The sequence below is a fragment of the Zea mays genome, chromosome 1, assembly GCF_902167145.1.
Source record: "Zea mays cultivar B73 chromosome 1, Zm-B73-REFERENCE-NAM-5.0, whole genome shotgun sequence".
Lineage (NCBI taxonomy): Eukaryota > Viridiplantae > Streptophyta > Magnoliopsida > Poales > Poaceae > Zea > Zea mays.
This window is the reverse complement of record NC_050096.1, coordinates 187,740,605-187,812,693: the sequence shown is the minus strand read 5'-3', so window position 1 is coordinate 187,812,693 and position 72,089 is coordinate 187,740,605. Positions and strand designations below refer to the sequence as shown.

The 72,089-nt window shown below is 47.4% G+C and overlaps 2 protein-coding genes across 2 annotated transcripts; one reads left to right on the top strand and one right to left on the bottom strand.

The window, feature by feature from the left end:
* Nucleotides 1-14,222: 14,222 nt before the first annotated feature.
* Nucleotides 14,223-29,427, top strand: LOC103645115 (uncharacterized). Its single transcript, XM_008668236.1, has 2 exons — nucleotides 14,223-14,519; nucleotides 29,208-29,427. Exons 1-2 carry the CDS (start codon nucleotides 14,236-14,238, stop codon nucleotides 29,425-29,427), a joined length of 504 nt encoding a protein of 167 aa, XP_008666458.1. The 5' UTR covers nucleotides 14,223-14,235.
* Nucleotides 29,428-47,503: 18,076 nt separating this feature from the next.
* LOC103641497 (probable galactinol--sucrose galactosyltransferase 1) lies at nucleotides 47,504-51,233 on the bottom strand. Its single transcript, NM_001327847.1, has 13 exons — nucleotides 50,939-51,233; nucleotides 50,593-50,825; nucleotides 50,393-50,483; nucleotides 50,230-50,278; nucleotides 50,048-50,139; nucleotides 49,848-49,955; nucleotides 49,612-49,746; nucleotides 49,094-49,504; nucleotides 48,864-49,005; nucleotides 48,698-48,765; nucleotides 48,490-48,624; nucleotides 48,181-48,398; nucleotides 47,504-47,993 (listed from the first exon to the last, which is right to left on the bottom strand). Exons 1-13 carry the CDS (start codon nucleotides 51,127-51,129, stop codon nucleotides 47,836-47,838), a joined length of 2,031 nt encoding a protein of 676 aa, NP_001314776.1. The 5' UTR covers nucleotides 51,130-51,233; the 3' UTR covers nucleotides 47,504-47,835.
* Between the last annotated feature and the right edge of the window lie 20,856 nt (nucleotides 51,234-72,089).

Here is a 72,089-nt window from a genome sequence, read left to right as displayed (position 1 = left end):
ATGGCAGATATGGCCTAGGTAGGGAGATCTTCGGTCGCCAAATCCGGTATGTCACTCTGCCCACCTCGCGACAAAAACCATGCCAAGGCATGTCAAACGTCAAGATCTCGGGCTCAACTTTTTCCAGTGGGTGCCCTAGGTGGTATACCACATTTTTGGTATAGAACTTAGGTGGTTTTGGTGCCAGCTTCGAGGTGAACACGGTTGATCTTTAGTGTAGGTGTAGTTTTTAACTTAGAGAGAATTAGAGAGCTCTAGCTCTCTCTCTACTTAGGGAATGGATTTGGGGTTTCTCCAGGGGTCTTTTTGCAATATTTCCGTCCCACAATTGCTGGTTATAAGGTTACTTAAAGTTTGGTTAAAGATTACTCATGGTTTGCACATTTGCTCACTCTCTCCCCCTCTTAACCATGGCTTTGGGAGATAGGGTTCAAGAGAGGTCTAGGGTTTTTCCCTCCTCTTGCCCAAGGTAGTAAGTGCACAAAGGTTTGAGTAATACTTCTTAGGTCATTAGAAATCTTGGTTAACACATGGTCTCCAAGGTTCTTATGTTCTCCTTAAGTTATTACCACATGTGATCACAGTCCTTAGTACCAAGGTGGGCTCTAGCCATGGTAACACCTGAGGTGTTACAGCCCTCCCCCCTTAAAGGAATCTCGTCCCGAGATTTTAGGCAGAGTCCTCTAGAGGGTGCTACGAGGCACGCGGGTGTGCTACTCTTTCTTATACTCAAGTTTCTCTTGTTAACTGCTCTTCGAATGTCATTCTCTTTGCAACTTCAGAAGGAAGCCCTTTTTAAGCTAAATCCACAACTTAGACTATCCTTGTTATCTAAGTTTTTCTTATAATTGAATTCAAAGGGCAGGTGGGGGTGGGGTTTTGGGGTACGTACCGACTCCTTTGGGCAGAAAGTCGGGGAAGCGGGAGCGTAGAAAATCCTCAGTCTCCCATGTAGCTTCTTCTGCTGAATGGTGACTCCACTGAACTTTATACATTCTGATTGACCTTGCCCGTGTTGATCTCTCCTTCTGATCCAATACCTTGACTGGGTACTCTTGATAAGATAAGTCTGGTTCTATCTCAAGATCTGGTTCAGGTAGCACTTAAGTGGGTAGGCGGACACATTTCCGCAGCTGAGATACGTGAAATACATTGTGAACTGCTGACATGTGAGGTGGCAATTCCAATTGGTAGGCTACGGGTCCACAAGCTTCCTTGATCTCGTAGGGTCCAATGTAGCGAGGAGCTAACTTGCCCTTAATTCCGAATCTCTGGACACCCTTGGTGGGTGATACCTTAAGATAAACATGATCTCCCACCTCGAACTGTAGAGGCTTCCGCCTCTTGTCATGATAGCTCTTTTGCCTGGCCTGAGAAGCTTCTAAGTTCTTCTTGATGATTCTGACCTTTGCCTCTGCTTCAAGTACCAAATTTGGCCCAAATATTTCCCTTTCTCCTGCTTGAGACCAATTCAGCGGGGTTCTGCATCTTCTCCCATATAAAGCTTCAAAAGGTGCCATCTTTAGACTGGACTGATAGCTGTTATTATAGGAAAACTCAGCCAAGGAAAGACACTTGTCCCAATCTTTTCCGTAGTGCAGTACACATGCCCTTAGCATATCTTCCAAAATCTGGTTTACCCTTTCTATCTGGCCATCGGTTTGGGGATGGTATGCTGAGCTTCGTATGACATGGGTCCCAAGTGATTCCTGCAATTGTTCCCAAAATCGCGCCACAAATAGTGCTCCTCTATCTGAGACTATAGTCCTTGGTATCCCATGCAAACGAACTACCTGGTCGATGTAGATCTCTGCATACTTCTCTGTCCTGTGGGTGGTGTGTACTGTCAAGAAGTGAGCGGTCTTGGTCAATCTGTCCACAATAACCCAAATGGAATCATGGTGCCTGGAGGTATTGGGCAATCCTACGATAAAGTCCATGCAGATGTCCTCCCATTTCCAAGATGGTATGGGAAGGGGTTGCAAAGGGCCTGCTGCCTTCAAATGACTAGCTTTTATCCTCTGGCAGGTGTCACACTCGGATATGTACTTGGCAATTTCCCTCTTCATTCTGGTCCACCAATATAAAGATCTGAGATCATGATACATTTTGTTGCTACCAGGGTGCATGGAGAATTTGGAAAGGTGAGCTTCATCCAGTATCTTCTTTCTGAGCTCAGGGTCCTTGGGAACAACTAATCGATCTCCAAACCATAGAATTCCCTTGCTGTCCTACCGGAAGCACTTGTATTTCTCTGCCTTCTGCTTGATCATTTCTTTGATAACCTCAACACCCTTATCCTCAATCTGTGCCCTGACTATTTGCTCTTGCAATGTGGGCTCTACCGAGATATAACTTAAGGCACCTGAAGAAACAACTTCCAGGTTCAACTTGCACAACTCATCACATAGGGTGGTAACTCTTGCATCCATGTTCATACAATTGCACTGGGCCTTTCTGCTCAAGGCATCTGCCACAACATTGGCTTTACCAGGATGGTAATGCACCTCTAAATCATAATCCTTGATCAACTCCAACCATCTCCTCTGCCTCATGTTCAGATCTGCCTGAGTGAAGATGTATTTGAGACTCTTGTGATCGGTGTAGATGTTACAGTGAGCTCCCATCAAGTAGTGTCTCCATATCTTAAGAGCATGAACCACAGCTGCCAATTCCAGATCATGTGTAGGGTAGTTCTGCTCATGGGGTCTGAGTGCTCGGGAAGCATAAGCAATGACTCTGTTATCTTGCATCAAGACACATCCCAATCTCGTACCAGAAGCATCACAATAAACTTCAAATGGCTTGGTGTTGTCAGGTTGAGCCAGCACTGGGCTGTTGTCAAATGCTGCCTCAAAGCATGAAAGGCATCTTCACATTTCTGGCTCCAATCATACTTGACTCCCTTCTTCAATAATTCAGTCATTGGTTTGGCAATTCTGGAGAAATCTGGAATAAATCGTCGATAATACCCTGCCAATCCCAGAAAACTTTGAATTTGCCTCACTGTAGTCGGGGGTTTCCAATCCATTACCTCTTGCACCTTCTCAGGATCAACTGATATCCCATCCTGAGAAATTGTGTGACCCAAGAATTTAATCTCCTTCAGCCAGAATTCACATTTAGACAACTTAGCATAAAGGCGATGATCGCGCAGTCGCTGAAGCACGATGTGCAGGTGCTCAGTATGTTCGTCTTCATTCTTGGAATAGACCAGAATATCATCAATGAAAATGACTACGAACTTGTCCAATTCTGGCATAAACACTGAGTTCATTAAGTACATAAAATAAGTCGGGGCATTGGTCAACCCAAAAGACATCACCAAAAACTCATAAAGCCCATATCTGGTTGAGAAGGCCATCTTGGGAATATCACTGGCACAGATCTTGATCTGATGGTAACCTGAGCGAAAATCTATCTTGGAGAATACCTTGGCTCCTACCAACTGATCGAACAGAACATCAATGCGGGGCAGTGGGTATTTGTTCTTGATGGTCACCGCATTGAGAGGGCGGTAGTCAACACACATTCTCAAACTCTCATCCTTTTTCTTCACGAATAAGGCAGGACATCCCCATGGTGACGTACTTGGGCGAATAAACCCCTTGTCCAAAAACTCTTGCAATTGCTTTTTCAGTTCTGCCAATTTCGCGGGAGGCATCCTATAGGGTCTCTTGGAGATAGGAGCAGTCCCGGGTTGAAATTCAATTGCGAACTCAATGTCTCGGTCAGGTGGCATCCCTGGCAATTCATCTGGGAAAACATTCGGGTAGTCACAGACCATTGGGATCTTTTCTACCGGGGATTCTAGCATGACGAAGGCACAGGAACGGGTACAACCTTGGTCAGGCAAATATAGTGTGGTTTCACCACAAGTCGGTGAGTGCACCTTAATGACCCTAGCTGCAATATCCATCACAGCCTGATTTCTGGTCAACCAGTCAGTTCCCAATATGATATCCACACTATCCAAGCCCAAAATGAGGAGGTTAGTTTTGATTATCAGACTACCAAACTTTAAAGGCACATTCTTGTTGATTTGGTAGGTGGCAACCCTGCCTCCTGGTGTTGAAATTGTGATACCCCCATTGGTGTGGTGAAAAGGTAATTGGCACTTGGCACTAAATTTGGCACTGATAAAACTATGCGATGCACCAGAATCAAAAAGAATAATAGCAGGATAATTCAAAACTGTAAAGATACCAGTTATGACGGGTGCTCCCTCTGGAATATCAGCCATGGTGGTGAAGTTTAGCCTGCCCTGCCTCACTTGCACCTTCTGCCTCTTGCCTTGATTCTGCTTAACATTCTGCCCCTGCCTCTGCTGGTTCCGGGGGCAATTCTTAGCATAATGTCCGGTGTTGCCGCAAGTGAAACACCTGTTGTCATTTGCCTGGCGATACTACTACTGCTGCTGATTGTTCCTCTGAGCTAGAAACTGGGTGCGGTTGGGTGCCTGCTGCTGTTGCTGCTGCGGTCGGATTACCCATCGCCCTTGCTGCTGCTGGGGGCCCCTGTTCTGAGTGTCGGACACAATCCTGAAGCGCTGTGGCTGAGCTGAGGGTCCTGCCACAGGGGTCTTCCTCTTCTTTTCTGCCTGTCGAGCTGTAATGCAGTCCTCCTGGGAGATAGCCATGTTGACCAACTCATTGTAGCTGTTGGCCCTGACGGTGTTGAGACGGTCACGGAGCTTAGTGCTGAGCCCCTCCTGAACCTGTCTCTCTTCTTCTCGTCCGTATCTGCATGATATCCAGCATACTGGCACAAGTCATTAAAAGCCTGAGCATACTGCAATACTGTCCTGTTGCCCTGGGTGAGTGCCAGAAACTCGTTGAGCTTTCGGTCCATAATCCCGGCTGGTATGTGGTGTCCCCTAAAAGCTGCCTTAAACTCCCTCCATTCCACCTCTCGGTCCTCTGGCTGCATGGCAAGAAAATGGTCCCACCAAGTCCTTGCGGGTCTGCGAAGCTGCTGGGTGGCGAACCTGACTTTAGTGACCTCTAAACAAGCCCCATGTAGTAGCGGGAATTTGGATTCCACTACTCTTAACCACACATCCGCATCAAGTGGGTCCTCTGCCCTTGTGAACAAAGGAGGCTGGGTACTGAGGAACTCCTGGTAGGTAGCTGCCGCGGGGTGACGCTGATGGTCTCCACCACCATAATGCTGAGGTGGCGGCTGGCGCTGAGCTAGCTGCCTCAAGATCTCAATCTGCTGAGCCATCAGCTCCTGCAGAGTGGGAGGCGGTGGCGGCGGTGGAGGAACGCGCTCATTCTGGCCACGACGCTGCCTCCCGGCCATCTAAAAAACCACATATATACTTAATACCATATCTCCAATTTCAAGGTTTAATCGCGGCGAAAGGGTCAAAAGCAAATTGATAGATTCCGACTTAAACAAAAATGATTTAAAAAGGCATAAATTTTCCTTCCAAATTTAAAACTGATAACATCCCTCAGCCATGCTTCCAAAAGAGTTAAACACGATTACATCAAGGGTCCCAAAAAGACTCAACTCTATCTAGCCTAGTACCCCAAGGGTGCAAAAGCTAAGCTAGCTGCGAGGAGTCCTACCATCACCGACGTCTAACTCTATCCCGGACACCTAGTGAGCGAACGAGGCAACACTCGACTCGGGGGAAGGTGGTCTCCCTGAGCCAACAGTGTCCACACTAGAGGCAGGCTCCTCTCCTCCCTCGATGTCGACGTCCTCGTTGGCCTCCATATCCTGGATCTCCTGGTGATGCATATCCAAGTGCTCATTAGCCTCAGCAAAGCTGCTGCTGAGTGTTAATGAGTTGATCCTCGAGAACCTCGATGGTGTTCTCCCTGGTGCCCACTAATTCCTCCAACTCTTGGATATCATTGGATAGCTGCTCCACCTGCAAGTCCTTTTCCACCATCTCAGTGGACAAATCGACCACGAGCTCCTCTCTGTTGTCCAAAGTGATCTTGGTCGCCTCCAATAGTGCCATCAGATGGGACATCGCCTCACCGCGCATCACTTGCAGACGGTACAGAGCATTCATGCACCGTACGGTTAAGTGCGCAGTCTGTCCTGGGTAGATGGCCCAGATATCCTTGGCATGCTCCACCCGATCCTTCCACATTGGGTCGTCCTCCCTTTCGACGGGGAACAAGCCAATGGGGTGGGTAGACATCTCCAAAGGATGGAATCCACAGAAAGTGGTCAACCCGTGCAGAGCGATCGCCTCGATCGTGTCCTCAGCCCAGTATCCAAAGGACTCAGAGTCCAATGAACGCCAGCCTGGCTATAGGGGATGAGGCTCCAGGGTCATCCTCACCATACAGCGGGGCACTCGATGCTTCTCGAACTGCTGCACCGCGTACTGAGGAGGCGTCGTATATCCGGCCCCCTGAAGTACCTCCCACAAAATGCGGGGAAAGCCCTCTCGTGCAAGCTCGTCAGTGTGGGACAGTGCATTTCCGTCGTATGAGGATCCGTGGGAAGTCATCTGTGTACGGTTAAGCGTAAGTAAAAGAAAAAGAATTATAAAAAGAACAAGAAAAATAAGACTCAGCTGCTCTCCAACTATAAAAAAATGGTATTGGGATACTTAGTTGGTCATCATTTTGTTTTTAAGTCTTTACTCAATTATCCATTCGTTTAATTTAAGAATGCATGCATGCTCGTCCTGAACGACCTCACAGCAATGTAAAGGGAATAGGGAAGAACCCCCGTCCCTTAAAGTGGCCTGTAGGGCCTAATCACTTAGCCACCTAGCTACCTTTCTACCATCCTAAGGCTTCACGTCCTAGGTCTATCCTGATCGTCCTACGATCTATCCAACATTGTTTCTATCAAGTTTTACTTTGGAAAAAGATGATATTTATATTTTATTGATTCCTCTGTGGTGGTACAAGCTCCGATACCAACTGTGGCGGAACTGCCCGAATTATTCCAACTTAAGTGCCTAAGCCCCGCCTTAGAGGCTAGACCACACTGAAATGGGAATAACCCGTCAATCCCTCGGATCTAGTCCGACACGGCCACTGACAGGATCAAGTACCACAATCTCACTCGATGGTGAGTCACAGAGCAAATACAATAAAGCATAAAACCATGCATGTAAGAGTATTAAAATTATTACATCACCATCAGAGTTTTGCAAAAATAGTCATCATTGTTCGAAGTGCAACGGAATAAAATTAACGGTAAATAAACAGAGAGATGGGGAAGCCTGTCCCATCACTCCTCATGCTCCTCCTCGGCCGAGGCGGGGTCCCACTCGACAGTCCAACCCGGTGGCAAGATGGACGGCCAAGTCACTCCAGCAACCATGTCCTCCAAAGAACCTATAAAATTATGCCACAAGCAAGGCTGAGTATACTAATACTCAGCTAGACTTACCCGGTGTGAGGAGTCTACTCCTCTACCTCTAGACATGCAGCTGTTTGGCTGTGGAGTTTGGTTGCCAAAAGCACTAGCTAAGTTTCTAAGTCAAGTTTTAACTTTGTCAATTTAAGTGTGACTCTCTTAAGGCTAAATGTGTACTATCTACTCATACATAGTAGCAAACATTTTTAGCAATCAACATCTTATATCAACTCATCATATTTCCACTTGTTACTCAATGTAGCAGCATGGATCAAGCAGTCTCATTAGCTGCGAGAAGCAGACGATTCGAATCGAGTTTTTAAACCTTGCAAGGTAAACCTAATCACACGACATGTAGGGGCACTCCGTCCCCACACACATCAACCGTCCCCATCGATTCCCCGTCAGCAGATCAGGGCTCACCGCCTTGGCGTACAATGCCTCACTGACCCCGACTGCCGTCGTGCAGTGACCGCACTTGTACCCACCATAACCGGAATGGGAGACCTCGTCTCAGGTCGCGTGAGGGGATATGTCCACTGCCAAGTTCACTCAGGTACTAGGCTTACCGATTTACCATATTTCTCGGCATGTGCTTAGTACGTTCAAACGCTTGACTCACGGTACCACACCTTAATCCTTATTCCAATTTTTATCCTGTAGACAACCAATCCCCATAGATTGTTGCCCACAAACCAACATCAATATGATAAGAAAGTGGATACAGCCAATTCCTGACCTCGCGCGAGTGCTAGAAAAATCACTCGACTTCTACCGAGATCCTAATTAATAAAGCAGCTACTCGACTTAGCATACTAGTATTCACCTCAATGGGATTCCTGAGATCATGCAACTAGGGTTTCAAACAACTCCTACACTTAAGTGCACAATCAATCCTACAATCATTAAGTATATTAAAAATAGCATAATTAACAGGTTATGCATAAAACCGGGGCTTGCCTTCCAAAGCAGTGGCAGGCAGGTCCTCTGGTGCAGGCTCTGGTGCTGGATCTGGGGCTACCTCCTGAGCAGCTCCTTGCTCCGGCACGAGGACGTACTCTCCGTCAGCAAGGTTACAGTCTATCGAAATGCGATGAACATGTATGTCATGATTATGCAGGATTTAATAACATTATGCTAAGAGAAGAAAAACTAAGTTAATGAGTAACTTAGGGTTTCCGGGTCATATGTGGCTTTTAATGGTTGATGCTTATCACTTCTAGGTTTAGGTTTTGCTAGGGATAGGCATAGGGAAATTGTATTGCCTCTATATATTTCAGTGGACAAGTTAATAAGGGTTTTAGGATGACACTAGTTCCTCTTATTCATTTTTCCCTTTCTTTATTTCCTATTTAGGGTTTCTAGTGTAGGTTTGAACTACAATAGTGGTCTAATATTTTCCAAAAATTCTGTAAAAATTACAGTGGGTTGCTAAGGGTCATTATAGCCTATTCTAGGAATTTGGGGTTTAAAATAGAAAGGCTATGCTTTAGACCAAAAATGACAACAGTTGTGTAAAATGGGCCACTTTACACTACATCTCTTAATTAGGGGTGAGTTCTTCCCTAAGGGTTATTTTTGTTGGCATCTAACAGTAATAATAGGCTTCTGTGCCAAAAATCACAGAAAGCTAAGGGATGGTCATTTAGTTATGATTTTCTAAAGTTAAATGCCAAAAAGGCACTTTCTACTACATTGTTATTTGAAAAATGTCAAAGAGTAGATTTCATATTTTTCCTAAGTTCTTATTAACAAAACATGAATTATCCCAAGGGTTGGGGTGTTTTCACCTTGGGGTTATTTTTGTAGGGTTTTTCTAAGTTTTCCTTGTTTTCTTAAAATAAAAGGTATCCTACTCATTTTATACTAAACCAGGGTATGATTGATTTTTCTAGTGAACTACATTGAATAAGTACCCTAACAAAAATAGGGGTGCTCTTTGGTTCATTATTTATATCACCTTTTCTATTTTTCTTAACCTTAAGCATATTGTAAATTAAATGGCAAAAATTAACTTAATGGGTTGGACAGAGAGGTTTAACATTTTTAAACAGGTCAGTAGGTGGATATAAACTTCTCCAAATTTTTCTAACCCTAGGCAAATAGTGCAACTATTTTTATCCCTATTATTTAGCTTTTGGTCAAATAACAATTAAATCAGAACCTTATAGTTTTCTGTAGTACATAAGGGTTTTATATTTTTCCTAAGCAGTTTACATTATTTAAAGTTTGACAAAATTGGTTTGACCAAATTTGGATGAACTAAACAGAAGTTATGAATTATTAAAGTTTCTGTTCAAATTTAAAAACAGATTTATTAAGGGTTTCCTGGAAAAGAAGTTTACACCGAGGACCCTGGGGTATTTCCAAACTAACTCTCTCAGTTATACCCCCGCGCTACTATTCATTTGAGTCTCTGACATTTCACAAAACCCCCCAGACTTCTTTCCTTCTCCCCCGCGGTCCTTCCCTAGGTTTAAACAGTACCCGCAAGATAGAAAAGGGTGGCGCGGCTTACCGGCGGCGAGATAGGTCCGGCGAGGGGCGGGGTTGGCTCGGGGAGGCTCTGGCGGTCACAGCGATGTACGACTCGACGGCGGGGATGGCCGGAATCACTCGGTCCACGTGCGCAGGCGGGTGTCTTCGTCGGCGGCAGGTGTGCCGGCCAAAACACGGCGATCTAGTTCAATCCAAGGGCACAGTGAGATTCACGGGGTGACGTACAGACCGTGTGCACAAGGAATCGGAAAATGGTTCAGTGGATTACCCGGTCCACGCACTCCGGCGGGGTTGTGAACTCCGGCGACCGTGGACTGGCCTCTGCGGCGAAGCAGGCTTCGATTCCTCGCTCGGGGAGCTTCACTGAGGTGTGCTCACTCGTCTCCGAGGGTCGGACGGGGTTGGGAAAGGCTGGGCTGGCCGGTCTACGGCGGCAGGGGATCGAATGGCCGCGGACACGCCGCGAACGGGCAAACGACGGTGAGTTGAGCTCTGGTGAGGTTTGAGCGTGCGCGGAAGAGTGTGGTCGACGCCCGAGCGGGCTTTATAGGCGTGGGCGCAGGCCAGGGCATCGGCTGGCCGTTGGCGCGATGCGGGGCGCGCACGGGCGTGCTCTGGCGTGCACAGAGCGCGTCGAACACGTGGAGCTTTTCTTCTGCCCGTGTTCCACAGCTCACCCAAGTCGCAAACGTGCGAATCTTGGCAAAAATCCGGCGCGAGTCTTTTCCTGGCACCTAGGGCTGTCTCTCATTCGTGAGTTGCCATGGCAGATATGGCCTAGGTAGGGAGATCTTCGGTCGCCAAATCAGGTATGTCACTCTGCCCACCTCGCGACAAAAACCATGCCAAGGCATGTCAAACGTCAAGATCTCGGGCTCAACTTTTTCCAGTGGGTGCCCTAGGTGGTATACCACATTTTTGGTATAGAACTTAGGTGGTTTTGGTGCCAGCTTCGAGGTGAACACGGTTGATCTTTAGTGTAGGGGTAGTTTTTAACTTAGAGAGAATTAGAGAGCTCTAGCTCTCTCTCTACTTAGGGAATGGATTTGGGGTTTCTCCAGGGGTCTTTTTCCAATATTTCCTTCCCACAATTGCTGGTTATAAGGTTACTTAAAGTTTGGTTAAAGATTACTCATGGTTTGCACATTTGCTCACTCTCTCCCCCCTCTTAACCATGGCTTTGGGAGATAGGGTTCAAGAGAGGTCTAGGGTTTTTCCCTCCTCTTGCCCAAGGTAGTAAGTGCACAAAGGTTTGAGTAATACTTCTTAGGTCATTAGAAATCTTGGTTAACACATGGTCTCCAAGGTTCTTATGTTCTCCTTAAGTTATTACCACATGTGATCACAATCCTTAGTACCAAGGTGGGCTCTAGCCATGGTAACACCTGAGGTGTTACAGGATGACCCTGGGTACATTCGATACATAACCAAGGCTCGGGCTACGCTCCCAAGGTACCCTAGGACATTTCCGAGACCAGCGGGAACGATCTTGTAACGGAATCCCATCAGAGGGAGGCATCGAGCCCTCGGACCCCGTCAAAAGGGGACCGGGTCCGGCAGATCACCCGCAGGTACTTTTGGAGCGCGCCTCCGGGCCTCTAGCCGACCCCTAGCAAATGGGGCACGGGCGTCCACTCGGATTACTCGTCAGCAGCTCACTGGAGACACCATGTTCGGCGCCCTCCAAGGGCAACATGGCGCTTTCCCCCCTCCTCCTTGCGGAAAGGCGACGCAGGGGCGTATATAAAAAAGTCGAGTCTGTCCTTGACCGTCCTCTCGCCATGTGCGGAGGCTCAGGGGCTGCTCTCGCAAACCCAGCTCCGGCCAAACCGTTGACAGCGTCAACATACTAGCCCGAGAACTTGGGACCCGACCGTGCACCCGGGCTACGACCAGCTCGCATGAGGGAACGACCAGACCGGCCAAAACATTGCGAAATGCATTAAGACCTCAAAGGAGTCAAACCACTCCTCCGAGGCCTCGGGGGCTACACCCGGCGGGTGCGCTCGCGCGCACCCACCGGAACAAAACGCAATCGAGAAAGGCTGGTCCCCTTGCAAAAAAGTGCGACAAAAGCCTCCAAGCGAGTATTAACACTCCCTTCGAGGCTCGGGGGCTACTGTCGAGGACTAGAATTAGGGGTACCCTCAAGACTCCTAAATCTCAGCTGGTAACCCCCATCACCACAAAGCTGCAAAGGCCTGATGGGTGTGATTAAGTCAAGGATCGGTCCATTCAAGGGACGCGATCGCGCCTCACCCGAGCCCAGCCTCGGGCAAGGGCAGCCGACCCCGGAGGATTTACGTCTCGCCCGAGGACCCCCTGCGGCAACGGACACACCTTCGGCTCGCCCGAGGCCCAGTCTTCACTAAGAAGCAACCTTGGCCAAGTCGCCACGCCAACCGACCGAATCGCAGGGGCATTTAATGCAAAGGTGGCCTGACACCTTTATCCTGACGCACGCCCTCCAGTCGACAGAGCCGAAGTGACCATAGTCACTTCGCCGCTCCACTGACCGGCCTGATAAAAGGACAGCGCCGCCTGCGCTGCTCCGACTGCCGTGCCACTCGATAGAGTGAGGCTGACAGCAGCCAAGTCCGGCCTCAGGTGCCATAGGAAACTCCGCTTCGCCCGACCCCAGGGCTCGGACTCGGACTCAGCCCCGGAAGACGACGAACTCCGCTTCGCCTGACCCCAAGGCTCGGACTCGGGCTCAGCCCCGGAAGACGACGAACTCCGCATCGCCCGACCCCAGGGCTCGGACTCGGGCTCAGCCCTGGAAGACGACGAACTCCGCTTCGCCCGACCCCAGGGCTCGGACTCGGGCTTAGCCCCGGAAGACGACGGACTCCGCATCGCCCGACCCCAGGGCTCGGACTCGGGCTCAGCCCTGGAAGACGACGAACTCCGCTTCGCCCGACCCCAGGGCTCGGGCTCAGCCCTGGAAGACGACGAACTCCGCATCGCTCGACCCCAGGGCTCGGACTCGGGCTCAGCCCCGGAAGACGACGAACTCCGCTTTGCTCGACCCCAGGGCTCGGACTCGGGCTCAGCCCCGGAAGACGACGAACTCCGCTTCGCCCGACCCTAGGGCTCGGACTCAGCCCTGGCCTCAGCCGACGGTCTCCGCCTCGCTCGACCCAGGGGCTCGGACTCGACCTCGGCCTCGGAAGACAAGACTCGACTTCGACCTCGAAGGAGCCTCCACCTTGCCCAACCCAGGGCTCGGACCGACCACGTCACAGGAGGCGCCATCATTACCCTACCCCAAGCTGACTCAGACTACGGGGAACAAGACCGGCGTCCCATCTGGCTCGCTCCGCCAAACATGTAATGATGGCGCTCCGCACGCTCTATGACGACGGCGGCTCTCAGCCCCCTTACGGAAGCAAAAGGACGTCAGCAAGGACCCGACAGCCCCGACAGTTGTCCCTCCGCCAGGCTCCAGCACTCCTCCGACGGCCACAACACCACACGAACCGGGTGCCAAAACCTCTTCGGCTGCCACGATGGCATGTACTTAGGGCACTAGCTCTCCTCCGCTAGACACGTTAGCACACTGCTACACCCCCATTGTACACCTGGATCCTTTCCTTACTCCTATAAAAGGAAGGTCCAGGGCCCTCTTACAAAGGGTTGGCCGCGCGGGGAAGGACGGGACGGCGCTCGCATAAGGCCGCTCGATCCCTCCCGCGTGGACGCTTGTAACCCCCTACTGCAAGCGCACCCGACCTGGGCGCGGGACAAACACGAAGGCCGCGGGTTTCACCTCTCACGCCTGTCTCCCTCCGGCTGCTTCCCCCTTTCGCGCTCCGTCTCGCGCCGACCCATCTGGGCTGGGGCACGCGGCGACAATTTACTCGTCGGTCTAGGGACCCCCCGGGTTCGAAACGCCGACAACAACACACTTGTCTTTGTGTTTTATATTCAATACTTAAGTATAAAAAAATCATAACAATGTATAAACACTTTGCTAGTCTAGAATAAAATGACTTCTCAAACTAAAAACACCACGTCAGCTAAGACGGTGACGGAAGACGTCTTGCAACATACTCGCAGGAGCATAAAGAACTTATCAAGGTTGTGATTTTTAATTGATCACATTCGGTTTTTATTGGTAAAATCAATATATTACCTTTAGTTAAAAGACGTCAGGGATTCGAGCCCTCCCCGCGTTTCCGTGAGCATGAGCCTCTCCGCGTGTAACACCTGGCGGACCGGACCCAAAAATTTTCTTCAAACGAGCTCTGAGCGTTCCATGTAGCCCTCCTGTCCGTTGTTCGGTGCCCGCTGCCTGCCTCCCTCTCCTCCTTCTGACCTCGCCGCCTCCCTCCCTAAACCCTAAACCCTCTACCAGTCGAAGCTACTGCCGTGGCCACAGCAGAGGTCGCGACGATGAACGCTGAAGAAGCGTCAGCGAGGGAGAGCTCCGACGAGTCCTCTCTGTCGGCCAGGTCGTCGGTGCCGAGCGCGCGGGCGTCGTGCAGCTCGCGGGACCAGTCCGTCGAGCGGCTGCTAGAGGCGGACGCAGCCCTCGCATGGAAGAAGTGCGTCGAGAAGAGCGTGCTGGCGCCGAGGACGCTGCCGGGCAACAGATCCTCCGGCACGGCGAGGTCTTGGTCTTGGTCTTGGAGCAGGGTCTTGGTCTTGGAGCACTGCACGAGGAGCAAATCAGCATGGTTAGTGAAATCCCCATCTCCTAAATGATTCCAGTTTGCACTTATTATTAAAGGTTGGCGTGCAACTATCATTGATTTGGTGCTCTAATTTCTTCCGCGCTCTATGAAAATGTTTGTGTTTCCATAAACTTTATTTTATACGAGTCATCTATCATTGATTTAGATTATCTATCATTGTTCCAAAATTTCAGTTACTAAGAGACAGACTAAGAAAAGGTAAAGATATTTGTACTTTAGAGTGATAGAATGCAATTACTGATTGTAGTTTGACGGCTTCCATATATGCAAGATCGATACAAGGATACAAGCAACTAGTAAGTTTAGACTAGATGCCTGCGTATCTACTATATATTATTGTCAACGGATAATCAACAATTGTCGATGCAACATTATATATTGCATATAAAAATGTTTTAGAGAAGTCTGATTTGTTACTGTTTGAACCTATCTTGATTTCTACGTCATGTGTTAAACTTTTTCTAAAAAAGTAAATGCAGAGGCTTGAGTAAATTATGTTTGAAGTTATGTGTGCTAATTTTGTGACAGATTGATATGTTTTTACTATTTAGCATCCTATAAAAGGAAAATTTATGGTTAGTTACAAAATATTTATAGTACTGAAAATAGACAAGGAATATGACTTGAGTAACTGAGAAACTATGATGAATTTATTTTGGATCATCTGATTTTGCTAACATAGACATAGAAATCTAGGCATTATTTAGGTAACCAAAGGCTTTTACAGAAGATCAAATTCAATGCTTTCAAACAAGTAAATTTAGGAAAGAAGCAATTTCATGGATGAAGCCCTTCTGTCGGGGACCATAATTAGGGGTACCCCCAAGACTCCTAAACTCGGCTGGTAACCACCATCAGCACAAAGTTGCAACGACCTGATGGGCCCAATACAGGTCAAAGCTCCGCCCACTCAAGGGACACGATCTCGCCTCGCTCGAGCCCAGCCTCGGGCAAGAACAGCAGACCCAGGTGGATTCACGTCTTGCCCGAGGGTCTCCTCAAGCAACGGGCGCACCTTCGACTCGCCCGAGGCCCAGCTCGGGCAGGCTTCACGGAGAAGCAACCTTAGCTAGATCGCCTCGCCAACCGACCGTATCACAGGAGCATTCAATGCAAGGATCGTTTGACACTTTATCCTGACGCGCGTTCCTCAGTCGACAGGGCCGAAGTGGCCGCAGTCATTTCGCCCCTCCACTGACTGACCTGACAGGAAAACAGCGCCGCCTGCCCTGCTCCGACAGCTGTGCCACCCGCCAGGGTGAGGCTGACCGCAGCCAAGTCTAGCCTCAGGCGCCATAGGAAGCTCCGCCTCACCCGACCCCAAGGCTCGGCCCCCGCCTCGGCCTCGGAAGACAGTATCCGCCTCGCCTGACCCCAGGGCTCGGACTCAACCTCGCCCCCGGAAGACGGTATCCGCCTCGCCCGACCCCAGGGCTCGGACTCAACCTCAACCCCGGAAGACGGTCTCCGCCTCGCCCGACCCCAGGGCTCGGACTCAACCTCGACCTCGGAAGACGGTCTCCGCCTCGCCCGACCCCAGGGCTCGGACTCAACCTCGACCTCGGAGGAGTCACCGCCTCGCCCGACCTTGGGCTCGGACCGACCACGTTACAAGGGGATACATCATTACCCTAACCCTAGCTAGCTCAGGCTACGGGGACCAAGACCGGCGTCCCATCTGGCTCGCCCCGGTAAACAACTAATGATGGCACCCCGCGTGATCCATAACGACGGCGGTTCTCAGCCCCTTACGGAAGCAAGGAGACGTCAGCAAGGACCCGATAGCCCCGACAGCTGTAATTCTACAGGGCTCAAGCGCTCCTCCGACGGCCACGACATCACATGAACAGGGCACCAACACCTCTCCAACAGCCACGTCGGCATGTACATAGGGCTCTGGCTCCTCTCTGCTAGACACGTTAGCACATTGCTACACTCCCCATTGTACACCTGGGCCTTCTCCTTACGTCTATAAAAGGAAGGTCCAGGGCCCTCGTACGGGAAGGTGGCCGCGCGGGAGAATGGGCTGACGGACAGGCTCCCACTCTCTCTCTCTCTCTCTGCCTCGCGAACGCTTGTAACCCCCTACTGCAAGCGCATCCGCCCTGGGTGCAGGATAACACGAGCCGCGGTTCCCTCTTTTGTTCCCCCTTGTGTTCCATCTCGCGCCGACCCATCTGGGCTGGGACACGCAGCGACAATTTACTCGTCGGTCCAGGGATCCCCCGGGGTCGAAACGCCGACAGTTGGCGCGCCAGGTAGGGCCGTAGGGGCCTGCTGCGTGTTGACGAACAGCTTCTCGTCAAGCTCCAGATGGGTAGTCTCCAGCAACCTCTCTAGCCCGGGACACTGCTCCGTTTCGGGAGTCTCGAGTTCATGTCCCTCGACGGCAGCTACGACATGGTACTCCTTCCTCCGCCGCGTGACAACGACAACGACGGCCGTCAGCCCGCCCGACGGCGGCGGAATCGACGACGTCTTCCCCGCGTGACGGAAGAGCAGCATCTGGGTCTGTCCCGTCACCTTCCCCGCCGATGGAGGACGAGGCGGGGCAACCATGGCCAAGCAAGAGGCGGCACCTCGTTGGCTGTCGAGCGAGTCGACGACGCCGGCGCCCCAGCGGGGGACACGGCGGACGTTGACCTCGCGTCTGAGACGAAGACGGGCGTCGTTTCCCCGCAACACGCCAACCCCAAGCAGACGGACGACGCCAGCACGCTCGCGAAGGACTTGCTAGGCGTTAGCCTCGTACCTGAGATAACGGTGCAGTCCGTCCCCGACGCGACTTCGTCACCATCCGTCGATCAAGAGGTACCGTCCGTTTTCCATCCTGTGCCTTTTAGATTCAGCTTCGACCCACCAAGCGATCCCGCTTCGGTGGACGCTTTCATAAAGGCATATCCTAACCTTCTGGGGTACCATATGTGGTCAACCTGGGACCGACTGACGGTCGTCTCGACCTATGGGCCCCCGGGTTCCGAGGAAGATGACGAGCCCGACTCTGGTTGGGATTTCTCCGGGCTCGGTAACCCCAGTGCCATGCGAGACTTCATGGCCGCATGTGACTACTGCCTCTCCGATTACTCCGATGATGGCCACAGCCTTGACGACGAGGACTGTGGCCCAAGTCGCGAATGTTTCCACGTCGATCTAGGGGTCTCGACGAAGGCAACCACCTTGGTATGTCGGAGTACGGCGATCCCCCTAGGCCTGCACCTCGCGTTGACATCCTTCGGGAGCTAGCTGTGGTCCTAGTCTCTGCGGGGGGTCAGGACACACAGCTCGAGCAAATCTGCGAGATGCAGGCCAGGCTCGACAAGGAAGCAGGACAACTTGTGCAACTCCGGCAAAATATCGGGCAGGAGTGGGCAGGCCGAGCATCGACCAGAGAAGCGCGTCATCTGGCCCAGGATGTCCAGCATCGCATCGCCGACGATGCCAGGGCAAGGCTGCCCCCGGCCTCCAGTGGGGTCGGCCAAAACCTGGCTGCAGCAGCAATACTACTCCGAGCGATGCCAGAACCATCCACCACCGAGGGGCGGCGTATCCAGGGAGAACTCAAGAATCTCATGGAGGATGCCGCGGTCTGATGGGCTGAGAGCTCTGCCTCCCGAAGGCAGGGGTACCCCCCAGAGCGTCACGTTGCGACTTCCCGATTCATGCGGGAAGCCTCGGTCCACACCAGGCGCACACGGGACACAGCGCCTGCGGCCCCGGGTCACCTCGGCAACGAGCACCACCGCCGTAATCGTCGAGCCCACCTCGACGAGAAGGTGCACCGAGGCTACCACCCCAGGCGTGGGGGACGCTACGACAGCGGGGAGGATCGGAGCCCTTCGCCCGAACCACCCGGTCTGCAGGCTTTCAGCCGGGCCATACGACGGGCGCCGTTCCCGACCCGGTTCCGAACTCCGACTACCATCACCAAGTACTCAAGGGAGACAAGGCCGGAACTGTGGCTCGCGGACTACCAGCTGGCCTGCCAGTTGGGTGGAATGTACGATGACAACCTCATCATCCACAACCTCCCCTGTTCCTCTCCGACGCCGCTCGAGCCTAGCTGGAGCATCTGCCTCCTGCGCAGATCTCCAACTGGGACGACCTGGTCAAAGCCTTCGCCGGCAACTTCCAGGGCACATACGTGCGCCCTAGGAACTCCTGGGATATCCGAAGCTGCCGCCAGCAGCCGGGAGAATCCCTACGGGACTACATCCGGCGATTTTCGAAGCAGCGCACCGAGCTGCCCAAAATCACCGACTCAGATGTCATCGGCGCGTTCCTCGCCGGCACCACTTGCCGCGACCTGGTGAGCAAGCTGGGTCGCAAGACTCCCACCAGGGCGAGCGAGCTGATGGACATCGCCACCAAGTTTGCCTCTGGTCAGGAGGCGGTCGAGGCCATCTTTCGGAAGGACAAGCAGCCTCAGGGCGCCAGCCGGAAGACGTCCCCGAGGCGTCCGCTCAGCGCGGCACCAAGAAGAAGGGCAAGAAGAAGTCGCAAGCGAAACACGACGCCGCCGACGCAGACCTTGTCGCCACCGCCGAGCACAGGAACCCTCGGAAGCCCCCCCGGAGGCGCCAACCTGTTCGACAAGATGCTCAAGGAATCGTGCCCCTATCATCAAGGTCCCGTCAAGCACACCCTTGAGGAGTGCGTCATGCTTCGGCGCTACTTCCACAAGGCCGGGCCCCGGCGGAAGGTGGCAGAGCCCACGACAACGACAAGAAGGAGGGCCACAAGGTAGAGGAGTTCCCCGAGGTCCACGGCTGCTTCATGATCTACGGTGGGCGAGTGGCGAACGCCTCGGCTCGGCACCGCAAGCAAGAGCGCCGGGAGGTCTGCTCGGTGAAGGTGGCGGCACCAGTCTACCTAGACTGGTCCGACAAGCCCATCACCTTCGACCAAGGCGACCACCCCGACCGCGTGCCGAGCACGGGGAAGTACCCGCTCGTTGTCGATCCCGTCGTCGGCAACGTCAGGCTTACAAAGGTCCTCATGGACGGAGGCAGCAACCTCAACATCATCTACGCCGAGACCCTTGGGCTCTTGCAGATCGATCTATCCACGATCTGGGACGACGCGGCGCCCTTTCACGGGATCATCCCCGGGAAGCGCGTCCAGCCCCTTGGGCAACTCGATCTGCCCGTCTGCTTTGGGACTCCCTCCAACTTCCGAAAGGAAACCCTCACGTTCGAGGTGGTCGGGTTCCGAGGAACCTACCACGCAGTGCTGGGGAGACCATGCTACGCCAAGTTCATGGCCGTCCCCAACTACACCTACCTCAAGCTCAAGATGACGGGCCCCAACGGGGTCATCACCGTCGGATCCACGTACCGACACGCGTATGAATGCGATGTGGAGTGCGTAGAGTACGCTGAGGCCCTCGCCGAATCCGAGGCCCTCATCGCCGACCTGGAGAGCCTCTCCAAGGAAGTGCTAGATGCGAAGCGCCACGCCGGCAACTACAAGCCCGCTGAGGCGGTTAAGTCCGTCCCTCTCGACCCCAGCAACGACGCCTCCAAGCAAGTCCGGATCGGCTCCGAGCTCGACCCCAAATAGGAAGCAGTGCTCGTTGACTTTCTCCGCGCGAACGCCGAGGTTTTTGCGTGGAGTCCCTCAGACATGCCTGGCATACCGAGGGATGTCTCCGAGCACTCGCTGGATATCCGAGCTGGAGCCCGACCCATGAAGCAGCCTCTGCACCGATTCGACGAAGAAAAGCGTAGAGCCATAGGCGAGGAGATCCACAAGCTGATGGTTGCAGGGTTCATCAAAGAGGTATTCCATCCCGAATGGCTAGCCAACCCTGTGCTTGTGAAAAAGAAATGTAGGAAATGGCAGATGTGTGTAGACTACACTGGTCTAAACAAAGCATGTCGGAAAGTTCCCTACCCTCTGCCTCGCATCGATCAAATCGTGGATTCCACAACTGGGTGCGAAACCCTATCGTTCCTCGATGCCTACTCAGGGTATCACCAAATCAGGATGAAAGAGTCCGACCAGCTCGCGACTTCTTTCATCACACCTTTTGGCATGTACTGCTACATCACTATGCCATTTGGTTTGAGGAATACAGGCGCGACATACCAAAGGTGCATGAACCACGTGTTCGGAGAGCACATTGGCCGAACGGTCGAGGCTTACGTCGATGACATCGTAGTCAAGACGAGGAAAGCCTCCGACCTCCTCTCTGACCTTGAAACGACATTCAAGTGTCTCAAGGCGAGAGGCGTAAAACTCAATCCCGAGAAGTGTGCCTTCAGAGTCCCCCGAGGCATGCTCCTGGGGTTCATCGTCTCCGAGCGGGGCATCGAGGCCAACCCGGAGAAAATCGCGGCCATCACCAACATGGGGCCCATCAAGGACTTGAAAGGAGTACAGAGGGTCATGGGATGCCTTGCGGCTCTGAGCCAATTCATCTCGCACCTCGGTGAAAGAGGCCTACCCCTGTACCGCCTCTTAAGGAAGACCGAGCGCTTCACTTGGACCCCCGAGGCCGAGGAAGCCCTCGGGAACTTAAAGGCGCTCCTTACAAGCGCGCCCATCTTGGTGCCCCCCGCTGCCGGAGAAGCCCTCTTGATCTACGTAGCCGCAACCACTCAGGTGGTCAGCGCCGCGATCGTAGTCGAGAGACGAGAAGAGGGGCATGCATTGCCCGTCCAGAGGCCGGTCTACTTCATCAGTGAGGTATTGTCCGAGACCAAAATCCGCTACCCGCAAATTCAGAAGCTACTGTACGCGGTAATTCTGACGCGGCGAAAGTTGCGACACTACTTCAGGTCTCATCCGGTGACTGTGGTGTCATCCTTCCCCCTGGGGGAGATCATCCAGTGCCGAGAGGCCTCGGGTAGGATTGCAAAGTGGGCGGTGGAGATCATGGGCGAGACAATCTCGTTCGCTCCTCGGAAGGCCATCAAGTCCCAAGTCTTGGCGGACTTTGTGGCTGAATGGGTCGACACCCAGCTTCCAGCAGCTCCGATCCAATCGGAACTCTGGACCATGTTTTTCGACGGGTCGCTGATGAAAACAGGAGCCGGTGCGGGCCTGCTCTTCATCTCACCCCTCGGAAAGCACCTCCGCTACGTGCTGCGCCTCCATTTCCCGGCGTCCAACAACGTGGCCGAGTACGAGGCTCTCGTTAACGGGTTGCGCATCGCCATCGAGCTAGGGGTTCGGCGCCTCGACGCTCGTGGCGACTCGCAGCTCGTCATCGACCAAGTCATGAAGAACTCCCATTGTCGTGACCTGAAGATGGAAGCCTATTGCGACGAGGTTCGGTGCCTGGAGGACAAGTTCTACGGACTCGAGCTCAACCACGTCGCTCGACGATACAACAAGATTGCGGACGAGCTGGCTAAAATAGCCTTGGGGCAGACAACGGTTCCCCCGGACGTCTTCTCCCGAGACCTACATCAACCCTCCGTCAAGACCGACGACACGCCCGAGCCCGAGGAGGCCTCGGCCCAGCCAGAGGCACCCTCGGCCCCCGAGGGTGAGGCACTGCGCGTCGAGGAAGAGCGGAATGGGGTCACGCCTAATCGAAACTGGCAGACCCCGTACCTGCAATATCTCCACCAAGGAGAGCTACCCCTTGACAGAGCCGAGGCTCGGCGACTGGCACGGCGCGCCAAGTCGTTCGTCTTGCTGGGTGAAGGAAAGGAGCTCTACCACCGCAGCCCCTCAAGCATCCTCCAGCGATGCATATCCATCGCCGAAGGTCAGGAGCTATTGCAAGAAATACACTCAGGGGCTTGCATTCATCACGCAGCACCTCGAGCCCTCGTTGGAAACGCCTTCCGACAAGGTTTCTACTGGCCAACCGCGGTGGCCAACGCCACTAGGATTGTACGCACCTGCCAAGGGTGTCAATTCTACGCAAGGCAGACGCACCTGCCCGCTCAGGCCTTGCAAACAATACCCATCACCTGGTCGTTTGCTGTGTGGAGTCTAGATCTCGTCGGTCCCTTGCAGAAGGCGCCCGGGGGCTTGACGCACCTACTGGTCACTATCGACAAATTCTCCAAGTGGATTGAGGTCCGACCCCTAAACAACATCAGGTCTGAACAGGCGGTGGCATTCTTCACCAACATCATCCATCGCTTTGGGGTCCCGAACTCCATCATCACCGACAACGGCACCCAGTTCACTGGCAGGAAGTTCCTGGACTTCTGCGAGGACCACCACATCCAGGTGGACTGGGCCGCCGTAGCTCACCCCGTGACGAATGGGCAGGTAGAGCGTGCCAACGGCATGATTCTGCAGGGACTTAAGCCGAGGATCTACAATGACCTCAACAAGTTCGGCAGGCGATGGATGAAGGAACTCCCCTCGGTGGTTTGGAGTTTGAGGACGACGCCAAGCCGAGCCACGGGCTTCACGTCATTCTTTCTAGTCTATGGGGCCGAGGCTATCTTGCCCACAGACTTAGAATACGGTTCCCCGAGGACAAAGGCGTACGACGACCGAAGCAACCAGACCAACCGAGAAGACTCACTGGACCAGCTAGAAGAGGCTCGGGACATGGCCTTACTACACTCGGCAAGGTATCAGCAGTCTCTGCGACGCTACCACACCCGAGGGGTTCGGTCCCGAGACCTCCAGGTGGGGGACTTGGTGCTTCGGCTACGACAAGACGCTCGAGGGCGCCACAAGCTCACGCCTCCCTGGGAAGGGCCGTTCATCATCGCCAAGATTTTGAAGCCCGGAACATACAAGCTGGCCAACAGTCAAGGCGAGGTCTACAGCAACGCTTGGAACATCCGACAGCTACGTCGCTTTTACCCTTAAGATGTTTTCAAGTCGTTCATATGCCTCGTTCTCTTTACATACACAAATAAAGTCTAACCATCAAGGAAGGGTCAATCTTGCCTCGGCAAAGCCTGACCCTCCCTCGGGGTCTAGAAGGGGGGAACCCCCTCTGCGTCAAATTTTTTCCTCGGAAAAAGTCTTTCTGTCAGAACGTCTTTCGCGCTTTTTCGACTACTTCGATAGTGGGATCCTGAAAACGACGGAGTACACGTAAGCGGCAAGGCCGACCGAGCCGAGGGACTCCTACGCCTCCGGGATACGGATACCTCACTCATCACCTTCTGCGATAAGTAACTCACGCTCGGATAAGCGATTCCGCTGACCGAACAAGTCTTATCGCTCGAAAACTCTTCTGCCGAAACGATTTTCGTGCCTTCTCGACTATATCGATAACAGAATCCTGCGGACGAGTAAGAGTACACGTAAGCGGCGAGGCCGACCGAGCCAAGGGACTCCTACGCCTCCAGGATACGAATACCTCACTCATCACCTCCCGTGATAAGCAACTCTCGCTCGGATAAGCGATTCTGCTACCGACAAACAAGTCCTGATACTCAAAACAAGAGGAAAAGAAACGCAGCTTTATAACACGACGATGATATGTTTGGGCCTCGACGGCCGCAAAAAACATACGCATACTACAGACAAACTGATCCTACAGGTTCAGACATCAATAGGGGGGCAGCAGCACCCTCGGCGTCGACTCCACCTTCGGCGGAATCCGGCCCGACCTCGGACGGTGACACGGTCGGAGGATCTCCACCTCGAAGGAAGATGTCAGCACCGCGCTTGGGCCATCGCCGCCAGGGTCTCTTCCAGGAACCCGGCCCAAGCAGACGGCTTGATCAGCCGCTCCGTAGCCTTAGCCAGCTGACCCCCGAGGACATCAGCCCGGCTCATGGCCTCGGCAGCCCGACTCCAGGGTTGGTGCCGCCAGTGGACGACCTGGCCAGGTTCCAGCCGCTGCTGCTACGCCTCCTCGGCCTGGGAAGTCCCCTGCTCCTGGGCCGACGAAGTTTTCTTCTCCAGCCGACTCCGCCTCTATCCACGCTCACACCGCTGCCTCCGGCTCCGGCTCATCACAGAGCAGCCGAGGTTTTCCTTTAACTAAACAAGAGAAGCCTTGGGTGGCAAGGCCGACCAAGCCGAGGGACTCCTACGCCTTCGGGATACGGATACCTCACTCGTCACCTTTCGCACAGGGAAACTCACACTTGGTTAAGCGGTCCAGCTAGCCGACAGGCGAGTCCTGGTGCCCGAAATAAGGAAGAAACACGGTATTACACCCAAAATACCTAGATGTTTAGGCCCCGACAGCCACAATGAACAGACACCGGCACTCAAGGTGCCATTACAAACAGAACTCTGGTTCCACTCCCGCGGGTATGAACAACCTCCACATTGGAGAGCCTGCGAGACGACAAACTCCTGGTGACTCGCTGGCGACCTCTGCAGCAGCAGCGATGGTCCCAGTGCGGACGCTACCACTGGAAGGCTCTCGTTCGTGTCCCCACTCGAGGGACGAGAACCAGACATTAAAGCCAAAGAGCCGGAGGTCAATCCGCGGGTGGTGCTGACGGTCTCGTCGGCGGAGAAGCTTTCTCCAGCTGCCACCACCTCAGCACCGGCGGCGGCGTCCACCTGCCCACCAACACCGCACCAGCGGGCGCCGGCCGCCCCAAAGCGCACCGGCAGGTCCTCACTCCCGTCCTCGCCATGAAAACGAGAATGGGACCGTCCTAGAACACGAGTACCGCCCTCGCGGCGTACGACGTGTTGTGAGACCCCCCGGTGCGGCTGGCCACCGTCGCCCGGACAGAGGACGGAATGCTACACCCTGGCTAGGCAGCAGCAGTTCGCTTTCCCCGGCATGGCTGGAGGGCGCCTCCTCCGCAGAGCTGGAGGATGGTTTCCACCCCTAGAAGCTGGAGGAAGAAGCGGGACGCCAGCCCATGCGAAGGCAGGCCCCGGCTCGCCTTGCCCTCCTCCCCAGCAAGGATGATGAAGATACTTGAAGCTAAGGGTGGGGCAGAGGTCGCAGCCCGGCTTGCTTCTCCCCACCATCGAACTGGTGGTCATCGTCTTGGGTGACCATTGGTGACGGGATGCAGCCGGGCTGCCTGATGAAAATCCTTGAAGCCGAGCGATGGCTGAAAGGTACCAACTTCCGCGAAGTTGCGCTCCTCCAACAACAGCAAGACGAAAGCAACGCGGGCGCTCCCCATCTGGGGGCTCGGAAGGTGGAAGGGCGCAATGCATGAGGGGAATGCGAAGGCATGGCTGCCACCCAAGGGGATCGCCCCCTTTTTAAAGGCGACTCTCCCCACTTGCGTCCTCAGGCGTCGCGGATTAAGTCTTCACCAACACGCTCCAAGGTCCTCCCCCTACGACACGGGGGCTGGGTCCCACGCGTCATGCGAGCTGGCCCAGGACAGAAGAAGCCAAACCGCCTCCCAAGGAGCGAGTAACCGCCCAGCGGTTACAAGCACTCCTCCATCTTCACCTAAACCAACGGGTGAAAGGGCGGACCGCCATGCAGGCGGCATGCAACTGCACCATAGGGGCGCACCCTTTTGTCTTCGACGCGTCCAGCATAAAGGCCCAGGCCCACACATCATGTAACCGGCGTGCCGGTTACTACGTGCAAAAAACTGCACTGCCTCTTGCGCCAGTACCGCGCCTTCTCGACTGCGGAACTGGTGCCGCGACTCGAGGCAACCCTGCGCATGGCCCAATGGTGCCAAACCGAGCACATCGGTCACGGGTCAGTCAGCCGCGGGAGAGGGCGTGACGGTCGATATGGCCAAAAGTGGGCCGACAGTAATGGCGGCGGCAGGCGGGCGGAAGCAGCAGTCAAATCGTCTACAGGCTCACGTCCCCTCCTGGGACAGCGAGAGAGCCCTCTCCCACGGCGTGAAGACGACGCGCCCGTGTTCCGTTCCTCGAACGGCTCACGCAATGGCTGCCCCGCGAACCACTCGTCCTGTCGCATTAACTCCGCGGCAGGGCACGCGACACCTTTGGCAGGCGAAGCGGGCGACGCTTCACCTCCGCCATAATGACCGCGTCAAAAAAGGTGCGCCACACTATTCAATTTCATATCCTTTTCCTCTTCCCCTTTCTCTCTCTTGCTACAGGGACCGGGAAAGGGGATACTCCGAAAGGGATCCTTCTCCGCGAAGGAAGCGGGCCCCGAGCCCTCCTACTGATCATAGGTTCGAAGGCTGGCCCCTCGGAAGGGTTCGACAGCCGCCTCAGAGCTCTCGGGCTCCGCGCCCACTACTGGTCAGAGGTTCGAAGGCTGGCCCCTCGGAAGGGTTCGACAGCCGCCTCAGGCCACTCGGGCTCCGCGCCCACTACTGATCAGGGGTTCGAAGGCTGGCCCCCCGAAGGGTTCGACATCCGCCTCAGAACACGCAGAGCGAGGGATGACTCTAGGTACGTCCGATACATGGCCGAGGCTCGGGCTACGCTCTAAAGGTACCCTAGGACATTTCCGAGACCAGCAGGAGCGATTCTGTAACGGAATCCCATCAGAGGGAGGCATCGAGCCCTCGGACCCTATCAAATGGGACCGGGTCTGGCAAATCATCTGTAGGTACTTTTGGAGCACGCCTCTGGGCCACTAGCCGACCCTTATCGAACGGGGCACAGGCGTCCACTCAGATCACCCGTTAGCAACTCACTGGAGACACCATGTTCGGCGCCCTCCGAGGGCAATATGGCGCTTTCCCTCCTCCTCCTTGCGGAAAGGCGATGAAGGGGCGTATGATAAAATCCGAGTCAGTCCTTGACCGTCCTCTTGCTCTGTGCAGAGGCTCGGGGGCTGCTCTCTCAAACCCGGCTCCGGACAAACCGTTGACAGCATCAACATACCAGCCTGAGAACTCAGAACCTGACCATGCACCCGGGTTACGATCAGATCGCATGAGGGAATAACCAGACCGGCCTAGGCGTCACGAAAGACACTAAGACCTCGGAGGAGTCAAACCACTCCTCCGAGGCCTCGGGGGCTACACCCGGCGGGTGCGCTCGCGCGCACCCACCGGAACAAAATGCAACCGAGAAAGGCCGATCCCCTTGCAAAAAAGTGCGACAAAGCCTCCAAGCGAGTACCAACACTCCCTTTGAGGCTCAGGGGCTACTGTCAGGGACCATAATTAGGGGTACCCCCAAGACTCCTAAACTCGGCTGGTAACCACCATCAGCACAAAGCTGCAATGGCCTGATGGGCGCAATGCAGGTCAAAGCTCCACCCACTCAAGGGACACGATCTCGCCTCGCCCGAGCCCAGCCTCGGGCAAGAACAGCAGACCCAGGTGGATTCACGTCTCGCCCGAGGGTCTCCTCAAGCAACGGGCGCACCTTCGACTCGCTCGAGGCCCAGCTCGGGCAGGCTTCGCGGAGAAGCAAACTTGGCCAGATCGCCTCGCCAACCGACCGTATCGCAGGAGCATTCAATGCAAGGATCGTCTGACACCTTATCCTGACGCGTGTTCCTCAGTCGACAGGGCCGAAGTGACCGCAGTCATTTCGCCCCTCCACTGACTGACCTGACAGGAAAACAGCGCCACCTGCCCTGCTCCGACTGTTGTGCCACCCGCCAGGGTGAGGCTGACCGTAGCCAAGTCTAGCCTCAGGCGCCATAGGAAGCTCTGCCTCGCCCGACCCCAGGGCTCAGCCCCTGCCTCGGCCTCGGAAGACGGTATCCGCCTCGCCCGACCCCAGGGCTCAGACTCAACCTCGACCCCGGAAGACGGTATCCGCCTCGCCCGACCCTAGGGCTCGGACTCAACCTCAACCCCAGAAGACGGTCTCCGCCTCGCCCGACCCCAGGGCTCGGACTCAACCTCGACCTCGAAAGACGGTCTCCGCCTCACCCGACCCCAGGGCTCGGACTCAACCTCGACCTCGGAGGAGTCACCGCCTCGACCGACCTTGAGCTCGGACCGACCACGTTACAAGGGGATACATCATTACCCTACCCCTAGCTAGCTCAGGCTACGGGGAACAAGACCGGCGTCCCATCTGGCTCGCCCCGGTAAACAAGTAATGATGGCACCCCGCGTGCTCCATGACGACAACGGTTCTCAGCCCCTTACGGAAGCAAGGAGACGTCAGCAAGGACCTGACAGCTCCAACAGCTGTGCTTCTACAGGGCTCAAGCGCTCCTCCGACGGCCACGACATCACATGAACAGGGCACCAACACCTCTCCAACAGCCACGTCGGCATGTACATAGGGCTCTGGCTCCTCTCTGCTAGACATGTTAGCACATTGCTACACTCCCCATTATACACCTGTGCCTTCTCCTTACGTCTATAAAAGGAAGGTCCAGGGCCCTCGTACGGGAAGGTGGCCACGCAGGAGAACGGGCTGACGGACAGGCTCCCACTCTCTCTCTCTCTCCCTCGTGAACGCTTGTAACCCCCTACTGCAAGCGCATCCGCCCTGGGCGCAGGATAACACGAGCCGCGGTTCCCTCTTTTGTTCCCCCTTGTGTTCCATCTCGCGCCGACCCATCTGGGCTGGGACCCCCCGGGGTCGAAACGCCGACACCTTCAGTCACTGAATTTTAGTACAACAAAAAATGAACTATGGGTTTGTATCTGATGGCAGCCCAATAAAAAGCACGTGACTTTGGAGCACTGTAGTTTTTTTATTTTTTTCCATTTGTTTGAATCCGTATTAAAAGCCTATTACCTAGCCGATTTACATTGTGGCTGCTAAATATTATTGTGTGACACCTGCTAAATATTTACTATCGCTGACACCAGAGAGTCGCAAAGTTTCCTCTAGCGCCAAGGTGCACTGTTATACTCAGTTGATATATCAGGATAATCAAGTTTTGATGGTTTGCAGGGAGATAGTGGATAAAGAGCTTCGAAAAGAAAGACCCTCTATTGATAACCAAAGACTTCTAAGTAGGAGAGTAGATGGAGATGATTTTGTTTTGAACAAGGCACAACGTTTGGCGTTGAAACGTAACTTGGGAAACTGTGAGCTTTCTTTCACTCCTATTAAATCTAAGCAAATTTTCTTTAATATGCAAAATATTGCAGTTCGGTTAGGCAAATTGTGAGCTTTCTTTCACTCCTATTAAATCTAAGCCAAGATGCAACTTGTACAGAAAACCATACATCACTTGGTCAGTAAAAAAACTATTATTGTTAGAAAAATATAGCCAAAATACTTTATGTCCTCTGGTCTTGGCCTTCCAGTGCTTAATTTGTAGTGATCATAATTTGAGGCAGTAGTGATTTGAACGTAAGGAATATCTTCTAACATATAAATTCAGTTTCAACAATAGTGTAGAAATATTTGATGACTCCTCTACAACAGCTTCAATCACATAATGTGAAATTGATGTTCATTTTTTCTTTGTTAAGTTTGATTACGACTACATCTGCTTGTTTATGCTACCGACCTGACCTTTCTTATTTACGATAGGCTAATTCCCAGTTAAATGGCTCAGGACATAAACTGAACAATACGCCCATATACGACTCCTTGCTAGAGACCTGATCGCACGGTCCTAGCGTCCTGCGGTAAGCAATGGTGGAGTTGCATAGGAACCACTGAATTCAGCTGAAGTAAGTGTTACGTGGTGTACCATGCATCATGTATCAATTAGGAACAAGCACCAAGAATTGCATAAAGAATATAGAACATCTTACCATCATATTCTGTGCATCATCAGTTGCTGCTCATCCAGGCAAAGATAGTCAAATTCCGAGGCAATATAAAACAGTCAATAAACACTACTAACAAGTTTTGCAGCGACATGTAAAGATGACAAACCTTACCATTTTCTTCACCAAGGATTAGACTGAAAATACCCTCAAACCAAATAAATTAAGGAAATACCTTCCAAACTATCCTATAAACGGTCTCCTCGTTTTTCATTCCAAATATTGTTGTAGTTACTTTCTAGAGGAACATTTATTACTATTGTTTTTCCTTATATTTTCAGCGCTTATGACAGTGTCCAAGCCCAATTTTAAAGTTCATAGTTTATTCTAATTAATGGATTCGGATTAAAACACTGTTCTATCTGGATAAAAAAGAAGAGCATTGCAATAAACGGTCTCCAATGGCAGTGTCCAAGACCATCGGTCGTGTCGCTGGTTATGGCTTTGCCTCCTGCCAGCTGCTTCTACTTTGCGCTTGCGGTTCGCTGATGTGTGTGTTGTGTGCTTTTTAGGTATGACATACTCTTCTCGTTTGGTTGATACTGGCGCATGTCCTCAATTTGGCTTGCTCTACGTTGTCTAGGTACAGCCTGCTACTTTGCCCCGGTCATAAAAGCTCTCGTAGTTCATTTGGCTTTGCTTCCTGCGTTTTACCTTTGTTGTATGGTTATTCGGTAGTATAACAACATATGTTGGTTGTGGTGCTATATAGATGCTGCTTCCTACCTTTGCCATTTCCCTAGACTATTTTGGTCGGGTACTCGGGTGCATGGCATATCAGCTGCTCGTTTGCTTGCCTTTTGAGATGACGTTCTCCTGTTATGTGTACACTTGATTCATCATCCAAACACTTAGATAGTATATGAATATGATGCGATTGAGTGTCGATGTATGGTTCCATACACTTATGATTGGAATTTCTCCCTCTGTTTCTATTGCTTTTGCTCCTCTGCATTTGAGCGCCGCTGCTAGCTCCTTGCCACAGTAGTATTATATTGGTTTAGTGTTCTTTGCTCCCTTACATTTTTGGTATAGTACATTGTGGTGCTAATGTGACCCATGAGCCAGCACCGGCTTCATTTCTTTCATGCACTTCTTGCCATAGTATCATTTGTCAAGCCATAGTTTCATAGTACCACAGTTCAGTGAAACTACATCCAAACAAGTGCTAAACATTTCTTCCCTGGAAATTATTCATTCAACTTTGCAATCATAAATAAAGTACAACCCCCCTTAAAGCAACAACAAAAAGTACAGTCTTTCTAAGGAGGGTTCTGGAGAAAACCTGAGAAACAAGTGACCCTTTTAGATCCATAAGTTTCATCAGTAAATGAAATTATATATTGGAGTTTTCCAATTTTTCTAGGAGGTAAATGTCTAATGAAAATTGTAGAGCAATCACTTGACTAAGATTTGCAAGGCCTCATTATATTCCAACCTTAAATAGGCTTATTCTAGCTTTGCTGCTGCACTATATCGTAAAATTAGCTCAGAGAGAGAAAAAAATAGGACGAAATATATAAATAATTCGTAAAAATTAGCTCCCAGAGAAAGAAAATTGGATAAAAGAGAAATATACCTTAGCAGCTGACTTTGAGCCAGTTGTTTTCCCAGAAGTAGTCTGTGGACTTCTGCCCTTTGTCCTAATCAAAGTGGTTAGATTTTTTATTGTAGCAGATGCAGCAATAGCACTAATAAGGCAAACGGCTGGTGCTGCTACAAGAATTAACCAGACCATCACACCAGCAAAGTACATACTTGTGAGGCCATACATAACAATAAATATTGTGGCATCTGACAGGTGCTTGAAACAGAAATAAAGGCCAGCTGGGAATAGAAAAAGGAGGATGTGGAAGTCAAACATGAAAGATGACCATGCTGTTGGTTGATGCTCAGAAACAGATGCGATGATTGGTATATGGTCCTTTGCATAGGTAGGATCTAGCAGGGAGTAAAATCGTACTGTCCAAGGAGAGATGTAACCAGATGCAGTACCAATACCAAGAGCCAGGGTGCCAACAGTAATCACACATGTAAGGGTAATTCGAAGGAATGACTTGAACAGTCTAGCATTGTTTAGCAGGTATTTTACCCAGTCCAAGAAGAAGAAAACCTGATAAAAGAAAGGGTTTCTTTTAGCTCTCATGTGTGAATTAGACCTTGTTTGTTTTCCCTCGAGACTATATGTCTGTGTTTGATATCCTGCTTGGATATAACATTAGCTTGGAAGACATGACACATGAAATATTTATGGAACTTTATGCTGACCTTGTTTGTTTTCCCTCGAGACTATATGTCTGTGTTTGATATCCTGCTTGGATCTAACATTAGCTTGGAAGACATGACACATGAAATATTTATGGAACTTTATGCTCACATTCTTGTTTTTGTTTGTAGCCTCGACAAACCCGCGGTTTGAACACGTGACAGATGATAGATTAGCTTCTGTGGATGGACATCTTAGTCGCTTTTGTAGATGGAATGTTTGGTTGCCTATTGTAGACAGAATCAGGCTGCACTTGTGCTTGTGTAACGTTTATGTGCATGGTTGTGTGGACTGTGTCGGCAGTCGGCCAAAGTTTGCCTCCCAGTGCCTTGTATATATCACCTGCTTAGCTGTCTATCCCCAACTAGGTAGCCTGATAATAGACTTCGATCATGTCATGTTATTCTATAACAGTTTTTGCTGAACTTGCCTAATAATCGTCATACTATGGTACACGCTTAAATTTGGTGCTGCAACTTTAATGTGGATTATTGTTCAGTCTATCTGTGTTTAGTTTGGTGTTTAGTTATTGATTTGATCATACACTACTTAATTTAAAAATAACATACAATACAATTGCTTATTCATTGTTTTCTGTGCTGGATTGTACTGGATAGGGCGCCCGAATGGGCGCCACCTGATCTAGTAATATTAACAAGGCCTTCTATTTAAAATTTCGTTCTGGGCCCCTATCTAGATTTGTTGTAAATTCCCCATGTGTATAGAATATATATAACTAACAGTAGAAAGTACATCACTGAATAAATCAGAATACCTACACCACCGACGTTCTCTGACGCATTAGAAAATCTATCTCAATTCTCAGTTCTAACTTCAGTACCCTACTGTAACCGTCCACAAGTACATTTATTGGTCGGGGATGCCGAGCTCGAAGCTGATGAGGCCACAGGTGCCATCGTAGGAGAAACCAACTGCCTTGGAATCGACGACGACACACCTTGGCTTGGTCGAGGAATAAGCTCCGACCGTGCCTGAGCCTCGCACTCTGAGCTCGACGTCAGCATCCTCACCACCGAATTTCAGCTCCCTCACCGCGCCACCGGAGTTGAACATGCCGAGAAGGCCGATCGTCGCAAAGGAGACATCGTTTGGCAGGTGCTTAAGAGGGACGACGGTGAACACCTCGTACTCGTGCGATCTCAGTGTCACAGAAAGCAAGGCGTTCTTCGACAGGTACACCACCTCCCCTGAAAACACATGCACACAACACAACAAGGGGTTGCTTGTCACTGATCTGCTGACAGGTATGGTTCGTTGTCCGTTGTTAAAAAGATGAAACAGAAAAGGGGTCACAAGAACGAGACTGATGTCCCCTAGCTTGACAATGATCTGACTGTTCATAAAAAAAGATGATGGTTTACCTCCCACGTGCGAATACACGACCACGTCGCCGTTCTAGCCGTGATCAGTCACCCTTGCAAGGTGCTTCACGTCCTGCGCCCGGATGACGCCGCTCACCGTTCCGGGCTGGTGGTCGTGGATGAGGTTCTTCTTGGCTACCCGGCACCAACCGGTGCCTTGGCAGTTGAAGGCGCCAACAACGTCGGAGTGTTCGTTCAGGTTCCATATCTTGAGAACGCTGTGAAAAGAGCATCGAACGGCTGGAACATCTGTTTCATAAGATATTTCATAAGGCTCTCGTGAGTTTATTTTATCTCCATCTATTTCATCTAATTCTATTAGCTTTTCACGCTCGTGAATTTATTTTATCATATCCTATGACAGAAACCCTAATATCATATCCTACGAGAGCGTCCTTGCAGCAGTGGAAAAAGCAGCCATGCACAAGCAGCGTTTTCCTGATGACGGTTTTCTGTCGTAGGCGGTCAGTGCTATGGAAGCGCACCGTGAGTGCACCTAGCGGGGTTGGGAAAAATATTTCTCACATGGGTATCATGATAGAAAATAGAACATAAACAAAACTTTATTCTCAATAATAGAGGTGATTAAATTATTCAAAATTCTACATCTAAATGCCAAACACGTTGTATATAAAGATAAAAATAAATTAAACTTTATTTTACTGTATATATAACGTATTTTAAATTTAGAATTCACAAATCACTAATCAATGACAGCACGACAGCGATCGATCTTGACCACGAAGTCCGCGGAGGTGATGTCATGCGTGTGCGACCCTGAGGAAATTCAGACTTAACTAATTGGTGATTACGGTCGACGTCGAAGTTAGAGAAGCAGAGGTGGAATCTCCAGTGGGTTACAATACACTACCGTGATGATATGGAGGTTGACTTACTCATCACAGGGGGTGACCCCGGGTTACAAACGATCATAATAGGAACGACATCTTGTCGTTTCTTACATATGAACAATTGATTAACATTTTATTTTTTACGACAACATGATTTGTTTGCCTCCAATATCTTATCAAACTATAAAACCGGTGGTTGCAATATGGATTGACATTGCATATAGGAGTATTTCGGTGCAGACTGAGTATTCCAGTGGGTGGGGAAAAACATGAACTACCATGTATATAATATCATGCATATAAGAGTATTTCGGTGGGAGTGAATGTTGTAATGAAATAGTGAGAGATATTTAAATAGTAGTATACTAGTTGGTTGCCCGTGCGTTACGACGACTTACAATAATACCCACGTAAACTATCCACCAAAAAAAATTCAAGATTTTTTATTGATTGTCTCAGCTCTTTGTATAATATTTTTTTGATTTGGCTAACTGATGTTATTGTTTACTCCATGCAATATGTCTTGGTACAACACGGCCAATAAAGTGAGTAATTAGAAGAGAGTCCACAACGACTGACTGAACGAACAGAGATTATAAAATGACATAATTCCACCATACAGAGACCAAATAAGAGAAAGTTTGTGAGCTCAAGTTTCTAAAATAAGTCACATGAACTCAAACTTATAAAAAAGATAGCTCAATATTAAAAACATTTGAGCATGATGTTCTACTGGTTAGACAGCTTCACCCAGTGTCTTCCATCCTTCTTCCATCACAACATGGGTTTGAACCCCACCTCCTACACTGTTTTTTAACATTTTATGTCGATTTAATCAAATAGTTCGACGGGCTAGCGAGCTGGTCCGACACAGTTAGCAGGCCGGCATGACGTGCCTGGGCCAGAGTTGTGGCTCGCTGGCGTCTGGCCCGTGCCGGCCCGTCGTTTGGCCATCTATAGACGTGCAACAAATTAATTTGAAATAGTTGTGAGGGGTTATTTGTAAAAAGATGACGCGGGATGACCGTTGAAACTGGTGCTTTAAGTATAGTATAGAAGTGCTTATTATACTTAATAACACAATCAATAATATAAACGATAAGGGCATGTACAACCTAGACACTGTTGCACGGTACTCCAAGTATAAGACACAACTAAAACACAACATAATACAGTGGTCATGTCTAAAACATGTGTCTTACCATATTCATTGTACCAATCAGAGCATTCAATAAATTAAAGTGACCAATCAGCTAGTCTCCTGTCTCGAACATAGAGCTAAGACACTGTGTCTTCGTCAAGATACATGTCTTGAGTTTTTTTACATTCACCCTCTTAGACACACTTTAAGACACAACTTAAGACACCCATTGTACATGCCCTAACTAATATGTAGTAGATTTATAAGGTGTTTGGTTCCATCCTGCTAAAATTTTCTATCAAATGGTAACTACGATTATTAAATATAATCTAATTATAAAATTAATTACACGGATCAAGACTAAAAGACGAGAAAAATTAATAAATCTAATTAATTTTATATTTAATACTAATAATTAATATTTAAATAATTGATGTGACACGAACTAAGCTTTAGTCCGATTTAACAGACGTGATCAGAACCAGCTTTACTTACATGAGCCCATCCGACGTGGCAGGGAACCAAGTAAGCTGCACGATCCGAGACGAAGACGATGCCTCCCAGTCCAAGAAAGAACGGAGCAGGCCCCAGGTGATACATACGATACGACGCGATGACGGTACGGTCCCACCAGGCTGATCCCTCACGGTTCTTTCCTACTAGATGAGTGCCCGTGCGTTGCAACGGGAATATATAATACCACAATAACTTATGTACAAATATGTGATATACTGTTATAAGAAAAGGTCCTCGAGCACTTATTTGATCCGCGCGACGACGATGAAAACTTCACCGGCGTGGCAGCGCACGAGGTTGCGCCACCAGAGCAAGTTGTCGCGCTCCTTAGAGTTATCCTCAATCCGAGGAGCCCGCGATGCCGCGGCCCGCCGGCCCGGCAAGGTGGGCCAGACCCCACCGCACGTTAAGAGGAGTGGACCTAGCATAAAAAATTATTACGAAGCATGCATCAGAGTAAAATATTGCTTTGTTGTTTTCATGTCACTTGAGAGCTAGAATGACGAAAGATAGGTAAAATATTGCTTTGTTGTTTTACTCGAGTGACATCCTCGAGAGAGCTAGAATGGTGAAATATGGATAACGATCATTTGGATGTTCTTACTGCTAACATTGAAATCTAGAGCTGGAGAGATTTAGAAGTATCCCTCAATTTGCATGCGTCAGAACATTTGACGCCTAATTGACATCCTAGTTAGCCAGGAAGGTCACTGGTTGCAAATTCTTTGATTTGTATAATATTACTGACTCTGTGAATATCCTTAGCTTGTTAGCAGTGGTAACATTTGGTGAAATATTGATGATCCAGTGAATTGAAATGAAACTAATTTATTTGTGGTAACCATTATAATTCAGTGTCATATGCATCTTCATGGTAATAGTCAACTGCTCGTGCGTTGCAACGGCACATAAATTATTCGATAAAATGGTAGTGTACAACGATTATATGAAAACAATCTTAATATCTTATAAATTCTTTGCCAAAAACCAATACACGAATATTAGAGAATGTCAAGTTAATATTAGAGGGCAATAAGAGTCATCGAGGTTAGCGAGGAAAAGGGTCCTATCGTGCATGACGCCGATGAGGCAGCACGTCCTAGCCGTTGCGAGGTCTGGTTGGGCCTCTCACAGGCTTGACACGAGCGCGAGGAAGCCTTCCTCCATGGCCAGGAACAATGTACTAAGACGACCAATCTTCCTCTCAAACATCTGCTGATATGCATCATTGACGAGAAAAATTGGTGAATCAACTATTTAAAAAGACAACTGGTGAGCTCCAGCACATTCCTAATGATTGACGAGCCACTTCTTTTCTACTGAACAATTTATGAAGTAACACCTGCTAAAATGCAACTATGCTACCGTACTGTATAATTTGAAGGGAACAAGCACTGTTCTCATAAAAGTGATAATGTAGTAGTCTTTATATCAAGATAATTATGTTTTAGCTACAACCACTGTCTATTATAATTTAGCAAAACAATTGCACAAAATATTCTCTTTTTTATCTACTACATAATACAATATAATTTGTTATAAAAAATATTTGGCAGTTAACAACCATATTGTTTGAATACGTACCCTATATCTTTTTATCATAACTTCAGGAAATTTAAAAAGATTGACAACACCCATAAGCTCATTTTATTCACAGAACTCATAGAAATCTGAAACCTGATTGCTACCATAATTCCAGCAAAAAAGAGTGCTTTCTGGCGATTACCAATTCCCTCTAAAGCACCGATCTTAGACTTAATCTGAACTATAGTATTGGTGGACTTCACATCGAGTAGCACTGTTTTCATCATCCAAACATAGATCTGCAAAGAGGATAACAGAAACAGAAAACAATACTAAGTAACCTTCGATATATTGTGTCAAACTTTGCAGTAAAAGAACACCAGAGTAAGAATGATGGTGCATGTACAAAGCACAATAAAATAATAAAAACAAATACAGTAAGCACCACACATAAATCTTAATCCCTTTTGATATTACCCACTTAGCTTCACAATGTACAACAACGTTAGTACTCGAGCAACTCGTACCACAATCCCATTTGATACTATAGCAATTACTACTAAGAATGTTGATGAAATCTTAGGGCTACTAAATGACTTCCAAGAACCGGTAAAAGTTGAGCCCTTAAACTCAAGTCTCACATAATCATCAACTATAAAAGTCGACACAGCATCCTCCCTATATTCTTTCAACTTAATCTCATCTTCCCTGCTAGGCACCATCTCCAAGAGTTCGATTCCAAGGCTCTCTGCCTGCTCTGCTTCCAATAATGGTGAACAGTCAGAGGAAACCTGAGCAACTTTGTAGGAATTCATGGTGCTCCCTGCAACATCCTTCCTCTATGCACCTGACTTGAACTCAGCAAGGTACATGCCAAATCATCGTGAGTAGAAATCAGATATCCAAGAAATACGTGTAGGGGGGGGTAAAAACATGGAACACAAATAGTACCACATTGTTCACTAAACTGTGGGCCTTGTCTGGGCCACAAGCAGATGGGCCTCCCAGGAAGCGTGTAATTCGTATTGGCAAGCTAAAAATAGTACCACATTGTTCACTAAACTGTGCATACACCTGTTTATAAGGTCTAGTGCGCACACAACAAGTGTAGTCTTGGTTGGCCGCGAGCTTTGACCCACGCAGCTAGCTTTTTTGGTAAAAATTTGGTCGCGGTGCGCGGGACACAGTTGGGAATGGGAATGAAGGGGGCGCATGGGAATGGGAATGGATTTGGTCGCGGTGCGCGGGACACAGTTGGGAATGGGAAACAGGTCACATGCGCGGGACACAGTTGGGAATGGGAATGAAGGGGGCACATGGGAATGGCAGAACCAGGAATGGCAGCCTACCCCTTACCGTCTTAATAGTAGTAAAGATTGTAGGGATATAATGCACAGAATGCATGAACCACATCACAAAAGTGGGATGATGAATCATGTATCTATGCTTTCATTTATGAATCACGTATCTATGCACAGAATACATGAACCACATCAACATGATTTGTTTGCCTCCAATATCTTATCAAACTATAAAAGTGGTGGTTGCAATATGAATTGACATTTTATATAGGAGTATTTCGGTGCAGACAGAGTATTCCAGTGGGTGGGGAAAAACATGAACTACCATGTATATAATATCATGCATATAAGAGTATTTCGGTGGGAGTGAATGCTGTAATGAAATAGTGAGAGATATTTAAAGAGTAGTATATTGTAGGGATATAATGCACAGAATGCATGAACCACATCACAAAAGTGGGATGATGAATCATGTATCTATGCTTTCATTTATGAATCACGTATCTATGCACAGAATATATGAACCACATCAACATGATTTGTTTGCCTCCAATATCTTATCAAACTATAAAACTGGAGGTTGCAATATGGATTAACATTGCATATAGGAGTATTTTGGTGCAGACTGAGTATTCCAGTGGGTGGGGAAAAACATGAACTACCATGTATATAATATCATGCATATAAGAGTATTTCGGTGGGAGTGAATGCTGTAATGAAATAGTGAGAGATATTTAAAGAGTAGTATATTGTAGGGATATAATGCACAGAATGCATGAACCACATCACAAAAGTGGGATGATGAATCATGTATCTATGCTTTCATTTATGAATCACGTATCTATGCACAGAATACATGAACCACATCACTACCAGAACAAGGACACAAGATGAAGACTACTATGAAGAGTTTTGGGTTGTCGTCGCTCCGAACAACATGTGCCTCGTTATCAAGATTGTCGCCGTCATTGTTTAGTTTCTTTCATTTAGTTATTTTTATAAATATATTTTATTTATATAATAAAGTCCGTAACACGGGTTTCTATATACTAAATCATCATATATGTAAAAATTATCCATGATACACTAGATCAGTGTCAGACCTGAAGGGGAGGGGGTTCGGATGGTGTGACAGATCCGGGGGCCCTCAGGCCGTAGGGATCCATCTGATACACATAAATAACATTAATAATGTAAAATTGCTATATTTATGTGTATGGTTTGAAGAACGAGTACTATATGTCTATATTAACTTTTTACTTATTATTATTATTAGTTTGCTTAGTGAATTAAACAGATTGATCCGCTGCTACCTTATTCTTTACAAGCTAATAATAATAATTACTAGCATAAGAAATATAGTCATTCTATCAAATTTAAATGACAAACCCATGATAAATCAACTTATCTAGAAAGAAGTGATTAAAGCACTAGTTTTTCTGATTTCACGGTTTCCACCGTCGTTGTACTTCGTGGCCCACATTTAAATAGTAAAAAAATATTAAAATTATGCATAAATGAGAATTGAACAATGGTTGTTGGCTCTACACCTATATTCACATCCACTTAGCCAATACAATACACTTGCTTTTGTTTTTTATATTCAATACTTAAGTACAAATAAAAATTATAACAATGTATGGATACTTTGCTAGTCTAGAATAAAGTGACCTCTCAAACTAAAAACACCACGTCAGCTAAGACGGTGACGAAAGACATCTGGCAACACACTCGCGGGAGCATAAAGAACTTATCAAGGTTGTGATTTTTAATTGATCACATTCGATTTTTATTGGTAAAATCAATATACAATATTAACAAGGGCTTCTATTTAAAATTTCGTTCTGGGCTCCTAAAATCTAAGGACCGCCACTTATCTAGATTTGTCATAAAATCCCGGGATGTGTACAGAATATATATAACTACAGTAGAAAGTACAACACTGAATAAATCAGAATACCTACACCACCGGCGTTCTCTGACGCATTAGAAAATCTATCTCAATTCTCAGTTGTAACTTCAGTACCCTACTGTAACCGTCCACAAGTACATTTCTTGGTCGGGGATGCCGAGCTCGAAGCTGATGAGGCCACTGGTGCCATCGTAGGAGAAACCAACCGCCTTGGAATCGACGGCGACACATGTTGGCTTGGTCGAGGAATAAGCTCCGACCGTGCCCGAGCCCCGCACTCTGAGCTCGACGTCGGCATCCTCACCACTGAATCTCAGCTCCCTCACCGCGCCACCGGAGTTGAACATGCCGAGAAGGCCGATCGCCGCAAAGGAGGCATCGTTTGGCAGGTGCTTGAGAGGGACGACGGTGAACACCTCGTACTCGCGCGATCTCAGTGTCACAGGCAGCAAGGCGTTCTTTGGCAGGTACACCACCTCCCCTGAAAACACACAAAGCCTCCTACGGTCGACCAGCTCCAAGCCCCAACGACAGGATGACATGGCGGCGCACCGGACACTGTCCGGTGCGCCCTTCGCCAGCAGACTTCACCAACGGCTAGATTTTGGTTGGTGGCTATAAATACCACCCCAACCGGCCACTTCAGTGTGAGGGAGCCCAAGCAACATTCCAAGTCATCTAGTTGACATACTCAAGCCCTCCCAACCACATATATTCATTGATCCATCCTATACACAAGATTTAGACCACTACAACCAACACAAGTGCCACAAAAGAGAGAGAAAGCAAAAGAGAGCTACTCATTTGTGTTTAGCATTAGTGCCTTGTGAGATTCATTGAGAGATAGTGTGTGCTACATCTTTGTGTTCATTTGTGCGTGGAGTTTTGACTCCCATTGAACTTCCTCCAAAGTTTTGGAGGCTTGTAAAAGCTAGCAAGAGACACCAAAGAGTGTGGTGGTCCTTGCGGGGTCTTAAGTGATCCTCGAGAAGAAGAAGAGCTCGCCGATCTTGAGTGATCGGTGGAGAGAGGGAAAGGGTTGAAAAAGATCCGTCCTTAAAAAGTATACTACTCCATTAATTAGATTCCAATTCTTCAAAATCAAAAGAAGCAAACGAGCCCTTATGATATTTGGTCATTCAATGAGATTTTTCATAAGATATTTTTTCCATCTGTTTCATAAGATATTTCATAAGGCTCTCATGAGTTTATTTTATCTTCATCTACTTCATCTAATTCTATTGGCTTTTCACGCTCGTGAATTTATTTTATCAGATCCTACGACAGAAACCCTAATATTAGATCCTACGAGAGTGTCCTTGCAGCGATGGAAAAAACAGTCATGCACATGCAGCGTTTTCCTGGTGGCGGCTTTCCGCCGTAGGCAGCCAGGGCCACGGTGGCGCACCGTGAGTGCACCTGGCGGGGTTGGGAAAAAATACTTCTCACATGGGTATCATGATAGAAAATAGAACATAAACAAAACTTTATTTTCAATGATAGGGTGATTAAATTATTCAAAAGTCTACATCTAAATGCCAAACACATTGTATATAAAAGTTTAAAATAAATTAAACTTTATTTTACTATATATATAACGTATTTTAGATTTAGAATTCACAAATCACTAATCAATGCCAGCACGACAATGACCGATCTTGTCCACACAGTCCGCGGAGGGGTAGTCGAAGTCGTGACCCCGAGGAAATTCAGACTTAACTAATTGGTGATCACGACTGACGTCGAAGATAGAAAAGTTAGAGGTGGAATCACCGAGTGGGTGACAGTAGACACCCATGATGATGTGGAGGTTACCTTACTCATCACAGGGGGTGACCCCGACCTACAAACGATCATAGTAGAAACAACATCTTGTCGTTTCTTACATACAAACAATTGACTATCATCATATTTTTTACGACAACATGATTTTTTTCCTCCAATATCTTATCAAACTATAAAACTGGTGGTTGCAATATGGATTGTCATTGCATATGAGAGTATTTCGGTACAGATAGCGTATTCCAGTGGAAGGGGAAAAACATGAACTATCGTGCATATAATATCATGCATATAAGAGTAGTTCGGTGGGAGTGAATGTTGTAATGAAATAGTGAGTGATAAAATGCATGAACAACATCACAGAAGTGGAATGATGGATCATGTATATATGTTTTCATTTATGAATCAGTATCTATGCACAGAATACATGAACCACATCACTGCCCATAACAAGGACACAAGATGAAGACTACTATGAAGAGTTTTGAGTTGTCATCGCTCCGATCAACCTGTCTGTGACTCGTTATCAAGATTGTCATCGTTTTAGTTTCTTTCATTTATTTATTTTTATAAAGATATTTTATTAATATAATAAAGTTCATAACACGAGTTTCTATATACTAAGTCATCGTATGCGTAAAAAATAACCATGACACACATATGATATACATCTGGACCAGTTCGGTCCTGAGAAGGGATCCATCTTATACACATAAATAACATTTAATAATGTAAAATTGCTATATTTATGTGTATGGCTAGACGAACAAGTACTATATGTCTACATTAACCTTTTACTTATTATTATTTTTAGTTTGATCAGTGAATTGAACGGGTTGATCCGTTGTTACCTCATTCTTTACAAGCTAATAGTAATAATTACTAGCATAAGAAATATAGTCATTCTATCAAATTTATATGACAAACACATGATAAATAAACTTATCTAGAATGAAGTGATTAAAGAACTACTTTTCCCGATTTCATGCTTTCCACTTTGTACTTCCCCACATTTAAATAGTAAAAAATACTAAAATTATGCATAAATGAGAATTGAACAATAGTTGTTGGCTCTAAAAGCATATTCACATCCACTTAGCCAATACAACACACTTGTCTTTGTGTTTTATATTCAACACTTAAGTATAAACAAAAATCATAACAATGTATAAACACTTTGCTAGTCTAGAATAAAATGACTTCTCAAACTAAAAACACCACGTCAGCTAAGACGGTGACAAAAGACGTCTTGCAACACACTCGCGGGAGCATAAAGAACTTATCAAGGTTGTGATTCTCAATTGATCACATTCGGTTTTTATTGGTAAAATCAATATATAATATTAACAAGGCCTTCTATTTAAAATTTCGTTCTGGGCCTCTATCTAGATTTGTCGTAACTTCCCCATGTGTATAGAATATATATAACTAACAGTAGAAAGTACATCACTGAATAAATCAGAATACCTACACCACCGGCGTTCTCTGACGCATTAGAAAATCTATCTCAATTCTCAGTTCTAACTTCAATACCCTACTGTAACCGTCCACAAGTACATTTCTTGGTCGGGGATGTCGAGCTCGAAGCTGATGAGGCCACATGTGCCATCGTAGGAGAAACCAACCGCCTTGGAGTTGACGGCGACACACCTTGGCTTGGTTGAGGAATAAGCTCCGACCGTGCCCGAGCCCCGCACTCTGAGCTCGACGTCGGCATCCTCACCACTGAATCTCAGCTCCCTCACCGCGCCACTGGAGTTGAACATGCCGAGAAGGCCGATCTCCGCAAAGGAGACACCATTTGGCAGGTGCTTGAGAGGGACGACGGTGAACACCTCATACTCGCGCGATCTCAGCGTCACAGGCAGCAAGGTGTTCTTCGGCAGGTACACCACCTCCCCTGAAAACACACACGCACACAACACAATAAGGGGTTGCTTGTCACTGATGTGCTGACAGGTACAGTTCGTTGTCCGTTGTTAAAAACATGAAACAGAAAAGGGGTCACGAGAACGAGACTGATGTCCCCTAGCTTGACAATGATCTGACTGTTCATAAAAAAAGATGATGGTTTACCTCCCACGTGCGAATACACGACCACGTCGCCATTCTAGCCGTGATCAGCCACCCTTGCAAGGTGCTTCACGTCCTACGCCGAGATGACGCCGCTCACCGTTCTGGGCTGGTGGTCGTGGATGAGGTACTTCTTGGCTACCCGGCACCAACCAGTGCCTTGACAGTTGAAGGCGCCAACGATGCCTGAGTGTTCGTTCAGGTTCCATATCTTGAGAACACTGTGAAAAGAATATCGAACGACTGGAACATATGTTCCATAAGAAATTTCATAAGGCTCTCGTGAGTTTATTTTATCTCCATCTATTTCATCTAATTCTATTAGCTTTTCACGCTCGTGAATTTATTTTATCAGATCCTATGACAGAAACCCTAATATTAGATCCTACGAGAGCGTCCTTGCAGCAGTGGAAAAAGCAGCCATGCACAAGCAGCGTTTTACTTATGACAGTTTTCTGTCGTAGGCGGTCAGGGCTATGGCGGCGCACCGTGAGTGCACCTGACGGGGTTGGGAAAAATATTTCTCACATGGGTATCATGATAGAAAATAGAACATAAACAAAACTTTATTCTCAATAATAGGGGTGATTAAATTATTCAAAATTTTACATGTAAATGCCAAACACGTTGTATATAAAGATAAAAATAAATTAAACTTTACTTCACTGTATATATAACATATTTTAAATTTAGAATTTACAAATCACTAATCAATGACAGCACGATAGCGATCGATCTTGACCACGAAGTCCGCGGAGGTGATGTCATGCGTGTGCGACCCTGAGGAAATTCAGACTTAACTAATTGGTGATTACGATCGACGTCGAAGTTAGAGAAGCAGAGGTGGAATCCCCAGTGGGTTACAATACACTATCGTGATGATATGGAGGTTAACTTACTTCTCACATGGGGTGACCCCGGGTTACAAACGATCATAATAGGAATGACATCTTGTCGTTTCTTACATATGAACAATTGATTAACATCCTATTTTTTACGACAACATGATTTGTTTGCCTCCAATATCTTATCAAACTATAAAACTGGTGGTTGCAATATGGATTGACATTGCATATAAGAGTATTTCGGTGCAGACTAAGTATTCCAGTGGGTGGGGAAAAACATGAACTACCATATATATAATATCATGCATATAAGAGTATTTCGGTGGAGTGAATGCTGTAATGAAATAGTGAGAGATATTTAAAGAGTAGTATATTGTAGGGATATAATGCACAGAATGCATGAACCACATCACAAAAGTGGGATGATGAATCATGTATCTATGCTTTCATTTATGAATCACGTATCTATGCACAGAATACATGAACCACATCAACATGATTTGTTTGCCTCCAATATCTTATCAATCTATAAAAGTGGTGGTTGCAATATGAATTGACATTTTATATAGGAGTATTTCGATGCAGACAGAGTATTCCAGTGGGTGGGGAAAGACATGAACTACCATGTATATAATATCATGCATATGAGTATTTCGGTGGGAGTGAATGCTGTAATGAAATAGTGAGAGATATTTAAAGAGTAGTATATTGTAGGGATATAATGCACAGAATGCATGAACCACATCACAAAAGTGGGATGATGAATCATGTATCTATGCTTTCATTTATGAATCACGTATCTATGCACAGAATACATGAACCACATCACTACCAGAACAAGGACACAAGATGAAGACTACTATGAAGAGTTTTGGGTTGTCGTCGCTCCGATCAACATGTGGCTCGTTATCAAGATTGTCGCCGTCATTGTTTAGTTTCTTTCATTTAGTTATTTTTATAAATATATTTTATTTATATAATAAAGTTCGTAACACGGGTTTCTATATACTAAATCATCATATATGTAAAAATTATCCATGATACACTAGATCAGTGTCAGACCTGAAGGGGAGGGGGTTCGGATGGTGTGACAGATCCGGGGGCCCTTAGGCCGTAGGGATCCATCTGATACACATAAATAACATTAATAATGTAAAATTGCTATATTTATGTGTATGGTTTGAAGAACGAGTACTATATGTCTATATTAACTTTTTACTTATTATTATTATTAGTTTGCTTAGTGAATTAAACGGATTGATCCGCTGCTACCTTATTCTTTACAAGCTAATAATAATAATTACTAGCATAAGAAATATAGCCATTCTATCAAATTTATATGACAAACCCATGATAAATCAACTTATCTAGAAAGAAGTGATTAAAGCACTAGTTTTTCTGATTTCACGGTTTCCACCGTCGTTGTACTTCGTGGCCCACATTTAAATAGTAAAAAATATTAAAATTATGTATAAATGAGAATTGAACAATGGTTGTTGGCTCTACACCTATATTCACATCCACTTAGCCAATACAATACACTTGCCTTTGTTTTTTATATTCAATACTTAAGTACAAATAAAAATCATAACAATATATGGATACTTTGCTAGTCTAGAATAAAGTGACCTCTCAAACTAAAAGCACCATGTCAGCTAAGACGGTGACGGAAGACATCTTTCAACACACTCGCGGGAGCATAAAAAACTTATCAAGGTTGTGATTTTTAATTGATCACATTTGATTTTTATTGGTAAAATCAATATACAATATTAACAAGGGCTTCTATTTAAAATTTCATTTAAAATTTCATTCTAGGCTCCTAAAATCTAAGGACCGCCCCTTATCTAGATTTGTCATAAAATCCCGGGATGTGTACAGAATATATATAACTAACAGTAGAAAGTACAACACTGGATAAATCAGAATACCTACACCACCGGCGTTCTCTGACGCATTAGAAAATCTATCTCAATTCTCAATTGTAACTTCAGTACCCTACTGTAACCGTCCACAAGTACATTTCTTGGTCGGGGATGCCGAGCTCGAAGCTGATGAGGCCACAGGTGCCATCGTAGGAGAAACCAACCGCCTTAGAATCGACGGCGACACACGTTGGCTTCGTCGAGGAATAAGCTCCGACCGTGCCCGAGCCCCGCACTTTGAGCTCGACGTCGGCATCCTCACCACCGAATCTCAGCTCCCTCATCGCGCCACCGGAGTTGAACATGCCGAGAAGGCCGATCGCCGCAAAGAGGCACCGTTTGGCAGGTGCTTGAGAGGGACGACGGTGAACACCTCGTACTCGCGCGATCTCAACGTCACAGGCAGCAAGGCGTTCTTCGGCAGGTACACCACCTCCCCTGAAAACACACACGCACACAACACAACAAGGGGTTGCTTGTCACTAATCTGCTGCCAGATATGGTTCGTTGTCCGTTGTTAACAAGATGAAACAGAAAAAAGGTCACGAGAACGCGACTGATGTCTCCTAGCTTGACAATGATCTGACTGTTCATCAGGACCAGCAAAAAAAAAGGTGATGTTTACCTCCCACGTGCGAGTACACGACCACGTCGCCGTTCCAGCCGTGATCAGCCACCCTTGCAAGGTGCTCCACGTCCTGCGCCCGGATGACGCCGCTCACCGTTCCGGGCTGCTGGTCATGGATGAGGTTCTTCTTGGCTACCCGGCACCAGCCGGCGCCTTGGCAGTTGAAGGCGCCAACGACGCCGGAGTGTTCGTTCAGGTTCCATATCTTGAGAACGCTGTGAAAAGAGCATCAAACGGGATTCAGCTAGCAGACGGCTTTTAGTGAACAAGAACAGACCAGCCATCGTAGAGAGCTGCAAATCTAACCTTTTGCCGTCCCTTGCGGGGTCAGAGAAGAGGCAGTCTCTGGTTGGCCTCCCGGGGAGCTTTGCGCGCAGGATCGATCCGTCGGGAAGCACGAGCTTCTTGAGCAGATTGAAGTCATGGCTCCCAGGCTTGTCGCTGCAGAATATATGAACGTCTAAGTTAGTAATGCCATGTAAATCACTCGTCAATGTTTTTATAGTTTGTTTACCTGACATATATGGCACAGCCACCAACCGCTCGAGCCGCAGCATGGTACTCAGCCATGGGATGAACACTCTGTGGAAACAAGAGAGTGTGGGCATCATTCGTCGTAGCATCAAGCGAGCATGGGATTAATTGAATTGAAGGAATCAGGGATGAGAGATGATGCTCACATGGAACATGTCCCAGTCTGGCTGCATGAACTCCCCAAGAAAGACGGTGTTATAAGCGACGGACGCGACGTGTATGGTATGGGAAGCAGGGTCTCTCGGCCAGAAATCGTCAGAGGCTCTAATCACCGCGCTCCGTTTCGAGCTGCAGAGAAGCAAGAGCATTGCGATTTGCGAATGAATGGAATAGCCACGACCGGACATCTCAGCTCAGCACAAGCAATCGTTGTTACCTGTACAAGTTGTCCGTGCTGTGGCTCATGCACGATATGATGCCATTGTCGGGGAAGTTCCTGGCGACGGACGCTTCCAGAGCCTGCTGGTACTTCCTCGCCAGCATCACCCTCCCGCCATGGCCGGCGCCCAGCGTCTCGAGGACGTTCTGCACGTCCACCTTCACCCCGTCGATCCCGGCAGACGCGAGGTACGAGTGGAGCTCGTCGTAGAAACTGAACGCCCTGTCAAGGTTCACGAGGCCCAGCCCGTTGGCCGTCATGCTGTCCAGGGCTTCGCAGCGCTCGTTCTTCTGAACCCCCGGCGATGGCACGGGCCGCTGCATCTTTGATCCGTAGTGCTCCATTCCAGCTGCACCCGGCCTCACTCCGCCCCAGTATCCGGTGATGGCATGCCATACGTACACATACCTGAGGGTTTTTTTTTTGTATATATACAAGATGTCATAGAGATGAATTTCCAGATAATCTGTAATGAATGAATAAGAACAGATCAATGTTGTTGTTGGCAGACTTACTTGAGCTGATGCTTCCCCTTAATCTCATTGACGACGTGTGCTAGGCCCTTCGCTGGGTCATCTTCCCTGTGACCCTCCCTGCCATTTTTCTGAAACTTGTGGTTCTCCCTGATGTGAGTCAGCCTGTTTGCGAAGCTAACACAAGGCACATAACAACAGAGGAAGTTCAGAATCCGAGCCGACTCTCTGGATTTTGGACAGAAAACCAAACCATGTCCCCCCGACTGCTTGCTTACTTGGCTGAGTTGTCAGATAGGCAAGCGATTCCCACAGGGTCCATGGCGACGGACTGCCATCCGTCGTCGATTATGACGAACCTAGGAGAAACCCCGCCTTTCTCCAAGCTGGGAAAAACACAAGAACATACATAGATTGGTATTATCTATAGGTTTGGCAAAAGATGAAAACTTTCGAGATGTTACGTTACGTTACGTACCTCTGCAATCCTTGCTTCACTCCCTGGGCGGTGACATTGGTGTAGAACGCGTCCCACGTGCACCAGCCAAACCAGTTCAGAATGTCTGGCATCTGCAGCAAGTTGAAAGCACAGAATCCTGTGACACTGACAGACAGACAGACAGCGACCCAGATCTAATAAGCAGATGCCAATCTCGCTACCTTTTTCTTCTCCCTGTGAGAGAACGTCTGCAAGTGCCTCTCGACAGCCCTGCAGCGAGTTGATCGGTGCCGTTTCGTGAGCGAGGAGATTAATCGTAGTCGGCAAACTGGCAACGGTAAAAACAAGAAGGTGCATCGTAAGCAAGAGATGGCATCGGCTTACTTGACTGAACTTGTGATGACCTCGAACGGGTCCGATCCGGCGCCAACGAAGACCAGATGGGAGCCTTGGAAAGATTCCACGTCCGGGTCGCCTGAATCAGGGAAAGAGACAATACAATACAATAAAATACAATACAATACAATACAATACAATACAATACACATTTGCTAGGCCAGAGAAGATATTCTTATGCTGCTTACCGCTCTCCAGGCAGATCTCCAGCTCGTCGTCGGCGTTCCCCTGAAGAACGGCACGGAATGAGCCCTCCAGCACGGGGAGGAAGACGGTGTACACGACGGCGGGCTGCTCGCCGCCGCCGGACACTTCCACGAGCAGGAACTGCGTCTCGGAGGGGATGTCGCGGCCTGCGGAGCCCATCCTCTGCGTCATCCACCACATCTTGAACCGGAACGTGCACACGAACCGCTGGTCCCTGCAGCAGCAGCGTCCGTCAGATGGCATTGCAAGGGAAGCGATAGGAACATGTGGAATTAGCATTGCAAGGGAGGGAAGTAAATCTGGATTGCCCTCACGGCACATACGTACCGGAGCTTCCCGACGGGGAAGATGCTGCGGCTGGCGGCGGGCGCGGACCGGACGCCGAGGAACGCGCCGTTGGTTAGGCCCCCGCCGGCGGCCGGCGTCACGAGCACGTTGCCGCGCACCTCCCGCAGGACCTTGGCGCCCAGCGCCAGGAGGCTGCCGTCCTGGACGGCGATGCCGGCGCCCACCGTCATCGATCGTCCTCGGATTCGAATCCGGCCGCGTCGGCAGAGAGCAGGATCGAGCTTATTTGGGTTGGGTTGGGTTAGTTATCAGCTGGCGACGCGCTTCTGGCTCGGGTGGTCCGGCCGGCGACGCTCCTCTCCCTGGCCCCTGCTTATATATAGCCTGCCGCTCGGACTTGCAGGCGGCGGAAGACTCGTGGCAGTTATTGGTCGTAGGATCCGGAACCGGTATCATCACCGCCACATGCGATCCGCGTCGGACGATGCTGACACGTCCTGCCACGTCAGCTTGGAAATGGTCGTTGGCATAGATCCTGAGGCGTCCGCCTCCGCCCTCGTTGCAGGCTGAGTGGCTGACTCCACAGGGCTCGTTGGGTTGGGTCCGCAGTGTGACAGCGACGCAAGTGGGAATCTAATTGTTTTTCTTTCAGAGTGTCTACTATTTATTAAATCAATAGTATAGACCACTCGTGTGCTCCCTCCTCATCCCCTTCACGCAGTTGCATATCTCCCCACACGCGCAACAACTATTAGAGAATAACGAAAACAAGACGGGAGAGAATGTCAACAATTCCTTTATTACAGCAGAGATTATGTTTATATACATATAAAGGTGTGCGTTTCCAAGGAGTGTGTCCCTTAGGAATTATCTGTCGTAACCCTTGGATTAATCATAAATATAATATTTTGTAACACTCCCCTTTGATCAATCCAAATCCATTTGATCATCTGCAAGTTGCCTTCCAATATATTATCTCCTCAAAAATCCTGTGGGAAAAATAAAGAGTATACAATATCTTTGGATAATGAGATAATCTCACTTGAACTCCAAAAGGAAAATATACTTGTAATCATCATGCATAAAAATCCCTGTGGGAAAAAATCAATGATAAAACATATAACTTAGTTGATATTACCTCGTTAAAAACTTTGGATGAGAAAACCTTAACAAGGCAAAACTCATACAAAGAAAAGAGTGTAATATGATGGCACAAAACAGGTCAAATATCATAGAGAATTACTCCCCTAATCCTTGCAAGCACTTAAGTCTTCTCATACCAATTCCCTCAACACATTTCTGAAACGTGTAATATGGTAGAGATTTTGTGAATAGAGCATCAAGATTATCACACGACTTTGTTTGCAAGATGTTAATATTTCCATTTTCATGTTTCCATTTGAACAACACAAGCTGAATTATCTTCATAGATAATGGTCGATGATTCAATCGAATCATGGTACGTTATTATTCTTCCATGGACCTTTAGCCCAAAGAACAATAGCTATGTCATAATGTATTATCCTCGAAAACCTCTACGGGAAAAATGGATGATACGACATAGGCCTTATGTTGATGTTGCCTCGTTAAAAACATTGAATGAGAAACCCAAACAGGGAAAAACTCATGCAAAGAAAAGAGTACAACATGATGTATAGACAAGTTCTTCCGATCAAAAGGGAAATTCCTCCTGATCTCTACAAATCACCAAGTCATCCCATACCTGCTCTCAAACACATTTAAAATGTGGAGTAAGGTAGAGACTTAGTTTGTAACTTGTTTTTCATCTAAACGACACAAAGTAATATTATCTTCATAGATAATAAGGTCAGTGATAGTAAAATCATGACCACCACATATCCTCAGTATGTAGTATATCATTCTGTGTGTAAGTGACCATTAATCTCTGTTGATTGACATTTATCAAACAGTAGGTCCAACTTACTAGAAGTATGTCATTGATCTTGTACCTAGGGATCTTCTATAGATATCCAAGATCAATATATCCAACTGTAACCATATCACGAGTACTCATAGAGAATATAACGTGATCTCATGTGCTATTAACTAGCAAAATATTGCTAAGCAATATCCGACCGGATGTTTTTGCGATATACAATAGCACATCTCATGATCCGAAAGAATCAAATAACTATGATTCACTGCATTCATTATAATTTCCTGGCATTCTTTTTGGTACTTGAAATCTCCCCCTAATGCCTGGAAAAGCTCATGATTCAAGCAAGTGTACGGGTCGTAAATAGATTCTCATGAAGAGATTCTAAAACTTAATGATCGACGGAGAATGAATTCTCACATAGATCCCTAGCTTTCTGTGTGCCCATATATGTACGCTGCGGTGGTGAGATTGGGAACATACCCAATGTACGCATGGGAAATCTTTCATGGATTCCCACGTACTAAAAACCATAGGGGAACTTGTACATGCAGTTAATCACAAGTCAAGAGTGTGCAAAACTTCCTAACTCCAACCATAACTAGTTGGAAATGACAATTCATTACTGATGGTCATTAATGATCTGAAATTTTCGAATCTATCACAGACTCGTCATATCCAATATGGATATCATTTTGAATACCAAGACAAACAATCATCATTGTAAGCTCATTTGGTAAATTCATTAGTGTGGAGGCTAATGTGCTCAAGCTTGAGACATTATTACTTAATGGTCAGGTGTTGTCTAAAGGACACACTTCAAGTCATCATATAGATGCACCAAAGAACCATATAAAGCCTTCAATGTCCATACAATCTCTATAATGGACCACCCTCGTTCTTTGGGAAACAATTCAAAGAATTTAGCCAATTTAGATCAGATTTTAAGATAAGAGGGACTTAAAATCTCATTCCCAATGATACTCATCAAGTATCCATCTTATGGGAAAAACATGACCAACAGAATTGTCCATAACTTTTCATTTCATCCCAATAATGGTGTTGGAGACTTGTTCTCAAATGCTAAGAGTTAAGAACAAGGCAACATAAAAAGTGTTAAGTGTTAAAGTCCTTCGTCCCTCGAAGCATTATGTCCCCTTCGGGAAATAATGAGTCTGGGACGAAGGTCATAAGAGAAATACCTTCGCAAACATAACAGATAATGACGAAGGACTTATATAAAGCATGAAATATAATATAAGCATCATCGCAGAATCATTTCTATTTTATTAACATGGAAAAATAGAAATGATTTTAAATTACAAATGTACCTTCGGTCCTGAGAGAAGGTAGAAAGTACAAGCGTGACGCAAAAGCAAATGCCAAGTCAGCGTGAACAGTATGGGAGTACTGTTCATCTATTTATAGACGCGGGACGCAGCCCACGTAAAATTACATCCATGTCCATTACATTTGTTAACGGCTTATGGAAATCTGTCGAGGCCCCCGAAGTCTTTTCATCTTTAAGTCGGTTCCCCCTTCTGCCATCGCGCCGAAGCTTCCCTGCGCACAGCTTCGGCTACACTCGACCTTCGTCTGGTTCAGGCTTCGTCCTGGCCGTGCTCCATATTCATAATTCTGGATCCGAAAATACCTGTTCACATAATCCACTCGGAAAACATTGTCAAATCATGTTTTTGAGGACCTTCGGAGGACGAAGGCCCCCAACAGTAGCCCCTCGCAATATTAATTTGTAAATAATAAATTCAGATTGCGATATGGACGAAGGCCTTGAGCCGAAGGTCCGAAAAAACACCTTCCCTTTGCTAGAATAGCAACATCTACTGACAAGCGGGGCCTTTCAATTTTCAACGCCCTAGGCGTATAAATAAGATCACATCGCGAACTGATTTGGTACGCACACTTGCCCTCTGCTTCGGCCCACTAAAATTTTTAGCTCCTGCGCACTAAGATTTGCTGATCTTTTAGCTTTGAAGCTTCGGCTTTTAAAAATAGTTTTTTAGCGCTTCCGAAGATGTCTGAAGCTGCTAAGAAGGCTGCTGCTGAGATGAAGCTGAGTCTTGATGAAGAGAAGAACCTAGGGTTTCTTATAGCGATGTCGAAGTCCAACACAGAAAAGATTACCAAGGAAATTCTGGAGGGGTTGTCTGAAGATACTGGTGACAGTGAAAGTTATGATATAGACAGTAGTGGCGAAGACTCCGAAGATCGCCCCTGGCGACCAAGCCATTCAGTTTATGGTAAATCAACTATCAAAGAGAATCATCTTGTTAATATGAGAGGAAGGTATTTCCGGGATCTGTCCATTGTGAGGGCGGACGAAGGGGAAAAAACTTGTCCACACCCTGAAGAAAATGAAGTTGTGGTGTACCGAAGCTTTTTGAAAGCTGGATTGCGATTCCCCTTGAGCAGCTTCGTCGTGGAGGTGTTGAAAATCTTCGAAGTCTATCTTCATCAACTTACTCCCGAGGCAATTATAAGGTTAAACATCTTCGTGTGGGCCGCGAGGAGCCAAGGTCTGAAGCCTGACGCAAGAAGCTTCTGTAATGTTCATGAATTATTATATGAAACAAAGCCTTGGGGCAAAGAACAGTACCATAACAACTTTGGCTGCTACAGCTTCGTTTCTCGGTCCGGGGCAAGCTGTCCCGTACCAACCTTTCGGAAGAGATGGCCCGGGGATTGGATGACAGAATGGTTTTATGTGAAGAATGACTTATCAGCACGAGAAGACATCAAAGGTATAATTATGCGTCCTATTTGGCAAAGCTTCGGCCTTCGGAGGCCGAAGGTTGAAATGAACGAAGCCGCCGAAGAGTGCCAAAGAGCCTTCGGCGTTGTCTGTTCTTTTATAGGAACAAGGGACTTAGTACAAGAACATATCGCCTTCAGGGTGTGGCCGCTTGCTGAGAAATGGGAAATGCCACAAGAAACCATAAAAGAGGCCGACGAAGGTGGGCTTGTGAGACTGAAGTACACCTTCAAATTTGGAGATAAATTTATTGAGCCAGATGATGAGTGGTTGAAAAGCATTGACAATTTAAGTGATGAGCTACTCGGGACCTACTCGAAGGCTGAAGATAATGCAATGTCAGCAGCCTTCGGAGGCCGAAAAAAGAAGAGACTGAATCGGGTATTTGATGCCATTGGGTTTGTCTACCCTGATTACTGCTATCCCATTCGAAGGCAGAAGAGAAAAAACACAATCTCTGCAAAAGAAGAAGCTGCAGCTGCTCCTAGCGAGCCAGAACCGAAAAGGAAAAAGATAAAGGTTCTTACGCATCGGCCGCGTTATATTGAACCAGCTTCGGTGCCTGAGTTCACCGGAGAAGCTTCTTCGGCCACCGAAGCTGAACAGCCAACCTTGCTGCCAGAAACTGCAGAGATGGCCGAAGCACCATCCACAGAAAAAATGGAAGAAGCGAAAAAGCCGACTAAGGAAAAAACATTAGAAGTTTTGAGTCCTGCAGTAAATATTGAGACAGCAAAAAACCAAAAGGGGCCATCAGTGACCCCAAAAAGGAAAAGAATGGTAAATGTACTAGACGTCTTGGAGACAATTAAGTCTTCAAGCACAATTCCAAAAAAGAGTGTTGAAGTTGCTGAAGCTTCTACTGAAGCTTCGGCTCAACAAGCTGAAGCTGAAGCTGGGCCTTCAGAGCCCTACAAGGAGCAACCTTTTGAAGCCGAAGCAATAAAAATTCCAGAACCAGTATTAGTTGAAGAAACTGACACCGCCATCCCCGAAGCACCTGCCAGCATGCGTGATTACATGATACGACATGCTTCGGGGAAGAAGCTATCTGAAGAAGAAACTCATGAAGCCATCCATTATGCAAAGGAACTAAAATATCCGAAGGGGGCAGTAATATTCAATGGGACGAATGAAGATGACTTCTTATACTGCCTGCCTGACAACAAAGAGCTATCTGTCTGCCGAGAAATGGCCAGAAGTATTGGTTTCCCGAAGCTTGAATCTGGATTAAGCGCCATGACGAAAGAAGATCTCGCAGACAGTCTTGCGTACAACAGCCTGAAGGTATAGGAATTAAACACTTGAAAAACCCCCTTATTTTTACGCAACTCATTCCTTTTTTCTTATATGAATTCTTTTTCGTATAGGGCCTGATCCTAAGCAACGCACTAAGAGCCCAAAAGAGCGCCGAAGATGAAAGCTATGAAATTGCGTTTAATAATTTACGCTCCGAAGTTATCAGACTGAGAAACGAAGCTTTGGAAAAAGATAAAATTCTGCTTACACTGGTAGATAAAGTGAAAAAAGACGAAGCTGCTTCAAAGGCCCAGGCCGAAGCTCAAAAACGCGAGATTAAAGATCTTCAGAAACAGCTGGCTAGAGCTAAAGAGGAGCGCGCGCTTGAGGAAACGAAACGAGAACTTAGTGATTTTATGGTCAGCAAATTGGAATCAAAAGTTAAGGAGCTTCGCACATCTTAGAGGAAATGCTATGTCAAATCTGTAGAATGCGTGAATAAAATTAAATCCAGCTTCGCCAGCGTAGGCGCCTTTTCCAGCGAAGAGAATTTCTCTCGAGGCAATCCCGAAGGTCCGCTGGAGTGGATTAGCCACGAAGCAGAAGCCTTCGAAGAGATTCTGAACAGTCGTGGCGACATATGCGCTTTTTCGGGCGCCAGAGGAATTGCTTCTGTCTTAGAGAAGAAAGGTTGCGGGCATGTAAAATTTTTAGCTCAATCCGAAGCTACCTTATCTTCCGAAGACGTCAAGGACCCCTCGGCCGAAGCAAGCGTGGTTGGTGGCAAATTTTTTACTGATATCTGGAACGACGGCGGCCGAGGAATGGCGCAAGAGATCATCCAAAGAAGCGAAAAAGGCATTCATGACGCCAGAAAAGTGGCAGAAGCTGCCGAAAGGAGTACAGAGCCCGAAAGGCAATTAGGTACCAATTAGTCGCTCTTATTGTGTTGTAATTTTTATTCCAAACTTTGCTCAAGGTTTGCAAAAGTAATGAAGAAATGTTCTCTTCCCTCAGAAACTGCTGGATCAAATGTCGACGAAGAAATTAAACAAATGGCCGAAACTATCTTGGACAAGGTTGTTGACCAATTTCTAAATGAGGCCGCTGAAGAAGTATTGAGAGAAGATTGGATGCTATTTGGAAAAATCATTTAAAATGTAATCTATGTAACACTTTGTACATTTGAATGTAATATACAAATCTCCTTTCATTATTGAATTCTTTACGATGCATGAAACATTAAATACATACCATTTTTGAGCCTTTGGCGAAAAAACACCTTCCCTTCTTTTCATGCTTCGTGAAGAAGGCATTCTCCGTTAAAATTATTCTGATGAATCACATCCATGCTTCGTCAAAACATTCTTCGAAGCTAAACTCCGAAGCTACACAACTTCGATATTGATCTGATAAAGCTCGCCCATGTTTCGTAAAAATATTCTCCGAAGCTGTATTCCGAAGCTGTACAATTTCGATGTCACTTTCTCAAAGCATCCTTTCGAAGGTTGAGAGTATCTCCTTCTCTTGCCAAATGCAACATGATGTATGATGCTTATGCTATGCAAAATGATGTGATGATGTTATGTTATGCATGTGACATTTGTTCCGGAGATACTCATAAAATATATTCGTAAGCTCTGCATTCCCTTGGGAACGTCTTTGGAGCTTCTTCGTCTTTTACTTAGACGGTATCAGCGTTGACTTTTCGCTGTAAGCCTCCCTTAGGAGCTTCTTCGCCTTTTACTTAGGCGGTATCAGCGTTGACTTTTCGCTGTAAGCCTCCCTTAGGAGCTTCTTCGCCTTTTACTTAGGCGGTATCAGCGTTGACTTTTCGCTGTAGGCTCTGCATTCCTTTAGGAACGACTTCTGAGCAGAAAACTTACACTGCGCTCCCTTTGGAACGGCTTTTTGTGACTTCATAAACTTACTCTGCGTTCCTTAGAACGACTTTCTGTTACTCCGAAGGATTTTTAATCCGAAGGTCCTCCTTGGTAACGGAAAAAGTTTTAGGCTTCAGCAACTTAGGCCTGTGGAGCAAATAGATTTTCCTCGTGGGAAACAACGAAATTATTACATGAAAACTATCAATGTTTTTTGCTTCACAGAAAATAAAACTGAATAGAAAAGACTGCTATGAAAGGTAGGATATGTCAATAAATGTGCTTCGACTCTGGCACAGTGCTGTTGACTGTGCGAGCTTCGGACTGTTCTCTGAAGTCCCTCTGATGTGGAGCGTATTGGCTCCCTTCTGGCTGTTGACCTTGCTGCAATGGAGGTGGAGGCGGAAGCTGCTGCCAGGAAGCTTGAGGTTGACTTGCCGAAGCTACAGAAGCCGCAGGGTGGTTGTCTATGTATTGTGGGACATAAGGCGGATGAAACGAAGCAGTATGCATAACCTGCTTCGACTGAGCTTGTTGAGGTGCAGCTTCGGCTAGTTCCTTTTGCTTCTGGATTGTAACATGGCACGTCCTAGTGGTGTGGCCCTTGCCCTCTCCACAGAATAGGCAAAACAGTCTCCTTGGCTGATCTCCGAATCTTCCGCCGAAGCCCCTGGCGCCTCTGCCTCTTGGAGCTGGTGGCCGAAAGAAAGTTTGTTGTTGCCCCGAAGCCTGTGAGGAGCACTGCGGCCTGTTTTGCTGACTCCCCTTATCATCATTCTGAGTGTTGTGAATGGAACGGACATGCCTCGGGTAGTATCTTCCTCCGAAGCCCCTGGTCATCTCAGAAAATCTGAAGGCCTCCTCCCTTCTTTGGCGAAAGTCATTGTCAGCACGAATGTACTCATCCATCTTTTGGAGCAATTTCTCCAAGGTCTGAGGAGGCTTCCGAGCAAAGTATTGAGCTGCAGGTCCAGGACGGAGCCCCTTGATCATGGCTTCGATAACGATTTCATTGGGCACCGTTGGTGCCTGCGCCCTCAATCGTAAGAACCTTCGGACATACGCCTGAAGGTATTCTTCGTGATCCTGAATACACTGGAAGAGGGCTTGAGCTGTAACCGGCTTCGTTTGAAATCCTTGAAAGCTGGTCAGTAACATATCCTTCAGCTTCTGCCATGAAGTGATTGTTCCTGGCCGAAGGGAGGAATACCAGGTCTGAGCAACATTCCTGACGGCCATGACGAAAGACTTCGCCATGATTGCAGCGTTGCCCCCGTACGAAGACACTGTTGCTTCGTAGCTCATCAAGAATTGCTTCGGGTCGGAGTGGCCGTCAAACATGGGGAGCTGGGGTGGCTTATAGGATGGAGGCCAAGGTGTAGCCTGCAGCTCAGCAGACAGAGGAGAAGCATCATCAAAAACAAAATTTCCCTGATGGAAATTATCATACCAGTCGTCTTCGTTGACGAAGCCCTCCTGATGGAGGTCTTTCTGATGAGGCCTTCTGTTCTGCTCATCGTGGGTGAGATGGCGAACTTCCTCAGAAGCTTCGTCAATTTGCCTTTGCAACTCAGCTAGGCGGGCCATCTTCTCCTTCTTCCTCTGCACTTGTTGATGTAGCATCTCCATCTCTCTGATTTCTTGGTCTAGCTCTTCTTCCTCAAGCGTCGGGCTAACAGCTTTTCTCTTCTGGCTTCTGGCCTCCCGAAGAGAGACGGTCTCCTGGTTGTGGTCCAGCGGTTGTAATGCTGCAGCCCCAGCCGCTGAAGCTTTCTTCGGCGCCATAGCGAAGGTCTATAGCTTCCGAAGGTGTTCACGAAGACTCGAAGTGGAAGTGAGTTCACCGGAGGTGGGCGCCAATGTTGGAGACTTGTTCTCAAATGCTAAGAGTTAAGAACAAGGCAACATAAAAAGTGTTAAGTGTTAAAGTCCTTCGTCCCTCGAAGCATTATGTCCCCTTCGGGAAATAATGAGTCTGGGACGAAGGTCATAAGAGAAATACCTTCGCAAACATAACAGATAATGACGAAGGACTTATATAAAGCATGAAATATAATATAAGCATCATCGCAGAATCATTTCTATTTTATTAACATGGAAAAATAGAAATGATTTTAAATTACAAATGTACCTTCGGTCCTGAGAGAAGGTAGAAAGTACAAGCGTGACGCAAAAGCAAATGCCAAGTCAGCGTGAACAGTATGGGAGTACTGTTCATCTATTTATAGACGCGGGACGCAGCCCACGTAAAATTACATCCATGTCCATTACATTTGTTAACGGCTTATGGAAATCTGTCGAGGCCCCCGAAGTCTTTTCATCTTTAAGTCGGTTCCCCCTTCTGCCATCGCGCCGAAGCTTCCCTGCGCACAGCTTCGGCTACACTCGACCTTCGTCTGGTTCAGGCTTCGTCCTGGCCGTGCTCCATATTCATAATTCTGGATCCGAAAATACCTGTTCACATAATCCACTCGGAAAACATTGTCAAATCATGTTTTTGAGGACCTTCGGAGGACGAAGGCCCCCAACAAATGGAATTACCAATTCAGTCTTACCCAGCATGGTAAGTATCATCACATGAAAATTTATAACAAATGCAGCACATTGTACGGGAGGATGTATGTAGAATACAATCTATAAGAAATGTTTCCGAGAAACACATGCAATATCCATCACTATCACCTTGTGATTGCCCATGATAGAAATTACATGGATATCTCTATAATTTGGTAAGATAAAATGAGGATATATCAACACATCCTTGATACTTCCATTACCAAAGGGGACTTGATATTAACATATCATGGTATCGCATGAAGCGATTGTCAAAATATTCTTTCCTATTTTCAAAGGAATATGATAATATTTTGTTCCCCACTTATAGAGTTTGTGGTTCAATTCTCCACATTGCATGTTTCTCCCTCAATTGGAAGAATCCTCGTACAAGTTTGCACAACTCAAATCAATGAGTCTTCAACTCCCTTGATGAGCTCATTCAACTCAAATCGATGAGTTTGTTTAACTCAAATTCATATGAGCTTGAACATATCACAACGTCAATAAATATGATATCAATAATAATGAGATTATACCAAATCTCATAGATCATTTGAATAATACTCAAAAGCAAATTATCTAACAAAGTGGTCTTCTCTTAGAAAAAGAAGTGTTGTTACATGATTAGTCCAAATCATGATTTACACAACTAACTACTGTTATCATGTCAGATGGAAGATTGAAGTACACTTCATATCTTAGCTTTCATGAGTAGTATGCATCTATTGGGATTTCATATACAAGATTAGATGCTTAAGCATACAACACTATACCACGTATAGTGTAATGACAAAAGAGTTTGTCATACTCATTGCCCTTCCCTTTTTAATGTGCTTATATATTTGCTTTCAAGCAAAATATATGAATACAAAGTGTTAGTCTACAACATAATGTAGACACATACTCATAATTCCACATGTCTTATGATTTTATTTGCTATTCATTCTGGGCTTGCACATCAAGCCATAAAAACACATTAGTTCTTTTCATAAGAACCGCAAGAGAAAGGGAGCATCTCACTTCTTCCAAAATGAAGAAAGTGAATCCCCATATTATGCAAAGATGATCTTAATATCCAATGAACATATCCAATGAACATTGAGGATAATTAAGCCCATTAGGCGAGTTCATCAAACTCTATTAAATAATTATCCTTAAATAACATAACCATTTTTGTGTGCTGTTGCAACATTGTCGCAAAATATATCATATCTTCATATATTGGAGAATTCCAGGTATCACATAAAGTGTACCAAAAGATTTTTAAAAATTGGTGTACACAATGTAGATAATCTCCATGTAATAAAACAATGGAGTAAATCTCCCAGTAGTGGGCAAAAATTTTGCTGCCTAGAAGCATGGTCTCAGGCTCATATATTCAAAGAACATACCGCATCTAATGCTTAGGACTCCACTACCCTGTGCTTGACCAAAATTTCAAAAATAATACAGAAATCACCATAAAGGTGAATAACCAACATCACATCTCCAACATATCTACTTGGGAGAACACATAGGTAATCATCATCAACATATGATGTAGACCTCTTACTGATGGGCAAATAACCTTTTGTTGTCTAAAAGCTTGGTCTCAGGGCAAATAAATTCTAAGAACTTATTGCAGCCAAAGCCTAGATCTCCATCATGTGTTGAATAATCCCAAGTTCAAGATATGTATCATATTTTGCAAGAATTCATCATTTAATTAAGTAGAACTTAATTAAAAGAACTCTTTGAGTTGCCAGCATGACTGCAGTGTCTAGCCTGGCTCCATAGCCCACGACGCCTGCTTGGTCCTGTGATCTTTTTGGATAGCACGTATAGATAATCATCTCAAAAGATGTAGACCTCATAGTGATAGGCATTTCAAATGCGGCCTAAAGCACGGTCTCTGAGCTACTAAACTCTATAAAGAATTTAGCGCAGTCAGTGCTTAGGACTCCATCACCCTATGCTTTTAACAAAAAAATGCAACCTTGTTTTGCATGAGGACCATTAAGTTTCGACTTAATTATGTGCTATATTTTCCATGCAAACATAAAAGAATGCAAAATAAAAGCAAGTCGAAAAACTATGAATTATAAATGTAAATAAAATATAATTCATTAACAAGTCTGCATTTTTCATAATAAAAACAAACAACTATCATAACTACATATATCATCAGCAGTCTAAATAACGAATTTAGACGCCCTAACTCAAGTTAGAACTGAATTTTCATATAAAACATAGTCTTATACTGAAATTTAGAATTTTAAAATGATAATCAGGCCATATAGGCAAATCTGGTTCAAGGCGGCCCAGGTGCCACCAGGCCGAGGCAGCCCATGCTGCCAGCCTCCAGGCTGGTGCGGCCCAGGCGCGCCAATCACCAGGCCAGAGCGGCCTATGCAGGTCGGCCCATCAGGCCGAGGCGGCCCGTGCAACCAGCCACGGCCCACACGCCGTTATATAGGGAGCCGGTTAGGGTTTAAACCCTAACCGCTCCCTTCCTGCAGCCGTCGCTACTAGGGACGGTTCCAGCCACCGCCGCCATGGAATCTCATCTGGCCAAGTCCTGGCGATTACAGCCGACGGCGTGGTGGCTCGCGGCCAGGTGCAGGAGCAGGGCTTGCGGTGCGCGCCACCAGGGCCCGACGAAGTTTGGTGCAGCCTCGCGTCAACCCCGGCACGCGAGCGCGGTGGCCCTCGGCCCCGGCGGCTCAGGCGCAGCGGGCGCGGCCGATAGGCACGGGCACGAACCCAGCGACGCGGCCGATAGGCACAGGCGCGAACCCAGCGGCACGGCCTTGGCCAGGCGCGCGCGGGCCCGGCACTGTTGCGCAGGTGCGCCTCCCGGTGGCTGCGCGGATGTGGCCCAGCGCGACTCCCCCAGCAGTGCATGGGTGGCCTGGGCGCGGCCAGCCCTAGATGCGGCGGCCCGAGCGCGTGGCCCCTGGCCTAGAAGCGGCAGCGTGGGGCACGACCTCCAGGCGGCCCGGGCGCATGACCCCCAGCCTAGGAGCGATGGTGCGGGGCGCAGCTCCCCCGGCGGCACGAGCGTGCAAGCCCTGGCGGCGCCGGCCCCGGCGTGGACCCTGCCCCAGCGGCCCCGGCCCCGGCGCAGACCCTGCCCCGGCGGCTCCCCATCCCAGCACACGAGCCCGGCGAGGGTGCGGCCTCCGGCGCACGGGCGCGGCCACGGCCCGGCGACGCGGGCGAGGCACCCCAGGGGCACGCGCGTGACCCCCTGCACGCACGGGCACGACCTCCTCGGCAGCGTGGAGCGCGAGCGTAGCCCCTGCTCGGGCGTGGCTTCCCGGCACGCGGGCGGGCCCTGGCGTTGACTGCTCGGTCGCGCGACCATCAACTGTCAGGCAGGCCACAGCAGCCCCACGGGCACAGTGTCCGCCAACAGTTCATGGAGGTCAAAGCCTCTCTTTTACATCTCGTTGAAACACAAGAAAAAATTGAAGCAAACTGACCTCCTCCATAGTTGACATGTTCTTCTCATCTCTGTCCATGGTGATGATGCAGTGAACAAGAACAAAAATTCAAGAACAGCTAGTGTTCTTCTCCTTCGTTTCTGTGCGCGCCATGACGGCCTTTTCTCGCTCGATGGAGAGCTCATGCTGATAACGTATTAGAGAATAACGAAAACAAGACTGGAGAGAATGACAACAATTCCTTTATTGCAGCAAGGATTATGTTTATATACATATGAAGGGGTGCGTTCCCAAGGAGTGTTTCCCTTGGGAATTATCTGTCGCACCCCTTGGATTGATCATAAATACAATATTTTGTAACAACAACCACCCCAGCCCCCTGCTCCCCCCCCCGCACGAACCGTAGGCCCACAACCCCTATCCCAGTCACTGCCTGTAATAGACTCCGCTCGACCCATAGCCGCCACCCGCACACCGCGTTCCCTTCCCACGCACGCGCCATAGGTCCGCAGCTCCCCACCCCAGTCGACACCCGTCGCCGCCAGCCGGCCATCCGCTTCACCCGCCCGCTGAAAGTCGCCTAGAGGGGGGGGTGAATAGGGCGAAAGTGAAATTCTCAAAAATAATCACAACTACAAGCCGGGTTAGCGTTAGAAATATAATGGAGTCCGCGAGAGAAGGCGCAAAACAAATCGCAAGCGAATAATGAAGTGAGACACGCGGATTTGTTTTACCGAGGTTCGGTTCTCTCAAACCTACTCCCCGTTGAGGAGGCCACAAAGGCCGGGTCTCTTTCAACCCTTCCCTCTCTCAAACGGTCCCTCGGACCGAGTGAGCTTTCTCTTCTCAAATCAATCGGGAGCAAAACCTCCCCGCAAGGACCACCACACAATTGGTGTCTCTTGCTTCGGTTACAAGTGAATATTGATCTCAAGAAAGAATGAAAGAGAGAAAGCAATCCAAGCGCAAGAGCTCAAATGAACACGGCAAATCACTCTCACTAGTCACTTAGGCTTTGTATGGAATTGGAGAGGATTTGATCTCTTTGGGTGTGTCTAGAATTGAATGCCTAGCTCTTGTAAGTGGTTGAGAAGTGGAAAACTTGGATGCAATGAATGGTGGGGTGGTTGGGGTATTTATAGCCCCAACCACCAAACTTGACCGTTGGTGGAGGCTGTCTGTTCGATGGCACACCGGACAGTCCGGTGCACACCGGACAGTCCGGTGCCCCAGCCACGTCACCAGTGCCGTTGGAAATTGACCATTGGAGTTCTGACTTCTGTGCCCGCCTTGATGTCCAGTGGCACACCGGACATGCACTGTTCAATGTCCGGTGCGCCGGTATGGGCGTTCCTGACCTCTGCGCGCGTTGGCGCGCAATAAATGCGCTGCAGGTAGCCGTTGGCGCCTGAAGTAGCCGTTGCTCCGAGGACGCACCGGACAGTCCGGTGAATTATAGCGGAGCGGCTGGAGTGAAAACCCGAGGCTGGCGAGTTCCTGAGGACGACCTCCCTTGGAGCACCGGACACTGTCCGGTGTACACCGGACAGTCCGGTGAATTTTAGCGAAGTGTCCTCCGGAAATTCCCGAAACCGAGCAGTTCGAAGTTGGAGTCCCCTGGTGCACCGGACATGTCCGGTGGCACACCGGACAGTCCGGTGCGCCAGACCAGAGAAGCCTTCTGTTGCTCCTTTGCTCTTGTGTTGAACCCAACTCTTGGTCTTTTTATTGGCTAAGTGTGAACCTTTTGCACCTGTATAACTTATACACTAGAGCAAACTAGTTAGTCCAATATTTGTGTTGGGCAATTTAACCACCAAAATTGTTTAGGAACTAGGTGTAAGCCTAATTCCCTTTCAATCTCCCCCTTTTTGGTGATTGATGCCAACACAAACCAAAGCAAATATAAAAGTGCATAATTGAACTAGTTTGCATAATGTAAGTGCAAAGGTTGCTTGGAATAGAGCCAATATTAATACTTACAAGATGCGCATGGATTGTTTCTTTGTTTTTGACATATTGGACCACATTTGCACCATATGTTTTGTTTTGCAAAATCTTTTGTAAATTCTTTTCAAAGTTCTTTTGCAAATAGTCAAAGGTAAATGAATAAGAGTTGGCAAGGCATTTTCAAGTTTTGAAATTTTCTCCCCCTGTTTCAAATGCCTTTCCTTTGACTAAACAAAACTCCCCCTCAAATAAATTCTCCTCTTAGTGTTCAAGAGGGTTTTAAGGTATTAAGTTTTGAAAATACTACTTGCTCCCCCTTTAGAACACAAAGAGATACCAATTTTGAAATTTTTCAACCAATTGAAAATCATATGTTTAAAATTAGGGTGGTGGTGCGGTCCTTTTGCTTTGGGCTCATATTTTCTCCCCCTTTGGCATGAATCGCCAAAAACGGAATCATTAGAGCCCTTAACTAACTTTCTCCTCCTTTGGTCATAAAAGAAATGAGTGAGGATTATACCAAAGTTGGAGAGATGCTCGGAGTGACGGCGAAGGATGAGTAGTAGAGTGGAGTGGAAGCCTTTGTCTTCGCCGAAGACTCCAATTCCCTTTCAATACACCTATGACTTGGTTTGAAATACACTTGAATACACATTAGTCATAGCATATATAAGAGGGACATGATCAAAGGTATATTTATGAGCTATGTGTGCAAGTTTAGCAAAAGAAATTCCTGGAATCAAGAATATTAAGCTCATGCCTAAGTCTGGTAAAAGATTGTTCATCAAGTGGCTTGGTAAAGATATCGGCTAATTGATCTTTAGTGTTAATGTATGAAATCTCGATATCCCCCTTTTGTTGGTGATCCCTAAGAAAATGATACCGAATGGCTATGTGTTTAGTGCGGCTGTGCTCGACGGGATTGTCGGCCATTTTGATTGCACTCTCATTATCACATAGCAAAGGGACTTTGGTTAATTTGTAACCGTAGTCCCGCAGAGTTTGCCTCATCCAAAGCAATTGCGCGCAACAATGGCCTGCGGCAATATACTCGGCTTCGGCGGTAGAAAGAGCAACCGAATTTTGCTTCTTTGAAGCCCAAGACACCAAGGATCTTCCCAAGAACTGGCAAGTCCCCGATGTGCTCTTCCTATTAATCTTACACCCCGCCCAATCGGCATCCGAATAACCAATCAAATCAAATGTGGATCCCCGAGGGTACCAAAGCCCAAACTTAGGTGTATAAGCTAAATATCTCAAGATTCGTTTTACGGCCGAAAGGTGTGATTCCTTAGGGTCGGCTTGAAATCTTGCACACATGCATACGGAAAGCATAATGTCCGGTCGAGATGCACATAAGTAGAGCAATGAACCAATCATCGACCGGTATACCTTTTGATCCACGGACTTACCTCCCGTGTCGAGGTCGAGATGCCCATTTGTTCCCATGGGTGTCTTGATGGGCTTGGCATCCTTCATCCCAAACTTGTTTAGAATGTCTTGAGTGTACTTCGTTTGGCTAATGAAGGTGCCCTCTTGGAGTTGCTTTACTTGGAATCCTAAGAAATACTTCAACTCCCCCATCATAGACATCTCGAACTTTTGTGTCATGATCCTACTGAATTCCTCACATGTAGATTCGTTAGTAGACCCAAATATAATATCATCAACATAAATTTGGCATACGAACAAATCATTTTCAAGAGTTTTAGTGAACAAAGTAGGATCGGCCTTGCCGACTTTGAAGCCATTAGCAATAAGGAAATCTCTTAGGCATTCATACCATGCTCTTGGGGCTTGCTTGAGCCCATAAAGCGCCTTAGAGAGCCTATAGACATGGTTAGGGTACTCACTGTCTTCAAAGCCGGGAGGTTGCTCAACATAGACTTCCTCCTTGATTGGTCCATTGAGGAAGGCACTTTTCACGTCCATTTGATAAAGCTTAAAGCCATGGTAAGTAGCATAGGCCAATAATATGCGAATAGATTCAAGCCTAGCTACGGGTGCATAGGTTTCACCAAAATCCAAACCTTCGACTTGGGAGTATCCTTTGGCCACAAGTCGAGCTTTGTTCCTTGTCACCACACCATGCTCATCTTGCTTGTTGCGGAAGACCCATTTGGTTCCTACAACATTTTGGTTAGGACGTGGAACTAAATGCCATACCTCATTCCTTGTGAAATTGTTGAGCTCCTCTTGCATCGCCATCACCCAATCCGCATCTTGGAGTGCTTCCTCTACCCTGTGTGGCTCAATAGAGGAAACAAAGGAGTAATGTTCACAAAAATGTGCAACCCGAGATCGAGTAGTTACTCCCTTATGAATGTCACCGAGGATGGTGTCGACGGGGTGATCTCGTTGGATTGCTTGGTGGACTCTTGGGTGTGGCGGCCTTGGTTGTTCATCCTCCTTGTCTTTATCATTTGTATCTCCCCCTTGATCGTTGCCGTCATTTTGAGGTGGCTCATCTTCTTGATCTTCTTGTTCAACATCTTGAGCCTCGTCTTCATCTTGGGTTGGTGGAGATGCTTGCGTGGAGGAGGATGGTTGATCTTGTGCATGTGGAGGCTCTTCGGATTCCTTAGGACACACATCCCCAATGGACATGTTCCTTAGTGCTATGCATGGAGCCTGTTCTTCACCTATCTCATCAAGATCAACTTGCTCTTCTTGAGAGCCGTTAGTCTCATCAAACACAACGTCACAAGAAACTTCAACAAGTCCTAAGGACTTGTTAAAGACTCTATATGCCCTTGTGTTTGAGTCATACCCTAGTAAAAAGCCTTCTACAGTTTTAGGAGCAAATTTAGATTTTCTACCTCTTTTAACCAGAATAAAGCATTTGCTACCAAAAACTCTAAAATATGAAACATTTGGCTTTTTACCGGTAAGGAGTTCATAAGATGTCTTCTTGAGGATTCGGTGTAGATATAACCGGTTGATGGCGTAGCAAGCGGTGTTGACCGCTTCGGCCCAAAACCGATCCGGTGTCTTGTACTCATCAAGCATGGTTCTTGCCATGTCCAATAGAGTTCGATTCTTCCTCTCCACTACACCATTTTGTTGTGGAGTGTAGGGAGAAGAGAACTCATGCTTGATGCCCTCCTCCTCAAGAAAGCCTTCAATTTGAGAGTTCTTGAACTCCGTCCCATTGTCGCTTCTAATTTTCTTGATCCTTAAGCCGAACTCATTTTGAGCTCGTCTCAAGAATCCCTTTAAGGTTTCTTGGGTATGAGATTTGTCCTGCAAAAAGAACACCCAAGTGAAGCGAGAATAGTCATCCACAATAACTAGACAGTACTTACTCCCGCTGATGCTTATGTAAGCAATCGGGCCGAATAAATCCATGTGTAGGAGCTCTAGTGGCCTGTCACTAGTCATGATGTTCTTGTGTGGATGGTGGGTGCCAACTTGCTTCCCGGCTTGGCATGCGCTACAAATCCTGTCTTTCTCAAAATGAACATTGGTTAGTCCCAAAATGTGTTCTCCCTTTAGAAGCTTGTGAAGATTCTTCATTCCAACATGGGCTAGTCGGCGGTGCCAGAGCCAACCCAAGTTAGTCTTAGCAACCAAGCAAGTGTCGAGTTCAGCTCCATCAAAATCTACCAAGTATAGCTGACCCTCTAACACTCCCTTAAATGCTATTGAATCATCACTTCTTCTAAAGACAGTAACACCTACATCAGTAAATAGACAGTTGTAGCCCATTTGACATAATTGGGATACGGAAAGCAGATTGTAATCTAATGAATCAACAAGAAAAACATTTGAAATGGAATGGTCAGGAGATATAGCAATTTTACCCAAACCTTTAACCAAACCTTGATTTCCATCCCCGAATGTGATCGCTCGTTGGGGATCTTGGTTTTTCTCATATGAGGAGAACATCCTTTTCTCCCCGGTCATATGGTTTGTGCACCTGCTGTCGAGTATCCAACTTGAGCCCCCGGATGCATAAACCTGCAAAACAAATTTAGTTCTTGACTTTAGGTACCCAAACTGTTTTGGGTCCTTTGGCATTAGAAACAAGAACTTTGGGTACCCAAACACAAGTCTTTGACCCCTTGTGTTTGCCCCCAACAAACTTGGCAACGACCTTGCCGGATTTGTTAGTCAAAACATAGGATGCATCAAAAGTCTTAAATGAAATGCTATGTTCATTTGATGCATTAGGAGTTTTCTTTCTAGGCAACTTGGCATGGGTTGGTTGCCTAGAACTAGATGTCTCACCCTTATACATAAAAGCATGATTAGGACCAGAGTGAGACTTCCTAGAATGAATTTTCCTAATCTTGCTCTCAGGATAACCGGCAGGGTATAAAATGTAACCCTTGTTATCTTGAGGCATGGGAGCCTTGCCCTTGACAAAGTTAGACAAATTCTTAGGGGGGCATTAAGTTTGACATTGTCTCCCCTTTGAAATCCAATGCCATCCTTGATGCCCGGGCGTCTCCCATTATAGAGCATACTTCTAGCAAATTTAAATTTTTCATTCTCTACGTTATGCTCGGCAATTTTAGTATCTAATTTTGCTATATGATCATTTTGTTGCTTAATTAAAATCATGTGATCATGAATAGCATTGATATCAACATCTCTACATCTATCACAAATAGATACATGCTCAATAGTAGATGTAGAGGGTTTGCAAGATTTTAATTCAACAACCTTAGCATGTAACATATCATTTTTAGTTCTAAGGTCGGAAATAATAGAATTGCAAACATCAAAATCTTTAGTCTTAGCAATCAAATTTTCATTTTCTACTCTAAGACTAGCAATAGAAATGTTCAATTCTTCAATCCTAGCAAGCAAATCATCATTATCATTTCTAGGGTTGGGAATTGAGACATTGCAAACATGAAAATCAACCTTAGCTAACAAATTAGCATTTTCATTTCTAAGGTTGTCTATTGTTTCATGGCAAGTACTTAGCTCACTAGATAATTTTTGACATTTCTCAATTTCTAGAGCATAAGCATTTTTAACCTTAACATGTTTTTTATTTTCCTTGATTAGGAAGTCCTCTTGGGAGTCCAAGAGATCATCCTTTTCATGGATGGCACTAATTAGCTCATTCAATTTTTCTTTTTGTTCCATGTTAAGGTTGGCAAAAAGGGTAAGCAAGTTATCCTCCTCATCACTAGCATTGTCATCACTAGAGGATTCATATTTTGTGGAGGATTTAGATTTAACCTTCTTCTTTTTGTCGTCCTTTGCCATGAGGCACTTGTGGCCGACGTTGGGGAAGAGAAGTCCCTTGGTGACGGCGATGTTGGCGGCGTCCTCGTCGTCGGAGGAGTCGCTTGAGCTTTCGTCGGAGTCCCACTCCCGACAAACATGGGCATCGCCGCCCTTCTTCTTGTAGTACTTCTTCTTCTCCTTTCTTCTCCCCTTCTTGTCATCGCCCCTGTCACTATCACTTGATAATGGACATTTAGCAATAAAGTGACCGGGCTTACCACAC

Bases quoted from the DNA above. Each gene is read 5' to 3' on its own strand.
- LOC103645115 (XM_008668236.1), top strand. From the start codon at position 14,236: ATGAACGCTGAAGAAGCGTCAGCGAGGGAGAGCTCCGACGAGTCCTCT. The intron at 14,520-29,207 runs GTTAGTGAAATC...GATGGTTTGCAG, and splicing joins ACGAGGAGCAAATCAGCATG to GGAGATAGTGGATAAAGAGC.
- LOC103641497 (NM_001327847.1), bottom strand. From the start codon at position 51,129: ATGACGGTGGGCGCCGGCATCGCCGTCCAGGACGGCAGCCTCCTGGCG. The intron at 50,484-50,592 runs GTAAGCAGCATA...TCCCTGATTCAG, and splicing joins GGAGATCTGCCTGGAGAGCG to GCGACCCGGACGTGGAATCT. The intron at 49,505-49,611 runs GTAAGTCTGCCA...AAAAACCCTCAG, and splicing joins AAGGGGAAGCATCAGCTCAA to GTATGTGTACGTATGGCATG.